The sequence below is a fragment of the Neltuma alba genome, unplaced genomic scaffold (assembly GCF_004799145.2).
Source record: "Neltuma alba isolate B1F8T4 unplaced genomic scaffold, ASM479914v2 tig00012036_pilon, whole genome shotgun sequence".
NCBI lineage: Eukaryota > Viridiplantae > Streptophyta > Magnoliopsida > Fabales > Fabaceae > Neltuma > Neltuma alba.
The window spans coordinates 1-66370 of NW_021636601.1; the positions used below are offsets into that span (position 1 = coordinate 1).

A 66370-nucleotide genomic window follows, 5' to 3' on the forward strand; every position below is an offset into this window, starting at 1 on the left:
TTGAATAATCTCCACAATGTATCTATCAATTCTAAAGCATATATTTTTGAAAAAAAAACAACCATAAGGTTTTACATTAGTTTAGAAATCTTTCAAACAATGCTTCAACTCTAAGCCAGTAGTGTATTAAACTCAGTGATAAGAAAGAGGAACAAGGTCAATTACACTATCTGAGGCCAAAAATAATTTATTGGTGAATAACATCTCATTAATAAGGTAAGAGAAACAAATGTTGAAAGAATAAATTATGCATATTTAATTCTATAAAATAAATGATTTACCGTTGCTTCCAATTTCTAGTAAACCACTAAAATATAAAAGAAAATATATAAAGCAGTTTTGATATCCAAAACTAATTAAATAACTCATTTATAAAACCAAAATCACGAAATAGCGTGAAAACCTCTTTTCAGTTGAGGACTACAACAAAACGAGCAACAAGCGTGGACACACAGTCCATGAGGGCAAGTAACCATCAATCGCAGTTGGAACTACAAATATAAACACAAGAATAGTGCCTATGAATGTCAAGCAAGCTTAGTGTTAACCATGACGCAAGAATACAAGTGTAGCTGAAGCCATGAATAACAAGCGCAACCGAAGTCACAAATAAAGCGAGCTTGAGCCTAATCCTAACACGCCAAGGGCTAACAATAATGCTGTTAGCAACCAGCATTTTGTAGCCAACCCTCTCAAAAACATTTCCAAGCATGCATGGGATCAGTTTACCATTAACAAATAGAAAGGATCTTTTTCTAATGATAAAATCTCAAAAGTAATACCTTATAACAAAAGATCCCAGCATACAAGTTCTGAAATAACATCTCACAAACTTCTTTCGAAGTCCAGGTATGATGTTCATCAAAAACAAAATATTGATGAGGAAATATTCTCAAATAAATATATCTTCCAAGAGTTAAAACATTATAATATCCAATAAATGAAAAGGAAAAATGATGAAAGTAAAAAAAAATTATTTGATACCTATTTGGTAAGAAAGTTGATAATCTAATTAAATTGGTGACAAGCAGTAAAAATATCATTTGTGAAAATATTATGGGACACTATTCACTCACTTGTTGCACATCAAAACTATAACCTACTCCTAATATCCAGCTTCTGGCTCATATACACTCCTAATCTCCCAATACCCCGAACAAATCATTATTTTTCTTCTTTATAAACCTATTGAATTCATAACGTTATTCACGTCATCAGGTCTTAATTTCAATAATAAATAATTCTTACACCATAAGTGATTCAGTGTTACCACTAACATGCTTAAGTAAGCAAAACCAAGTTCTTCATAATTTATAGAACATTTAAAAATTTTCTTTCACTCAATCCATCAAATGCTTTATGGGCATTCAAAAATTAAATTATAAACAAATATCTTAATTTATAGACTGTCATTCATCCACTCCCAAGCATTAATATCAATATAGTCTCTTAAGTTTTCTCAATCCAATTTCTTCACAAAGCTTATTTGAGTTCTTGAATTATCACCCAGCTTCGTTCCATAACATCATAAAACTTCACTGCTTCCAACTTTATCTTTGAGCAAGATTTAAATGAAACTCCTTTGAAGATCATTGAAATTATGCTCCACCATGAAAATACATAACATTGGGGTGCTACATGTACCAGAAAAATATGATTAGGGCACCATAAATAAGACTAGGGTATTAAATGCACCTGAGAAATAAAATTAGATGCTGAATGCACCTTTATCCTAAATAATATGATGTGCAGGAATCAAGTGATTATCATTTTTTCCCTGTTGTGTAAAAGCTATTGTTAGTCTTGTTCTGATGTTTATTTGTTTGGTCTGTCAAATATTCTTGGAGCCTTGGTCACTTGTTGGCTGATTTGTTACCAGTAAGAATTAGGTTTCATGCATTCCTATATGTTTTCATATTTTTCTCATGGAGGTCTTCTTGAAGATGGTGAAAGGACAGAGCATTCCCTCGCTTATTCATTTGATATATCTACTGATATTGCAACTTCGTAACATGATTTGCTATTGTTCATTATATTTGCTTTATAACTTCTTGAGTTATAATGATTAGATCATATGGTTATGTAGCTTTTAAGTGTGCCAAGTTTTCATCAGGCAAGTTATTCATCATATTACTCACATCAATGATTCATCTCTGCTGCTTTGATGAGGAAATACTTCATTTGTCTGGATCCGTGACGCCAGATACTACAGGCAGCATTCATTGGTTAGATAAGAACTTGGAAGATGTTCCCCAAAGTGACAGTTTTTTTTTTACTGTAACGCATCTTTAGACTGATAACATTACTGCGAAGGGGATATTTTTGCGCTTGACTCTGGCATAATCCATACAGAAGTGCAAAGAAGAAGAGAGAAAATGAGGGAGAATCGCTGATCCTGGAACAAAATGCTGCGGTTGGGGAACCAATTTCCCTGCAAAATGCAAACGTGAAAAAGCCGAAGAAACAAAGAATTGAAGGGGAATCATGAAGCTGAAAGTCACAGGGGAATTCTCTCTTGTATAGATTTTGTTTTCCCAGGTAACTTCTCTACTTTTACAAAAAGTACACACTTGAAATCATGGAGCGGCAAAACTTCAAAAAACCATCTAACTTGTTGTGTTGGATCCATGCCAGACTGCATTACTGAGAAGTGATTAACTTATTATACCTTTAAATTGATCTCTGGAATTGAACTCTTTACATATGTTCAAACGCATGGAAGACTTATAAATAAATATATTACCTCCGATCCTTATATAATAGCTGGTTTGGCATTCAATTTCATCCTAAATATAATACCTCAATATACTTTGCTTCTGATATACATCTATTTTTTTCAAAGTAGTCTTTATAGTAGTTACACATGTTAAAGGGTTCATCAAATAGTAGGTCTAACTAATATATATGATTGGCAAAGATATTCTCAAAAAAAAATACCTATTTATTACAAATAACTAACATAATTAATTTTTTTAATATTTCAAATTAGTTATTTAGCTCTTAAATATTAAGGGCCGGAGGCAGTATTATTTTATATCCTAGTGAGGTGTTAAATTATTTGATTGCTGGGTCTTTCTTGCAGGGTTTTCACATTACTCTGCAGCTTGGCGACTGTGATCTAATGCCCAAGAAACAGCAGCATCATGGACAACTAGAAAACAAGAAAAGAGGAGGGAATGAGGCCAAGGAATCTTAACACTACTTGGGGTTAGTTTTGCTCTTATACACTGACAGATTTATTTACAAGCATGGAAACTCAAATTTTTGAACCTTGTAATCCATGTTCGGCATTAATTTAAAACCAAGATTTGTATATCCTTGTAATAGCCGTGAAAAAAAATTAATGGACAAAGATAATAATAGTTATGAGGTAATTAACATCTTTTACTATTAATGGTAATGCGGCAACCAAGAGAAGCTACTGAATGGGTAGCATTGGAGGCTATTTGGGTACCATGGGGTGCCTGGTTCGAGCCCAGTTTTAGCATTATGAGATTTTTATTTTGTTTTTAACTTCCTGTGCTCCCTCTAAATTCCTTAAATACCCCTTATGGAAAAAAAAAAAAACATAAGAAGAGGAAGAGGGGAGAGGCATTAGAGATTTTTTCCCCGGGGGGGGTCCCAAATGGAGCGAGTGGGAGGAGCAGAGAAGAGGGAAGTTTCGAGACTCTAAAATGAAGGGCTCCAGATGTCATCCAGTTCAAGTTCTTCACCTTCATTTGTCTTGGTCGTCGCCGGTGTTCACAGCTGTCGTCTCCTCCGATTGTTGAAGTTTCTCTCTTGTTGGCTGCTTCAATTTCTGTCTCCCTCCTTCCTCTATTCTGTGCTAAAAGCGTCAGCCTTCATCCTTGCTTGTCTAAGTGCGCTGATGTGGTACAGTTAAAGCTTTCTTTTTTTTCCCGTTGTGTTGATGCGTGCTGGGTGATTTGAGGCTTTGGTCATTCATTCCTTTTTTCCCCCATTTGCTGTGTGAAAATAAGAAAGAGAAATTGGGGGATGTTCTTGTAGAAATTGCCCTTGTCCATAAGTCTTTCTTGGTTCTTGTCTTAGTATGGTTTTCGTGGAGAACACCTGATTTTCCTGTAATATAAATAATGCAAAGTGGTGTGCATATTGACAAGAAGTGATATCTCCGTTGTTCTCTTAATATCTTGTGCTGCATCATTCTTTCATCTTTCTTTCTTTCTTTCTTTTTAATATTTTTCCCCAGAAAATGACTTATAGGACCACTGAAAGAAATGAATGGCCTCGGAGGACTAATAAATTCATAAAGAGATGGTTAAGGTGTTTACTATTTTTCTCTTCTCTATAAATTTATCATGATAGTATTTTAAAAAAGGAAATAACTTTTGCTTTTACCTATAAAGAAAAATTAATACTTTGTAAATTCTTATAGGCTCACCTGATTTTTAATTAGTTTTATATAGTTTTTTTTCTTTTTTTATCACAAATAGAGACCTATTACAATATTAGCATAGGTTTTGTTAATAATTAATAAGCAAATAATAGCTATTTTTATGAATGAGTCTCTATATGTAATTTTTATTTTTAAAGATTTTTTTGGTTGCTATTTTCCCTCATTATCCTCTTTATAGCCTAACTGTTTCGTCATAGGTAAAGTTTCCAAGGTCTGGAAGATTGCATCAGAGGAACGATTTCATAGTTTCAAACTGAGTCCCCCCCTTCAATTTCGATTTGTTCAATCAATTTTGGGAGATCGAATCGATTAACCTTGGATTCTTGGGCAATCGCAAATCGACCTAGATGGTCAACTTTTTAGTTAATTGGGATTAAGTATTGGTGTGCCTAATTAAAACACGTGGCAAAAGCTAATTGACTATTTAGATATATTTGATCTACCTAACTTGATTTAAATTTGATCTTTTAAAAAATATTTTTTTACATATTTATTATTTTTAATTAATTTTAACAGATTTTTTAAATCACAATTATTTGGATCTTATAATATGATAAAAACTATGTAAAATTGAAATTTGGGGGAAAAAATAATAAAAGGATGTGTATTAAAAAAGACGATCAAATGCATACTAAAAAGGAGTAATTTAGTATTGTTTTTGGAGTTCATTAGCTAATTTATGTAGATTAAAAAAATTAGTGAAATTAGTTATTTGTCTCTGAAATATTCTTATTAATCATATATATTAATTAGAACTATAATTTGATAAAATCTTTTAACATGTGCATTACTATAATGACTACTTTAAAAATAAATAAATATAAAAGATAAAAATAAAGTGAATTTAAATTTTATATTTAAAATTAAATTAAAAATTAAACTGGTTTTTATATTAAAAATAAAAATTAATATAAAAATAAATTTGCATCACGAATTTCGGCATCCCCATGGTAAAGCCACGTCAAACATCACTAGCTAGGGCACCCCTAAGACTTCCATTAGCATCATGTCGGTCTCCACTCAAAAAATGAATTTGAGGGGATAAAACCATACCTAATGGCTGTTCACGGGACAGATCGGGACTGAAACAGGCCCGTCTGAGTTCCGTCCCGATGAACAGTAACACGACAAATTTTCTGTCTCATGTCTCATCCCAGTGTTGTCTCATTTTCGGTCGGGACGGGACGGAATCGGGACGGGACCGGGACATCCTGATATATTTTTTAAAAATTTTTTCAATTTTTTAATAAAATCTGTTTTTTTTAATTGTAGTTTTTTGAGCTTAGGCCTTGTAAAAACATCTTTTTGTTTACTTTTTTATTTCTTTGGGCACCTTTAAACAAAAGCTCAAAATATAACATATAATAGTCATTAAAAATTTTAAATAAAAGCTTTTAACATAATTAAAAACTTGTTAGAAATTCTAATCATCAGTAGTCTCAAATCATCAACAAATATAAAAATCTAAATAAATATATCCATAGTTCTATAGAATAGTTTCAAATCTTATAAAAATATGAAAAAATGATATTATTAAATTGGATAAAATTTGAAAAAAAAATAATAATAAAAGGAACCAGGACGGGACGATCATGTCCCGTGTCCCGTCCTGATTTGTCCCATTCCAAAAAAATTCAGGACAGGCCCGTCCCTTCTCAATAAGGCCGGCACCGGAACGGGTCGACCAGGACGGGCTGGTCTTGAACACCCCTAATACCTACCCATTATTTTTTTGGAAAATATAGATATTTATAATGTTAGATAAAATTTGTTAAAAATAAATAAATTTCTGGTATTTAAAAATTATAAGAATCTCTTCTTTCTTAGAGAGTAGACACCATAATTTTAATTGCGAAAATTAATTTATGTAATTATACAGTTTTTGTAAAATTTATTTTCATACTTAATGAGAAAAAAACTATGCGGGGACATAGATGGAATTTTATCCGGCTACATATGTAATTTTATTGGGGAGGCCGGAGGGGGAGTCATATTGTCATTTGGTGAGATGAAGGCGGCACAAAAAGACAAAGGAGAAAAAGGCCGCAACAACTCATCGTGCAATTGAACCTGGAAAAGGGACCCAAAAAGTCGGACCCGTGACGGTCAATAATTGTACGAGGAGTGACGACACTTGCTGCCAGCATCCGTAATACGTATGCATTTTATCACCATTTCTGTCGCGTATTTGTTGAGAGTAAAATATATTAACCACCATTTTATTTTACACGGAAACTTCTTCCCTATTTTAAAAATGTACGTGAGTATCTCTTAAATTTATTATTTTCATTCACCCAAACTGTTAATTGACTATTAAATTTGATTTTTAAATTTTTGTTTTGAGCAAAATATTCTTATTTAATACAAGAATTAGTTAAACATTTTCAAAAATAATTTTTATATAACTTAAAAATTACTCAAATGCATGTATTTTCAAACTTTCTAATATGTTATAATATTTATTAATTTTGATTATATCATCAAAATTTTATGATTTTAATTTTTCATTACATTTTTCTAATAATGGCTAAAAAATATTTTTTAAACTCATATTTTTTAATCATGTCATATAAATGATATAAGTTTGAGAGATCACGTCAACCAATTAGATTTATAATTTAAAACTTGCCAACACATTTTTTTGCCACAGACATATATAAACATATTTAGTCAAGTGTTATTAATTAAAAAAATTAATAAAATTTTTAATATATATTTTAATTAAATTACTTGATGAATTTTTGGCATAATACGGTAAAAAATAAAAAAATAATTAATTTTCAAAAAGGAGAAAATAAAATCAAATAAAAAAACTCTTAAATTCTTCAAAAGAATTTTATTCGATATTAAGGATTTAGTACAATGAATGGTAGATTAGTGAATAAAATTTATTTAAGTATATTTTCAGAATACTCTTAATAGAGTTAAGTACAGATCCATGTAATTAGGATAAAAAGCAAAGAAGATTAGAGTAATTTATTCATTTATCTATTATATAAGCTTCCCATTATGTTCGAACTTTCCTGATATGGGCAAGGTACAAAAATCTGAGCAGGTTAATAAACTGGTTAAGGTAATAAGCTATTAAAGGTAGCATTTCACGGTTAGCAATTTAGACCGGAAATAATTAAAATAATATAAGTAAAAAATGTGTAAAACTATTCATATCTTAATAAATAATATTTATTATTATACTGTTTTTGATTAACGGCGATTTACAATTGTTTTATAAGTATTGATTACATTTTAATAAGTACTAATAACTTTTTTCTGGCAAGTAACAAAGTCACTTTTTAAAGTCATTCACAACTTCTATAAATATTGATTACATTTATAATGTTAGATAAAATTTATTAAAGTTGGATAATCCATTGGCATTTTTTAAAAAATTAAAAAATTATTTGTTTCTTAGAGCCCATAATTTTAGTTGCTAAAATTTAATTTAATTTATTATATAATTTCTTATAAAATTTATTTTCATAATTAATGTGAAACAATTTTATGTTTAAATATATATGATAAAGTCAGTCCCCAAAATATATATATGTTTGAGATTTTAAGGTGTTAAATAGGGCAAATGGAATTTTATGTGGGGACAAAAATGGAATTTTATTGGCGCAGTTGGGGTCGGGAAAGTGATTTCGTTTTCAGTGATTTGCTCCTGGCTAGGGCAACGTAATTTGCCGCTCCGAGTGGGAGTGGGAGGGCGCTGTCCTCAAAAGGGGCCAGAAAGGCGGACAGGTAACGGTAAGTTAATTTGGAAAAAGAAAGTGCATGGAAATGGAGAGGAAGTGAGGAAGGCAAGTGGGAGAAATTCTACACATGCACGAAGAGATAAATATCCTTCAAATCACACAGTGGGACCCATACTTATTATCGGCTTTTATATATATCACTTATATTTTCGCACGCGCGTTCTCTTTTCTGTCTCTCAACTCTCCTTTTTTTTTTTTTAATTTAATTTTCTCCCTCTTTTTAATAAAACTTCGTCCACTCATTTACCTTTCTGTTTTAGGCCCCGTTTGGGTGATAAGTCACCCAAACACCCACTGGTTTTGGGTAAACCATGGTCTTGGCTCCAAAACCATGGTCTTGGCTCCAAAACCGTGGTTTTGGAAAAAACAAAATTTTTTGCTTTTGGAGAAAAAAGGGAGAGTGAGAGCCTATAGGATATGTATCTTGTTATTTTTTTATAAACATATTTAATCTTATATTTTAAAAATATATACATATTAATTATTTATTATTCATCTTAGTATTAGTATTATGTTAATAAAAATATTATTAACAATTTTATCCTTCAAATTAAAATATCATAAAATCTTTTTAATTATCATATAACTTATGTCTTTTTTTTAGTAATTTGTATATATAAAAAGTGCTTCTGATAACAACTATCCAAATACTCTCACTTCTCAGAATCACTTTTTTACAAAATCTATTCTTCACAGAATCTATTCTTTCCAGAATCTATTTTCCAGAATCACTTTTCCAAACCACGGTTTGATTTCATCCAAACACACCCTTATTCTAGCATATACTCAAACACTCTCCCTCCCTCCTTCCCCCCTCCCTCCCCCTTTATTTTTAATTTTATTTATTCTCATTTAAATAATAGTGCTGCTTTTTCAAATAAAAAATTCTAAAATAATTATATGAAAATTGAAATTTTAGAATATGAAGGATACGTAATTTATATTTTACAACCTAACCTCTAAATTCTTTCTCAACTTTTTAAAATTCCCTTCTTTTTGATGGTTTATTTTATGTTGACATGTGAATATTATTTGACTAAAAAAAAAAGGACATGTGAAAATTATAAGCAGACTTTGTAAAGGGAGTCAAACTAAATAAAATATCCAGTTAGATCTTTTTTTTTAACTTCAATGACATACATTAGCTTGTAATAACTTGTGTTTCTAAAAGTATTTTCTCCATTTAGTTTCACCGAAACTTCACACCCTGGTCATGGATAGATCACTTAGGTTCGGGTTCATAAGCAGTGACAATTACCCTATAAAGACTCGCTTTTGCTACGGGTTTGGTGTTCCCTTAACCAAGCCACTGTCTATGTTTTTCTTCATTTTTTCAAAAAGTAATTCTTCTTGTACCGGAAAAGTGAATTTTTCATGAATATTCACGGATGATAGCTTATGTTTACAAAGGTATTTTATTTTTTCTTATTTTTTGATTAAATTACTGAAACAATTATTTTAATAAGCATAAAATTTTAAAATAAAGATTATCTCTTAACTATTTTTTTCAAAAGATAATTTTTTTATTTTAAAATAATTAATTTAAACTTTTACATCCAAAGCTTAGGGTGCAGACACCCAAACTGGTTCAGGAAAACCAGAGTACACTAGATTTTTCTAGATCCCCGTCAAGAGTAAAAAAAATCTTCCTAGATGTGGCGTTCAACCCCACTTCCATTGATGTGTCCTGTGGGGTCGCGTTCTTTCCAAGCTAATTTCACAGTATATACTGTTACTTGCAGACTCACTTAGCTACAAATCAATCCATTGCTCCGTACAAAAGACTCAAGCATCTGCTTCATACTCCACCTTTCTTGTTCAGTCGAAGAGCATCGTTATATTCATGGCTCACCAAAACCCTCAGCATCATCTTCGTGGTGATGATGATGATTCCCTGGATCCTCGAGTTGCGAAGGATCTTGACGAAATGCTTCCTGCTTCTGATTCTCAAGTTGTTACCAACGAGCCTGCAAAAGCATCACTTGGTATGGTGTCTTTTCACACTTCAATTTTTTCTTCTTATCTCCTCATACCTGTTGCTATATATGGTTCTTCGCATGTATAAACAAAATCTAATCCTGGGTTGATTTAAACATGACCAACTTGCCCGAATTTGTATATATTATGCATGATTATTCAAGCATAATATGCTCAAACGGGTGATATTGGTGCCACAGAAACTCACCTCAGAGAGGCATGAGGATCGATGCGCATCTATTTCTCATATCATTTCTGAGAGCAAAGGCATAAAGGAAAGCCTTTGGTCTTTATGAGGGAAGAGGTAAGCATATATCTACAAACTACTACTTCCACTACTATTATTATTTAAGATACTACTATTATTTAGGATACTGATAGTTGGTAATTCTACAGGTTGCTAGGATTCTTTGATGCGTATTTATTTCAAAGTGATGAGAAAGAAAACGAGAGGTATGCCATGCCACAGTCAGGGTTCCTCTCTATTTTCTCCTCTCTCCCTCAATTTTTACCTCAAAGGAGTTAGATAACATCAGCGCAAGACACAGCTGTTCTCGGATAAAGCAAGGACTTTGACTGAAAGGCCTGCAAAAGGAGAAAGAGTTAGATAAAAGCCTCCGATGGAGATGACGACTCTCAAGTCTCATCGGAACTGATCCTTTATTTTATCAGTTTAGTACTATATCCTCACCGCTGTTCTGTACCTGTAATCAGTTCTTTATTCTTGGAAGCATTTGCATGTACAGGATCCACGTTGAAGGATGAAGAGCAAGCTCGAGATCTTGATGATGCCGTAATCAATTCTACTCACTCCCTTAGCTCGTACTCAACAAGATCTATCACAGACAGTTTTAGCGATGTTTTTACTACTCCAAAAGCTGTTTTTTCTCCCGAAATCTCAGTCCAGCAAATCAATCGTTCGAGGTCTAATGATACTTCCATTAATATCCCTATGACTCCTACTCCTGCATCATCACCGCACGAACACAACAAGCTGGGCTTCATAGTTTTTCCTGTTGAACTTCTAAATGCTATAATCAGTCTTGCTGTTTCATCAAAGGCAAAAGATAACCAGGTTCTGATTTATGTTGCGGTGGCTTGTTCTACACTGGCTTTCTCGATTTCTTCAACTGCTCTTGTGGTGCTTAAGAAAAGGCCTCCGATGGCGAAGAAGATGCAAAAAGCTGCGTTTCTGATCGGCACGTTTGGATTCTTGGGAATGATGGGCATGCTTTTGCCTTCAAGCATCAGTTGGTGGTTCACTATCTCAGCCTTCCTTGTTTGTGTGCTGATGTTTGCCGTTGCAAATTTGATTGGGCGAGAGGAACCTGGTTGAGCTATTGTCGTTGCCCTTGTCCATGAGTCTTTCTTGGTTCTTGTCTTAGTATGGTTCTCATGAAGACCACTTGATTTTCCTGTAACATAAATAATGCAAATTGATGTGCATATGGACAAAGTGATATCTCCGTTGTTCTCTTAATCTCTTGTGCTGCCTGATTCTTTGATCTTTCCTTCCTTCTTTCTTTCTTTTTAATTTTTTTTTCCCGGAAAATGATTTGTAGGACCACTGAAAGAAATGAATGGCCTCGGAGGACTAACAAAGTCCTAAAGATATGGTTAAGGTGTATATGATTTTTCTCTATAAATTTATCGTGATAGTATTTTAAAAAAGGAAACAATTTTTGCTTTTAACTATAAAGAAAAATTAATAATTTGTAAATCCTTATAATTTCATCTGATTTTTAATTAGGTTTATATAGTTTTTTTTCTTTTGTTATTTTGTCTTTAGAGTTGCACTTGATTTTTAATATATTTTCTCTTTCTTTTTACCAGCTCCTTTTAATAATCGTATCTCTTTTGTTTTATTATTTATTATTAATACTAATTATTCCAAATTAAGAAAATGAAATTCATTTTAATTGTTTAATTTGAATTACTTCTTTAATTATTTTTTCCGTTTTTATTTGTATATACTAATATTTATATTACTTTATTATTAATAGTCATTATTTTATTATTTTCTAGCTCAAATTTATTCTAGTTAAAAAAAATTTATTTTATAAATTTTTTATTTAATTAATAAGTGAAGTGTTTTATTTATTTTTATTTGTTAAATTCTTAAAAAGTTTAGCAGATTGTGGTTTAATTTGACGATGATGATGTCCTCCTTATGTTGAAAAAATAATACCATCAGACATTTTCTTAACGAAATGAACACAATTTATCAAATGATTGTATTTGTATTGTCAAAAACAAAGAAAAAGGACGTGTATCAACAAATAACGTAAAGAAAAAGGAACGTAAAAAAAAAATTGAGATAAACCCCCGTTTAAAAATTTCTTGGGTAATGGTCCCTGAAGAGTTTGTGAAGGATTGAGGTCTTAATAAATATGCTCATGAAATGACCACAATAGCCTTCATGAAGATGCATATATAACATATTTGGAACAGAATGAAAGATAGATGGCATGAAAGGGAGCTTAGTTGCACTTTCTTGTGCAATTGAACTTTCATACATATAAAGCATATTTCATTAAGTGCACCTGAAATTACTTTGCACACAATGTATCTTTCTTTGTGTAATTAAACTTCCATACGTGCAAAGGATATTCCATTTAGTGCAATTAAGTTTCCGTACATGCAATTTATTTAAAATATTTTTATATGCAACTAAACGTACTTGTATGCAAAACAAAACCTTCTTCCTTCAAGTGTTGCTACTTTTTCTTGCGTGCTTTTCTTAGGGTTACTATGGTCATTTATCCTTCACGAAGTCCGAAGGACCAGTGGCCAGTGCGCTCACATTTGCACCTTTGCAAAATTTAAACAAACCTTTTTTTTTTTTTACTAAATAAAAAACTTAAACAGTTACTGTGTTGTTCATTCTCAAGTGAAAATTTGAAAATTACGGAAAGGTACGTATTACACACTCCTAATTAAAAGTATTTAAAAGCAATAAATATATAAGAGATGTAATTTTTTTCAAATATATTATTATTTGTGGAGAGAGTAAGTGAAAGTGAGAAATGAGTAGGAAAAAAAATTAGAAGAGAATGTGTAATAATTTATTGAATGAGAGAAAATGTGTAATATAATCAATGTACATACATGTATTCAATTGAGGTAAAAAAATTTCAAATAAAAATAAAGTGAAATTTGTACATAGGACCTTCCCTTTCTTAAAAAGTATAACTTATATGTAGGATTTGAGGAACGGAGGAGTAATTTTTAACGTGAAGGGAAGTTTGTAGAGATTTTAAAAATAAACTAAAACTTTGTAATTAAATAAAAATAAAAGGAAATTCAGTGCATTTTACTCTAAAATTAATCATCATATCATCACCAACCATTGCCTTTGTGGAAAATAAAGAAATATACATGTGCGTGTGTGTGTGGAAGGAGGTATATATAATCATGGGGAAATTGCAAATAAAGACCCCTCAATATATAAAATGGCAATCAGGGACCCTGAAATTGAAAAATTGCTCACAAGGACCCGGTCCCAATTTGTAATTATGAAATCATGGCCAAATTACCAAAATACCCCTCTTTAATTTTTTTTCAACAAAAAAACCACTGCCTCGTCGGAATCCGGCCGCCGGCGCCGGAGTTCCTGCCGCCGGAGCTCCGCCACCTCGACCGCCGGCCGCCGGAGCTCCGATGCCGGCCGCCGACCGCCGGATTCCGGCCATTGCCGGCGGCCTTCCTTTTTTTTTTTTTTGAACTGTTTTTTTTTAAAATTGGGGGGAAGTGAGGTTGGGGGGAGGTTGGGGGGATTTGATCCCCCAACCTCATGCTTCCCAAAATTAGGAATGACCATTGAGCCAACAAATTTTTGCTAACATTATAATACAAAAAAAAATATAAGTTAACTCATTTACTCTTGTTCCAGGTGATAACAAGAATACATTTGAAAATAACAAGTTCTGATTATAAAATGACAAGTCTGGGATTAAAATTTAACAACACGTTTTTTTTATAACAACACACTCTGTTTCAGGTGATAACAACAATACATTTGGAAATAACAAGTTCTGATTATAAAATAACAAGTATGGGATTAAAATTTAACAATACAGTCTGTTGCAGGTGATAACAACAATACATTTGAAAATAACAAGTTCTGATTATAAAATAACAAGTCTGGGATTAAAATTTAACAACACTTTTTTTTTTATAACAACACACTCTTTTTCAGGTGATAACAACAATACATTTGGAAATAACAGGTTCTGATTATAAAATAACAAGTCTGGAATTAAAATTTAACAGCACCTTTTTTTTTATATAACAACACATTTTATTCCAAGTGATAATAACAATACATTTGAAAATAACAAGTTCTGATTATAAAATAAGAAATCTAAAATTAAAATTTAACAACACATTTTTTATAACAATTAATTATTTTATACTTTTAAAAAATAAATTATTTATAACTTATAAAAAGTATTTTAAATCTATTTAATTTGCTAAAAAAATAATTTTTATCTCCAATTTATAATCAAAACTTGAAGTGTAATTTATTATAGATTAAAAATACTTTTTTATTGTTCAAATTTATAAATAAAATTTAGGGAAAATGACAACACACTTTTTTAATTTTTTTAAAAAAATTTTAATCTATATATCTATACAACTCATTATAAATCAAACTACTTCTTATAAATTATAAATAGTACAATTTATTGTATATTAAAAATACTTTTTGATTGCTTAAATTTATAAATGAAATTTATCTCTAATTTATAATTAAAAATACTAGTTTTTTTCTTTAAATATAAAAACTATTTTTAATATTTAAAGAATGAAATAGATATATAGATTAAAAATTTTTAAAAAAAATTAAAAAAGTGTGTTGTCATTTTCCCTAAATTTTATTTATAAATTTGAACAATAAAAAAGTATTTTTAATCTATAATAGATTACACTTCAAGTTTTGATTATAAATTGGAGATAAAAATTATTTTTTTAGCAAATTAAATAGATTTAAAATACTTTTTATAAGTTATAAATAATTTATTTTTCAAAAGTATAAAATAATTAATTGTTATAAAAAATGTGTTGTTAAATTTTAATTTTAGATTTCTTATTTTATAATCAGAACTTGTTATTTTCAAATGTATTGTTGTTATCACTTGGAATAAAATGTGTTGTTATATAAAAAAAAAAGGTGCTGTTAAATTTTAATTCCAGACTTGTTATTTTATAATCAGAACCTGTTATTTCCAAATATATTGTTGTTATCACCTGAAAAAGAGTGTGTTGTTATAAAAAAAAATGTGTTGTTAAATTTTAATCCCAGACTTGTTATTTTATAATCAGAACTTGTTATTTTCAAATGTATTGTTGTTATCAACTGCAACAGAGTGTGTTGTTATAAAAAAAAACGTGTTGTTAAATTTTAATCCCAAACTTGTTATTTTATAATCAGAACCTGTTATTTCCAAATGTATTATTGTTATCACCTGAAACAGAGTGTGTTGTTATAAAAAAAAAACGTGTTGTTAAATTTTAATCCCAGACTTGTTATTTTATAATCAGAACTTGTCATTTTCAAATGTATTGTTGTTATCACCTAGAACAAGAGTAAATGAGTTAACTTATATTTTTTTTTGTATTATAATGTTAGCAAAAATTTGTTGGCTCAATGGTCATTCCTAATTTTGGGAAGCATGAGGTTGGGGGATCAAATCCCCCCAACCTCACTTCTCCCCAATTTTAAAAAAAAAAACAGTTTCAAAAAAATAATAAAGGAAGGCCGCCGGCAATGGCCGGAATCCGGCAGCCGGCATCGGAGCTCCGGCGGCCGGCGGCCGAGGTGGCGGAGCTCCGGTGGCCGGAACTCCGGCGCCGGCGGCCGGATTCCGGCGAGGCAGTAGTTTTTTTTGTTAAAAAAAATTAAAGAGGGGTATTTTGGTAATTTGGCCATGATTTCATAATTGCAAATTGGGACCGGGTCCTTGTGAGCAATTTTTCAATTTCAGGGTCCCTGATTGCCATTTTATATATTGGGAGGTCTTTATTTACAATTTCCCCTATAATCATTGAAATACCATCTGATTGTGACATATTGAAATAGAAATGGTTCCATCCATATTTATTACCAATTTGCCATCATATAGCATTCTTTATGCGAGTAATTTAATTAGGACCACAAATTTTTAAATTATTTAATGAAGGAAAATTCATTTTGATATCGTTAGTGAGTCTAAATCTCAAATGGTCAACAATATTATATCATTGCCCGGATAAGAGCTAAGAATGTGTAATCATATTCGCACAAATTAAAAGACTTCAACAAAATTATCCATTAAATATTTTTAATTTAAAGGTGTGCATAGACAAGGTTAGACAAAGTCGGGGATTGGTTGAGACTTTGCGGAATACAAAGTTGACTGTTAAAAATTCAAAATTGAGCCGAGTAATGGCGATCCAGTATCACTCACGAGAAGTTGCAGCATATGATGGTTTTTGCAATGCATAAGATTTGAATTATATGCATATTCTACACTCGTAGTGGTGAAAGGGCTTCAATCTATTATTGTTTAAATGCACATTTTGTCACTAGTGTTTGCTGTTCCAATTATAAAACTGTGGTATGCATTGAAAATTCAGTATGTATCTGGTATTAGTGCCTATATGGGTCGTTATTCACAAACATTCTAAGCTAATGCAGGATATTTACAATCACTGTTGTTGTTTATAAGCAAAAGCACTGTTAACTTGTTACCAGACCATCCCAAGGTTCGCTGGTGCAGCGCGGACAACTAGAGGACTAGTGACCTGTGATCTTCTGTTCTTCCATGACAAGAAACCAAATGAATAGCCCTTTGAGGGAGAAACCACTTTAAAATTCACAGTGAACCTGATGCTCTGCCCAACTCTTGTGAAGTTTAGTTGGTTTGGCACAACAGTGACTTTAACTCCAGCAGGAGGAGACACTTCAGCTTTATATATACTTCTTGCCTCTCCAACATTAGTCACAGTTCGAGATACTGAAATGTTGTCTTTGAGATTGGGCACTGTAATAGATGGATAGTTGAGGTCAGAGGCAGTTTTGAATTTTCTATGGCCATGGCATGTACTGTTGTCTCTGGTAACAAGCCGAAGCGACTTGTCATCATAATTTAGTGAACAGAGGAACTCTATGTAATCTTCTGGCTTTATATCATAGATGAGGCCAGGATCAAGAACATTTGCAGGGTTCACAAACCCCGATCCATAATCAAATGCATTAGCTTTTCTTCGTCCACCATCTGCTCCTATGGGCTTATGTTGTTTGTCCACAGTTGTAGCTGCGCGTATCATAATTAAGATTAATTTCTTGACAGCAAGTAATGAAGCTTGTGCACTACAAGAAAATGTGTTGTGATCTTTTTTTGGATTCTGTTGAATTGTTTGGCATTATATTTGAGAATTTATTGACGTTTGATGTCTCCAGAGTCTAATAACAATTTGAGTAAGAAGGAACTCAGGCAACATTAAACTATATAGACCACAAGAATAACGTTATACCAGTTGTCATGATGGCTGATTTGATAGCAGATGGCGACCACAAAGGATGAACAGCTTTGACTAAGGCTGCAATTCCAGTTACATGGGGACAAGACATAGAGGTTCCTGAGAGAATGTTATACATTATGTTCCTTTTAGCTGGTGACCATGCGGCAAGGATGTTCAATCCCGGAGCTGTGACATCAGGCTGTGCAGCAGCAGAGTCAAAACTTACAAATCTTCCAAGAATGAAGTAAATGAAATGATATTTGCCAAAGAGCCAAAATAAATTTCTCCATTTCACTTATTGTCAATGAGAATACTACCTTCAAAATTTCAGGAGTCAAAGAGTTGGGACCTTTAGAAGAAAATGTTGCCATAAGGGGTGCAGGCTGAGTTCCAAACACTGTCTTTGCTCTAAAAATCCTTGACATGGGCTTACTGTTCAGAATAATAGAAACTAAGATTAGAGAGTAGCTGAGAGAGCTCAAAAGAAATGTCCATATTTTGGCATGTAAAACAAACCGTGTGCTATTAACATAAGACAGAATCCTTTCTCCGGTTTTCGTTCTTACGATGGCTGAAGGAATTACAAATGGGACGGCAACCTTTAGATCTAATTCATCAATAAGTATCATCCCCACTCCTCCAGCCTGTTTCACCACCTTACTCTTCTCTAATTTTGACTCTGTTGAACTCTCTGAATGTCGACACACCAGAACATTCCCTTTTGCCTTGGACGCATTCAGGGAACTGTCTACACAATAACTACAGAAACAAATGTATAAAAAAAAAAAAGCTTAAGGCATCATTTTGCATCAATATTTATATAAATCTCACTTTCACGTTTCAATAACCTTGTGCTTTACCTGGATTGATAAGGGGTGAAATATCCTGCGAAGGCTTCAGATGCAGGAAGTATCCTTGTCTTGGCTTTCATTTCCAAGAGACTCAGACTCTCACCCTGTTTCAATTACACCGTAATTGTCCTGGTCTGATTACCGTGCAAAATCTATCAATGAGAAGTGATCAGCATTACCTTGATGTTAACCCCATTTCCTAAGCTAATATCAGATACGAAATCCCTGTCTGTTGAGGCAGCAGCAACAGTGGTCATCCATGGTGCAAGGTTTGCAGCAGAACCAGGATTTCCATTATTCCCAGCTGAAGCGACCACAAGCACTCCATGACTAGCAGCATGGAATGACCCGACAGATATGGCATCACTGAAATAGTCTCCTTGAGGAGCTTCGGAACCAAGAGAGAGAGACAGAATGTGAACCCCATCTCGGATGGCATCATCAAAGGCAGCTAGTAAGTCTGCGTCATAGCAACCCGAGTCCCAGCAAGTTTTGTACACAGCAATCCTAGCCTTTGGTGCTCCTCCCCTAGCTTTTCCAGCTCCCAATCCCGTGTAGTTCATGTTTTCCATGTGGCGCCCTGCAGCTATTGAGGCGGTGTGGCTGCCATGGCCAGAGCTATCCCTGGGAGATTTGTAAGAAAATTTGTTCTCTAGGCCTTCCTCTGCTACAAATCCACTTGCATAGTATCTAGCTCCAATCACTTTCCTATGCCATTAATTATTGACCAATGAAGATAACACAGCCATAAACCGAAGTCAATAAAGTTAAATGACAACGATTTTGTTCAACCAAAAAACCTGTTGCAAGATGAAGCGTTGAAAGCTTCTCCTGTTTGACAATGTCCCTTCCATTCGGATGGCACTGGAGGCATGTCTGAATCTTTAAAACTAGGGGATTCAGGCCAAATTCCTGTTTGAATAGCGATCATGATTCAAGTCAAATCAGCCGTGCTTCCCATTTATGAACACCAAACCATTAATTAAGGTTTGCCACACAAAGAAGCAGTTTTAGTAGGCTTCCCCCACCCCTCAAATCAATCCCCCTTTCTTTTCTTTCCTACTCCTTTTCATCTACTTGATATAGTGAGAGAAGATGCAAACGCGTATCAAACATTCTTACTTTTGATAAATTTAACCCTCCACATAAGAAGATTTGAGGAACTACATTTATATGGTAAATATGATATATGAAGGAAACCTTTTCCAAGATATAACAGTGCTCATTCGTAAATCTAATTGCATTTTAATTAGAACACCTGATAATAAGAAGTTAAATCTATATTTTCAATTGACAATACAAGTCTTCTGAGGTCGGTTTTTTTTTTTTTTCCTTTTTTCAAAAAACTTTGTTCTTAAGGGGCGACTGGTAAAATTAGGGCGGGAAAGAGACAGAGTTTCTGCCGTCAAACTAACAAATGAAACCTGGAAATGCTTGAGGACCTATGAAAATGCCAGTATGGAACTGTGATGAATTAGCGCAGGGGAAGTTTGCTTCGTCTGAGTAATAAAGAATCTTTCCATAACTGGTAATACTGCTCACCTGTATCAATGAAGCCAACTATTACATTTGCTTGGTTTCTGTTGGAGTGCCCAAAAATCTTCATGTTTTCGTCGTCCGGAAGTCCCATAAAATCCCACGAATAAGTTGTGTGAAGAATTCTCTTAGAATTGGGGAAAACAGAGACTACTCCGGGCATATCTGTCAATATTAGAATAGATAACAGAAGCCATTCATTTGTGAACTTTAAAGACTGATTGCACATTGAAAAAGTAAAAAGAAAGAGAAATAAAAGAAATTACCAGAAATTTGGTTAGCTTGTTCATCAGTTAACTTGGCTGCGAAGCCTCTGAAGCCATGTCTGTAGCTATAAACATGGGAAGCTTGAGCCTCCTCAACACTGCTCAACGTTTCCAATAAGGAAAAAGTAGAAAATCAAGCATCTGAAATAAAAGAGAAGGGCATGGAAAACTTTTCAGAAAAGGAAAAATGGCAAAAACTGACCTCCCTCTGTGAACAGAAGTGAGCATTTGATGGTGTTGCTTCAGAATATCATCAGGGTCTTCGCCCGTTTTGCTTCCCATGTAAACTACATAAACCTGCCATTCAGTCCAACATTAAGTCATCCCCAAAACCAGAACGGAATTGTTAGAACTTGATTCTACCTTAGAACAGAAGCAAAATCTAGTTTCTGCAGAAATAACTGCAAGAAACAGATAAGCGATGGCAATACGGCCTCGAGCATGACTGGAGTAAAACATATTGAAAGACGAACCAAACAAGTAGAACCAGTATGGATGACAAAAGATGAAACAATAGCAGAAATTGGCAATCAATTTAAGCCTTGGAGGAAAAACGACGAAGCCATTTTTTTAATGCAAAAATCAATGAGGTAAGCGACAAGGACGCGGACGACAAAACGTAGAGTAGTGTGCTGGCAAAGTTTAATGTGTAAAATGGACGAGAGTGTCGGATGCTTTTGTAGGAAGCCAAGTAACCGCAAAGCGTCAGGGGATGAAGATGCATTTTGGGCTAGAGCTGAGCTAGGCCACTGTGATCCTCAGAAACCGGGATTTTTCTTTTGACCTCAAGACGATGATTGATTCCTCAATAAAATATGTTTCAAATTTCTTGTTATTCCGCATAAATAATAAATTATGAAAATTCTTACTACCTCCGGTCCTTAATATAAGATCTTGTTTGATTTTTATTTTCATCCTAAATATAAAAACCCAATCCATTTTATCTATCATATTTATGCATTTTTTCCAAAGTAGTTCTTCTAACAATGATATTTCTATCCAGTATACTTGATTAGCAAAAATATTTTAAGAAAAACAACACATACTTATTACAAATAACTAACTTAATTTTTTTCTTTAATCTCCTCAAATTAGTCAACTAGCTCTTATAATTAGGAACGGAAGTAGTATATCAAATCTGACTTATGAAAAATTACATCACTCAAAATCTGTTTGAGTAAATATCTGTAGGTTTGGACATAAAAATTACAATCAAACTGATGACTTAATTAATAACAGTGAACTGTACCCTTAATAAATTTTTTTAAAAAAATTCCTCATGTGTTACCAAAAAAATACAGTTAAAAATTTGAAAATTAGTAGGAACGATGATGAATTGACGATGCGATGTAAAAGGAGATCTATTCAGGACTGATACTCAAAGTCTCAAACTAACACTTACTTAACTGGAATGAGAACCTATGGCTTCTCCTTTTCAAGAAATCCCACGAATATTAGGCCATATGGCATATGCAAATCACAGAATTTTTCTTGGCTGCATAAGAATATGATCGTTTTAACCAGTTTTATTGCTCACCTCAGCTCAGCTCAGATCTTGCGGCGCCGCATTCTTTTCCCTCATCGCATCCCTCTTACTTAAAGAACGGACTCTGCTATCGATTTCGAAATGTTGCGTGAAATTTCAGATCCTAACAACTCCTTCCTGAGCTCCGAAGGTAACTCGATCAGCAGTGAACTCAACTGCGGAAAGATTATTCTTAAATCCATGTTGCATCCACTGAGGAGTTATAACGTGCTCTGGTCCAAACGCATTGCCGTTGAAAGATCGATTCTTTTTACAGAGCATTCTTGCAGGGTCAGTGCAGCTCTGTTAAGTTAACAAGCAGCTCCATCACTAGTTGAAGAAACAACCGAGTGGAACTCAAAAGCAAGGGAATGCACAAGATCAGTGTGAGGAATCCATGTAAACAACGGTGAGAAAGGTAACTCGCACAGAGACGCCTCATATCATTTCGTAGTATTTAGCGTCCAAATCCAGTCGGTGCTAGGGGCACTGTCGCACCGACGTTTAACCGGTCCCATAATATTTCTCTAGGACCCACCTTATTCCGTAGCATGAAGACTCATTTTCAATTGTAATTTAGAGTACAAAATAAATCTTTTACTACTTTTAATTCTACCTTCAGTTTTAATTATAAAAGTTAGTTAATTAATTTAAAAAATTTTAAAAAATAAGTTAAGTAGTTATTTGTAATAAATAGTTGGTCTTTTCTAAAATATTCTTGTTAATCAAGTGTATTAGTTAGAATTATCATTATTAGAAGGATTACCTTGGAAAAAAATATAAATATAAGAGATAAAGTGGATTGAGATCTTATATTTAAGACAAAAATAAAATTCAAATAAGGTTTTATATTAAGGATTGGAAGTAGTATAAAAGTTTGTTTAACATTTATTTTGGTTCTAAATATAAAGCCTCATTTTACTTTGTCTCATATTTATTCATTTTTTTTCAAGATAGTTCTTACAATAATGTTAGTTCTAATTAATACATTTGATTAGTAAGGATATTTTAAGAAAAATAACATATATTTATTACAAATGACTAGTTTAACTAACTTTTTTAGTATACTCAAATTACTTAATTAACTCTTATATTAAGAACAGGAGGTAATATTTTATATCGTAAGAATGCTTTTTAAATTTTAAAATTTCAAATAAGATCATTTGCTTTTTCAAGAATGTTCAATATTGCTATTAAAGCATATTAAATAAGACTGATTTAAAAATTTTAAAATTTAAGAGGTTCTTTTTTGTGGATTTTTTCTATTTTAAATCCTCAAGATTTAAAAAGGGTTTATATTTTTTTAAAAAAACACTTGAAATAATTATATTTACATTTATATCCATTAAAATTTAAATATTAAAAATAAAATAAAATTCTTACAAGTAATCTAGATTTAATTGGCATTATAAAACTTTTTAATTAATCAACTAAAATAGTAAAATGATTTTTATTGAGGACAATTTTTATATTTTATAAAAAATAATTATAAAATTTTTTAAAATATTTTGTAATTTATTTAGCACCCTAAAATTTTTTTTGAAATGTAATGTAGTTAACATCCAAAAATTTAACATTTTAAAATATTTTGTCATTCATTTGGTACCACATAATCTTTTGTGATATAAGTTTGCTCATAAAGTATTAAAGTGTCGGGTGGATACTAAATAAATTATAAAATATTTTAAAATATTAGACGTTCTTAAAAATATTTTAAAATGCTTAAATAAATCACAGAGTATTTTACAATACAGGATATACTTAAAACAATATCTCAAAATTACACAGTATACAGCTCTGCTTAGTGGAGCTCGTGCCTAGGGTGGCTAATGCACACATGCGTGACCGCCCTTATATTCTTCTCCATTCTTTCAATAGACGCAAAGCATTTTATTACACAATTTAAATTTGACAATTAATTAGAAGGATTTGTCATTAAAATTTAAAAGTTGATAGTTTATAAAAAAAAAAATCATTGGAATCTTTTACACTTTTGAAAAGAAAGTTAAGAAAACATTGCTTATGGGAGTTTTATACGTAACTTACGATTAACTTAATTATATCATTAATCAATTCCAAACGCCATTGCACTGCTGGCAAAACTATAATAAAATAAGAAAAGTGAGGACGTCGTCATCCGCATCACCGCATCATCCTCCATGAACATGAACGAGTAACTTATCCTCAGATTCACATTCTATTTTGCCCAAAGTGAATGAAAGGCGGATTTTTCTAAACAAAATATTTGAACGAGTTTTCTTAAAAGGAAAAACCATATTGGAAGTACCTATACTTTCTCTCAATTTTTAATTTGGTACCTATGTGTTTTTTTCCCTTTAATTAAACATTTAATTTTATCTTTTTAGTAACATTGGCTCTTATAACTTTGTTCTATTGATATTTTTAGTCTCTACATAAGGATTAATGATGTTAATAGAGGAAAAATAAAGATTTAGTTAAGAACAAAAAACACATAGGTACCAAATTGAAAATTGAAAAAAAGTATAGGTACCTCTAATATAGTTTTCCCTTCTTAAAATGCGGATGAAATAGCTGTTGCTATCTGCTCCAATAACGAATCATTAACTAAATAAGATAAATAGACCCTTCTTTCTCTTCATATCAGGTCGATGAATCTTCTCAATTAAGAGGTCCCTTACACGAATAATATACATTCAAGTTAACGAGTCTAATTCTAATTGTTTTGTTCTGAAGCAAAGGCATCTACAGGACGGTTTGTCCTATTCTAATATTCACGACCAAAAAGTACTGAAATCTCTTTCCTTTTGTTGTGATCATCATAGAAGATAAAATGAATAAATAGAAGATAAAATGAATAAATATTGGAGACAAAGTAAATTGAGTCTTATATTCAGAATTAAATTAAATTTTTAATTAGCTCTTATATTAAGAATAGGAGGTAGTAGTTATTAGAACAATATTACTAATCAAAGATGTGATTGAACCCATTGCATTTATTAAATACAGAAGAGTGCACTTTTCATCCTTTAATTTAAAATAAGATTTCATTTTAATCTTTTAATTTTATAAAGTTCCTTTATAATAATCCTTTGACACTAATGCCCTTCATTTCATTAACAAAAATACTTGCATTAAAATTTTAAAGGGTTAATTACCATACAGATCTACTCATAAAGCATTTCTCCATAAAATTTAAATTTCCAAAATGACGCAAAATGGTTGACTGCTGAAAATCCTGCAATGGCGAATGGGACTACAGGGAGCAAAAAAGCTATGCAACACATATGAGAACTGCTTACTAAACAGTTTAACGCTGGTTTACTTAACAACCGTGACATTTATAAATATATCATCATTTTGTCAGAGACAAAAGCTCGCTTCTACTTTTTGATTTTCTTAGATTCTGGCAATAAGAGAAAATCTCCTTCAGTGGAAGCAAACCCAAGATAATTATGAAGCCGTTATCACTTTAGGATCCTGTGTTTATCACCCTTTTTTGCTTTAATATACCTTTATTGTTTCTTTATTATGGTGGTTAAACGTTGTGTGTATGTGTCCGCTACGCAATGAACTCTTTATTATTATTATAATAATAATTATTAGAGTAAAACACACCGATTACCCCTCTACTTTATCTCAATTACAAAGACCTCCTTTTTATTTTAAAAATGTATATAAACCTCTCTTACAGTTAAAGTATATGTTACACAAACCTCCCTCCTATATTTAAGATTTTATTTCTATCCAGCCAAACTGTTAGTTGACCGTTAAATTTGACTTTAAATTATTTTTTGACCAAAATGCCCCTTTTTAAATTAATAAGTATTTAGACATTTATATTTTACAAAAAATGTTTTTATAAAATCAAAAATAATTATCTTTAAAATTTCTAATATGTTATAAAATTTATTAATTTTGATCTAAATCATAAAATTTTATAATTTTAGTACTTTATCACGTTCATTAGAAATTATTTACTTTGATTTATTTTATATTGTAAAAACATATTTCAAATACATAGTTTTTGTTTATCATAAAATTTAAATGATACAAGTTTAAAAGATTTTATAAATTATTTAAATTTATAATTCAAAACTTTTAAACACATCTTTGTTATAAAAATTGATAAACATATTTAATTAAGTTTTTATATATTTATTAAAAAATTAGTTAAATCTTCAATCAAATCTTTTATGTTTACCATAACCAAATGAAACTGATGTAATTGTAAAAATATAATTTAGAATTTTATTAGAATGAGGAGTACAATAGTAAATAAATTAGACTAAACTGTATATTTTTAAAATAGGAGAAGTCCATGTAATTGATACAAACTAGAAGGGTAGTTAGAGTATTTTACTCTAATTATTACTCCCTCCGTTCCTTATTATAAGAGACAAATAACCGAAGTACGTTGATCAAAAAAACAGTTAAAATTAGTTAAGAACAATTAATGTGTAAAAAGTATAATTTTTTTCCAAAAATGCCCTCATTAATAAGGAGAGAGAGCATGAGAGAGAACAATTAAATTATTAAAAGAAAGAGAAGTGGGGGGAGAGAGAGTGTGAGTTGGAGATAATAAATATGGGTAAAATAGTAAATCAACACAAAAAAGTAGAGACAACTTGTAAGTGTCTCTTACATATAGAAACATGCCATAAGCATCAAATGTCTCTTATAATAAGGAACGGAGGGAGTATTATTTTGTGTGTGTTTGGACCATGAACTCTTTAATTAGAAACATGTCATCCAAACCTAGTAATTATATGTTGATCATCACCATCCATGAAGATCCATATAAATACCATCAACTTCTAGTTCTCAACACAGTATGGTATTTTGTTTCATGTTAATTGACAAGAATAATTTTTTTTTTGTATTGTTGCTTGTAATTTTTTTGGCTTCACTATATAACATCCCTTCCTTTTTTAATTCTTGTAATGTTTTTAGCTCTATTAAATATCGAACAAAAATATATCAGACCAAAAAGTATTCTTGTCTCTTTTCATATTATATCAATTATGAGAATTCTAAAGATCAGATTTCATTGTATTGTTGTTTATGTACATTCTCATTGTTATTCCCTTAACTGTCTTTATATCCTACAAATTTGGACACAGTGACAATGTAAGTTATCTAATGAAACTATTTCGGTAGTTCCTTTAAATATACAATGGTCTCTCTGTCCTTTTTTGTGTGTTTTGAAAATGATATATTTCTTTTTTAATTTATACTTATGATAAATTTGTAATTACTATTCAAAATCAAATATCTCACTCAACCATGATTAACTTAATATAGTATACCAATTAACTCAAGTTAGAATATAATGATTAATGAGTGTGATGGACTCTCATCCGTCAAGCTCGTGCTTGTGGATTCAATTACCAACTGTACACTGGGTTTAGTTGGAATGGTTATGCTTTGTCCTCGGTATCCAAGCTAGATTAACTTTTTTTTGTTGTTACAATTTAGTGTACTTCCACCAATCTTTATCATAAACACCCAATAACAACTTTATATAAATTAATTAAATTATTTAAAACTAGTTAATTTTGGTAAATATTAAGATGACCTCCAATAAAGACCATTAATCAGAGAGGAGTTTGGTTAATTAGTAATTAGGAATATTAGGCGAGCAAAATTAATTCTTTAAACCAAACAACTAGATCAGAACCTACCCCATAATTAGGCCTCACATTTAGGACAAGAAAAGTAGAATGGCTTGCCCTATGATTGAAATATTTATTTAATAATGTAATATGCTGCTGGCCCTGAATTGAAATCAAACACTACTTTACATAGTTCCTTACGTATCATGTGTTTTATTCTCTCAATCTTGTCGCCACTTTGGACGATTCTTCAGTTTTATTTCTTCTCATAAATCCCACCCTTACCCATATCATCTCCTTCATTCCTCTTACAGATCCTCCTAATTTCTTAATTAATAACCACTTCATCATCAACATTCTGCCTCTGCAATGCCTTCAAACACATCACTTCGCCATGTCACTTCTGAAACAAACCTCTCCCCCAAATCTCACCTGACCTCACCCGCATCACCACGTGACACCACTACTGTACCTTCTTCCTCAAAGCTTCCTTCGTCTTCAAACACTGTCACAAACATTAAACTCAGAAGAAAAGGCCCTGATCTTCGAGCGTATGATCATCACCATCAGATAATAACCCAACATGAGCAGCCTTCGCTGTCTTCGGTCAGTCCGTATTACAAGGGTCTCCTTTACCAACCTCTCCCTAAGCAGAACCATCTGAACAGTGGCCATAATAATAATAATAGCAATTCTAGGGTTCCGATTTCTGAAGCCAGTCCATACTACAAAGGGCTTACAGATTTTTCACTGGCTATTCATGGAGGACAACATCTAGAATCGCAAGAAGATTATGGTTTCGGAATTCCTGAGGTTGAAGGAGCATACGAGTGTAGTCCATATTTTAGAGGCCTACTCAATGATAGCTCTCTAGCAAAAGCAATTCGTAAACTTGACGAAGGCGGTGGTGGTGGTGGACGAGGAGGATCCCGTGGGCAAGGTGGTGTTATGCCAATAAGCTTCTCGTCCTTAGGATTGAACATGAATCTATGCTTAGGTGGTAATAAGGATGAGATTTTAAACAACACTACAGCCCAGACCCAGGCGGACTTAGGAAGACAGCGTACTTTATCGCCGTTATCGCCTCCGGCACCGATACCGTTACCGTCGCCATCATTACCACTCCCACCACCGCCACTGTCTATGTTTCCTTCCAAAGGTGATTTTGATTCAGAGTTTTATATGAGAAAAAAATGTTTTAGATCAGGATAAATAATATATTGAGGAAAATAGCTTGGAATATATATATACATATGTATTACAATAAATTTTGGCAGAATATTCATTAAAAAAATGAGATATTCAGTTTAATTTTTCAAAATAACAATGGTTGACTCAAAAAACACCATTTTAAATCAATCGTATTAGGGATAGAAGATTTAAAATATACTTTATAAAATTAAAGACCAAACTGAAATATTGTATAAAGTTAAATAGCTAAAAGCTCATTTTTACACATAGTTAAAGGATTATATATAAAGGTGATTTTGATTCAGAGTTTTATATGAGAAAAAATGTTTTAGATCAGGATAAATAATATATTGAGGAAAATAGCTTGGAATATATATATATATATATATATGTATTACAATAAATTTTGGCAGAATATTCATTAAAAAAATGAGATATTCAGTTTAATTTTTCAAAATAACCATGGTTGACTCAAAAAACACCATTTTAAATCAATCGTATTAGGGATAGAAGATTTAAAATATACTTTATAAAATTAAAGACCAAACTGAAATATTGTATAAAGTTAAATAGCTAAAAGCTCATTTTTACACATAGTTAAAGGATTATATATAAAGTTGAATAATCAACGCCAAGATAAAATATAGAATCATATTTTAAAATAAACTGTGTTCTTTCGTTTTCTGTTGCAATATGTGAATTTCATGTCTCCATGTGTGTGTGTGTGGACACAGTAATTAATGAGCTAACAATAACCAAAAGATAAGACAGCTTTAAGCATATGGAGCTGAAAGTAGAAGATGGGAAGCGTTTTGGGGGAGAGAATCAGAAGAAACTGAAGATCAGGTAAGAGCTGTGGAAATTGAGAATAATAAGGAGGAGGCCATTAATGAATCTGGTTTGTCAAATGAAGAGTTGAAGGCTTCATCTTCAAACACTGAAGGCTAAACTCTGGAAAAAAAGACGCTGATCTTTAAGCATATGATCAAGAGATAAAGTTGTCGTTGGTCATCAGTCCCTATCATAAGGGTCTCCTTCACCCACCTCTCGCTATCAATGACGAATATGGTTCGAAGAATCATCACCAGAACAATCTGAACATTGGCCGTAATAATAGTAATTTTAGGGTTCCGATTTCTGAACATAATTAGTTCATACTACAATGGGCTTGAAAGTTTTTTCACCAGATATTCATGGAGGAATAACTCTAGGATAGTATGACTATATATGATTGGAGAATTAATGTTAGGTTGAAGGAGGGTACGAGTGTGTCCATGTTTCAGAGGCCTCCTCATTGATATAGCTCTCTTGTAATGGCATCTGGTGGCTTAGTTATAATAAAGATTAGTTCTTTAGAAAGTGTCTTATAATAAAAATCATAATGATACATGAGATACTCAAAATGGCCACTTGAACACTAGGTTTTGACTCTAAATTCGTGTGAATAAAGCAAACTAGTGTTGTAGGTTTTATTTTCTTTACTTGCTTGTTGTTTGTAACCTTTTGTTTTTTTTTTGGGAAAACCATATTGGAGGTACTTATAATTTTTTTCAATTTTCAATTTGGTACCTATGTGTTTTTTGTTCTTAACTAAATCTTTATTTTTCCTCTATTAACATCATTAATCCCTATGTAGAGACTAAAAATATCAATAGAACAAAGTTATAAGAGCTAATGTTGCTAAAAAGATAAAATTAAATGTTTAATTAAAGGGAAAAAAAACACATAGGTACCAAATTCAAAATTGAGAGAAAGTATAGGTACCTTCAATATGGTTTTCCCTTTTTTTTTTACAGTATAATTGCTCTATTTATAAAAATATACACGTCTCTAACTTTGATCGGGCAAATAAATATTTTGTTATTTTGATTTATTAGTATTTTTGGTAATTTATTACTCCATACGGAGAGACAATAGAGAGGTTTGCTTTCATTATAAATATAACAATTTAATCCACTTTTCCCCTCAAAATTCCCTTATTGATTTATAATTTGATCGATAAGTAGTTCAAAATCGAATTTATGTCACTTTTTTGCCACTTTAGTTAGGCAAATAATACCAACTAAATTAATTAACTATTATTTTGAAGTGGGGAAAACCATTTTTCTTCAAATGACAATGATAATATAATATTTAGCATCGGTTTTGAGTAGTTTTTTTTTTTTGTAGATCCTTCAATATAACTTTACAGCGTACGATGCTTCAATATAACGTTGCAAATACCATCAACTTTATGTTCTCAACAGTATGGTACGTAGTTTGTTTCATGTTAATTAACAAAAATAATTTTTTCATTGTTGCTTATATTTTTTGACTTCAAAATTTAAGATTATTTTATTTTTATTCTTATTAGATATCTTTAGTTCTAGTAAATATCAAACGAAAAAACATATGATACCAAAGATATTGTCTCTTTTCATATATTATATCAATTATAAATCAAGATATTTCATTCTATTGTTGTGTGTGTATTCTCATTGATACTCCCTTAATAGTCTTTAATTACACCCTACAAAATATGTAACCTTGGACAGTGACATAATCTAAATTATCCAATGAAATTCCCATTAAAATATATAGTCATCTATTTGTCCTTTCATTATGTTTAAAGATGAAGTATTTCTGTTTTATATATTATGATAAATTTGTAATTATTGTCCAAAATTAAATATCTTAACTCGGGTTGAAATGAGTGGCAAGGGCTTTAATATCCCTCAAGTAAGTGATTGTGGATTCGATTATCAATTCGTTGTGCAAGGAGTAAGTTTAGTTAGAAGGGGTATGTTCTTTGCAGAATTTTTTTTTTTTGAGAAAATTGCTATGAAATTTTATGGAAGCTATAGTAATTTTTCCTTTTTTTTTCCCTCCTTATTGGAGTGGAGGATACTTCTGTTTCCATAAGAAAAAAGAATAGAAAATAGTTTTTTTTGTTACAACTATTTATATTCAGTATTATATCGACTATTCTAGATTATTCAAGAATGATAAAGAGAATTGAGTTTTTTTTTGCCATACGTGATACGACCTGTTGAAACATTAGGCCCTACCAGAAACCCACACACACTACGCATAGAAACGAGCTATTTCCATTAATCTCATAACCTGATATTTACATCAAAAGTGGGCTTAATAGAATAAGCCAACACTGGACCCCTTTTATAGAGCCCAGCAGAAATAACAAACAATACAAGAAAGTTAAGAAGAACCATCTAAAGCAATTTGGGCTTAAACTAATTAACCCAAAAATACAAAAATGACCCTCCTATTTCTCACACGACCAAACAAAAATCAATAATAATATATAGAAATTAATAGTTCTGAAAATGATTGAATTGTTTATTTAATCAGGTAATATGCTGCTGGCCTGAAGTCAGACACTGTTTTACATAGTTCTTAACGTAACATGTCTTTTATTCTCTAAATCCTATCGCCTTGTTTGGATTCTTCAATTTTATTACTTGTCATAAATCCCACTCTAACGCATCTCCTTCTTTCCTCACAGATCCTCCTAATTTCTTGACCACTTCGTCGTCATCAACATTCTCCCTCTGCAAAATGTCTTCAAACGCATCGTTTGGCCATGTCTGAAACCGACCTCTCTCCCATATCTCACGTGATCTCACGTGTCACCACACCTTCTTCCCCGAAGGTTCCATCTTCAAACAATGTCACGAAGGTTAAACTCAGAAGAAAAACCAATGATCTTGATGGAGCATATGATCACGAGATATCGTCTTCGGCCAGTCCTTATTACAAGGGCCTCCTTTATCAACCTATCGTTATCGACGACGAATATATTTCGCCGAATCATCATCATCATCAGAACCATGATCTGAACAGTGGCCATAGTAATTCTGGGGTTCCGGCGACTTCTGGATCTAGTCCATACTACAAAGGGCTTACAGATTTTTCACTGGTTATTCATGGAGGACGGCACCTACAATCGCATGATGATTATGGCTATGGAATTCATGAGGTTGAAGCAGCGTACGAGTGTAATCCTTATTTCAGAGGCCTCCTCACTGATAGCTCTCTGGCTATGGCGATTCGTAAACCTGACGGAGGAGGAGGAGGAGCATCGTGTGGGCATGGTGGTGTTATGCTACCTTTTGGGTTCAGCATGAATTTATGCTTAGGCGGTAAGGATGATATTTTGAACGACATCACAGCTCAGATGGAGTCGGAAAGGCAGCGTACTTTATCGTCGTTATCGCCACCGGCGCCCATACCGTTAACGCAGCCTTCGTTACCACTATCAGCACCGCCCCCGTCTGTGATTCCATCCAAAGGTAATTTCTTTTCTTACCAGCATCCAAAGGTAATTTTGAATAGGGAAATCAAAGTTTTACATGAGAAAAATTGTTTTACATGAACAAAAATATTGAGAAAAATAAGGGTGAAAATATGTTTTGGATAAAGAAAGAGATTGAGAAAAAGAAGGGGAAATTATATGTTGTACACGCGCGGTTTTAAATGAACGAAAACCAATAAAATAATAATTTTTACCGTTAAAAATTTTTTTTAAAGTGAGAATTTTTATTTACCAGCTGCCAACTTTCCACAGCATACAATAACCCTCTTATAACTTTTTTTTCTCTCTGTTCTTTTTTTGGTCGTACGAACTTTGATAGTACATGAAAGTATTGGAAATTTAAACAGTCAACCTTTAACAATTTTACACCACATTTATATTGCCATAAGAAGATGTGTCAGTTAACATGAGATACTACTATATTAATATTTTAAAATCATGTACTGTATTCATTTCTTACATTAAAGTACTAATTAAGTCCAAAACCCATCGTTTAAATATGTGCCTTCCAAAAAACATCAAAGTTTTCTTTCAACTTTGCTCCCCATAATTTAGTATATAAACATAAAACTAAACGAATATATATATATATATATATATATATAAAGATGTATTATCAACACCAAGATAGATTGCAGAATCATATTTTAAAACAAACTTTATCACTTAAAAGGTCTAATTAGCTTTTCATTTGCTGTTTCAATATGAGAATTCCACTTCTCCTAACACACACACACGCACGCACACACTCTATCTATACTAATTAACTAACTAATAATGATAACCAAAAGGGACGACTTCTTTAAGTACGGAGCTGAAAGTAGAAGATGGGAAGCCTATGGGCGGAGGAGAATCAGAAGAAACTGCCCATGAGGAAAAAGCTGTGGATATTAAGAATAATAAGGAGGAGGCCATGAATGAATCTGGTTTACCAAATGAGGAGGTAATAAAGAAGAAGAAGTCCTTGAGAGAGAGTGTTTCCAATATTTCTGAACAAACAGCGTCTGCATCATCATCATCATCAGAATCTGAATCTTCAAGTAATAAAGATGTTCCCCAGGAGATTAAAGTAGAAGAAGAAGAAGAAGGAAGCTTGAAAGAATATGTGTGGGCTAACAAGTATCAACCCAAGGCATTGCAACAATTTATCTGCCACAAACAGATTGTTTCTCAGCTATTAACGATGGTGAGATATAATATCACCTTTACTTCTTTCTTTTTTTTTTTGAATTTCACAATCCATTTGTTTATCCAACTAGTCTAAGTCCTTGCATAAGCTTATCAGAAAGTTACAAATTCTTCTTCATAGATTTGCACTAAAATGGAATCCCGAATTTCACTCTACTCATCACACCCACACACATCGAGTTTTAATTGCAGGTTAAGTAATTTTTAACTGTCGTTTTTATTTTATTTTAATTCAATGTTTTGATTTTCATCCAAAATCCATAAATGGTCTTTCTACTAAATTTTGTGGATCAATTTTATAATGATACTTTAATTTGGATGTAAAATGTTCCCCTTCCCTTGTTTTTTCCCCAATTTGCATGATTCCTATTATATCATAAAGTTTCTAAAACAAACATTTATGTAAAACAAGTCCCAACCGTGGTATATTAAGTTTCTATTAAGGTAAAAGCTAATTTAAGCAGACAAATAATTTAATCAACCTAAGATCAACATGTGAATGATATTGGTTTTGATGAACATGCAGGTAAAAGAGGGATCTTCTTGTGACCATTTTATTTTTGAAGGACCACCTGGTGTAGGAAAAAGAACCATGATACGAGCTCTACTTCGAGAGGTCTTTGGCAACGACGTTGTTAAGGTAGGTATATAACTATAAACTTTAAAAAGAAAATGAGATATAATTAGGCTCCTAATAAATTTTATTATATATACTGATATATGATATTAAACAAAATATTGTCAATCATAATGTGTGCTTATCACAGTTAGTTGTTGTTGTTTTTTTATATTCGTCAACTATGAAATTTTGATGTTGCTACTTCATTGAAATTTGCGTCTGTTTACAGGTGACTGAGGAATATAGAACAGTTTTATTAAAGGTAATGCTTTAATGCTTAACTATTAAAGAACTCTCATAAGTAGCTTACTTTATATGTACGAGTGATCATTTCAAAGTTTTGACTCTTAAGGTACTCTCAAATTAATATATCAAGTAATTTAAAGAGATCAATTCGTAATATCAACAAATAAAGCAAGGAGACGATGAGACTTGTAGCGAGGTTTTGTTGATAAAAATTTTAAAATGAATTAGATGAACTTTTTTCCTGTTTATTGTACGTATACCAAGTATGACAAATGTACCATATTGTTGATATTCTGTATATACACACTCTTTCCTTCCGATCCTAAATGTAAGAATTAGATAACTAATTTGTAAATATTAAGAAAATTTAGTGAAGTCATTTGTAAAAAAATGTATGTTAGTTTTTCTAGAAGACTATTCTAATCAACATGAAGAGTTTAGAAGGAAAAATTGGAATAAATTTGGGAGACGGTTGATTGTGGAGGTCTCAAATTATGCGTTAATTAAAGCACATGCCTCTACTTGCTCTTACGTTTAGGATCAGAGGGAATCGTATGATTTGATTTGCTGTATATTTGTATGTATGTATGAATGTGTGTGTATACGTATTAAAAGAATGATTAAGTGAATTGACAGGGAGAGGTGATAGGAAGCATCCAAGTGCCAATAATAAAATCAGGACATCATATGGAAGTCAATATCTCGCAAACAAAAGGCTATGAAGAGCATGTGGTTGCTTATTTATTACGAGAAACTTACGACAAGACCATCAACACTTCAATGCCTTGCGTGCCAGAAAACTGCCAAGGTAATTAATTTATCTGTTTTAAATTTCAGCTAAGACATATTGAGAATTCCTCTTGCAATTAATATTAATATCCAAGTGTTCATATGGTTGTTTTCTTATGTTTTGGAAGCCCTAATAATATACGAGGCAGAGACACTATCAACAGAATCGTTGTTGTACATAAAGTGGATGATTGGAAGATATAATAAAGGTTGCAATAAAGTCTTCTTTTGCTGCTCTGATGGATCCAAGCTCCAAACTCTCAAACCTCTCTGCAAAACCTTTCGTCTTTCTCCTCCTTCCACTCAAGAGGTCAGAGACTTTCTCTTTATTATTATTATTATTAGTCTTTGCTCTAAACCAGATTTGGTTGATTGGCTTCGAGATATTAAGCGTTAATTTGACGAAGTTAAGAATATTTTGTACTTGAAGTAAACAGATTGTTGAGGTTTTGAAATACATAGGGAAAGAAGAAAGGAAAGAATTGCCCCTTGAATTCCTTACCAAGGTTGTTGAGAAGTCAAAGAACAATCTTCGTCAGGCCATTCGTTCTTTGGAGGCCACTTGCCAGAACAAGTGAGATTTATTTATTTATTCAATATAAATGCCCATAAAATTCTTCATTAAATTAATTCGCCAATCCTTCTTATATATATATATATATATATGGTCTTTAGTCCTTAATATAAAACCCAATTGATTAATTTAGAGAGATTAAGAAAGTTACTAAATCACTTAATTATAATATATGTTACATGATGTCTCTAAAATACTTACGTATATTAGATGATATATCCACTTATAAGTGTAACAAATTAGTTTAGAGGAAAATAGATACTATAAGGTAATTTATTAATTTTGTTAACCTTTTGAAATAAGTCAATTGGGTCTCATATTAAGAACTAGAAGTAGTATAATATATGTGATTGAAGCATTTAGTAGCTAGCCATAATTTAGTGATGAGGTATTTAATTTGGTGGTAATTTATGGTAATTTGTCTACTATGTCTTCTCATCGAATAATAACTATTTCGTTTGCAGGGATTCAATCAAAGATGACGAGCTAATTTTAACAGGATGGGAAGATGACATCTCAAATATTGCTAAGAGTATACTTAAAGAGCAAAGTCCAAAACAGTAAGTGATGCATTTGTGTGTGTGTGTATAACTGAGCATATTTCTTCATGTCTTACTTGTTGTCTGGTATAAGTTCTATTATTTATAATTTACTCATTCAATTCTTAATAGAAGACCTAATTGATAAGTTAATTTTGGTCTCAAATGTAAGACTTATTTATCGTATTTATTAATTTTTTCTAGATTATTTTTATGAATATTCCCTCAACCATAATCAAGTAGAAAAGAGAGGGAGAATATTAAGGAAGATGATTATGAAATTATAGAAAAAAAGATGTCATATTTTTTATAATTAACTAACTTGCCTAGCTTTCTTAATCTAATCAAATTAGTTAAATATGTGTTACATTAAGGATAGGATGGGTAGTAACTATTTTTATATTTACTATTTGTTCATATATATGTTTCAATTATGGTTTGAATCATGCGCGCACACGAAAGATATCTAATTATTTTATAATAAAAAAGAAACTAATAACATTATTGATGTAATTTACTTTCAATAGGCTATACATGATTCATGTGAAGCTCGAAAGTCTCATGATTCACAAGGTTTCACCTGACTTTGTTTACAAGGCAAGTGCACATTCAATTTATGTTTATGTATATGGTTTTTAATGATTTTCTCTTCAAATATTGAGGATGATATATTTGTTGATACAGTACTTGGTATCAGAGCTAAAATCTCTGGTGGATGAATCACTAAGACCAGGGCTTGAAAAACTCAAGAAGGAGTACAAACATGTACAAAAACTCTCTATTTAATTTCGAGAATAAGTGATTATATGAATTCGTTTTCGTAATAAATTTATACCAGGATAAATATATTACGCAAAACTACTTTTTTTTTTAAAAAAAAAAATCCAATTTCAGAATGCTTATGGAATGAAGATGAGAAGTGGGAAGCATTCTGGTCATGCTCACAACAAAGTAAGGGAATCTGATGAAAGGAACAATGCAACACTCAAGAAGAATGCTCGCACTTACTTGGAAGTTGAAGGTAAATACTTTTTCCTTTTTTGCATCTAATAAATTTTGGTCATAAAATTGATTTGATTTATCATGTAATTAACAAGTACTCCTTCCGAATTTTTTTATAAGCATATAATAATAACTTTACATAAATCAATAAAGTTAGTTAACAATAATTATTTCTTATAAAAGATCAAAATTATCTTCAATTAAAGTTATTAGTTAGAAGAGTTTGATTAATTATATAATTGGAAAGTTTTATAGTTAGCTAGGAATACTAGGTAAAAAAAATTAATACTTCTTAGGTCCTAAATATAATACCCTTATATACTTAGGTCCTAAATATAAGACCTTTATATACACTAGTATAAGGGTCTTACATTTAGGACTTGAGGAATACTTTATATAAAACATGTTATGTTACGAAATGTAGTTGGGACGTAATAAGGATAGGAGGGAGTATGATTATATTAACAAAATTTAATATAATAGATACAATAGTGTTTTTGTATCTATTCATTATATTATAATTGAAGTTTATGATGATAAATTATAATTCACGTATCATTCAACAAAGTTTTTTTCTAAGGGATGGGGGCAAACCCGTTATAAATAATCTTGAATGTAGATAATTTGAAATATTTTTTTTGGCAAAAAATCCTTTGAAATAATTTAAAAGGATAAAATTAGATAACATATAGGAATAACTTTATGGATCCTACTTCTACATGTAGATATCATAGGTCTGACCTCTCTCTTGTCTCATTCTAACTTTATCATAAAATCTTTCATAGGATTCTAATCAAGTGAGTTCCACATCATTTATTTATCTCTCTCCAACTACGTACAAAGAAGATCTTGACTGGGGAGAGTCTTGATTATATATGTTCTAGCAAAATTTAATTTCAAAATTTACTATACATATGAATGCTAATTATATACATTTTAATTTTTAATCTTTAAACATATTTTGAAATTCTTATGTGATCGGAGACCAAAATTTTGAAAAATTGAAAATAGGATGTGTGCATTATTACTTATTGAACCAGTTTTTTTCTTTCAGAATTCATAGCAAAATTCATGAGCTGGTACAAGAATTCTGCTGCAAAAAGTGACAATGCGTAAGTAAATTTGGAGTACAAAAGCCTATTGTATTATAGTTCATGAATAAAAATGGTGTTTATATGATCCATAGTCTACACTCAATCATACTGTACAATGGGTTTGAAGGCTTTGCCTGAGAGATCAAACAATTCTCAAATAATGTGTTGTAAAATTTATGACTTATCACTTAATTACGCCAGTTAATATATTATGTCTCTAAGTGTGTTTCAGTGATTTGTTTAGCCACTTTGTTCCTTCAAATTGCATAATTTGAATTCATGTAACCATATCCTGCAGGAAGTAAGTACAATTGTGAAAAAAAAAATTCTTCAAAAAGATTTCTTTTGTTTTACTAGTATATATATAATAGAGACTTTCTTTTTATTTTTAAAAGTGGAAACCGGAGGCGGGAAGGAGTGTCCAGAAGCTAAATTTTGCGCGCGTGCATACACACGCACAACACACACGGGGTAATTTGGGCATATGGAAAAGATTAAAGATTTACTATTTCCGGTTCTTAATATAAGAACTAGTTGACTTATTTAAGTAGATTAAGCAAGTTTATTAAGTTAGTTACTTATAATAAATAGGAGTTTTTTTCCTAAAAGAACTTGGTAATTATGTGTATTAGTTAGAATTACTATTTGATGAAACATATAACATGTGCAACTATTGTAAGGAGTATCTTTAAAAAAATAAATAAATACAAGAGATAAAGTGGATTGGGCTCTTATATACAAGACTAAATTAAAAATTAAACTTGCTCTTATATATATTGAGCACGGGAGGTCGTATATATGTTTTATATAACATGTTTGCCAAAGCCAATACCCTATAGCATTGACTTTTGTAAAATTGTTTCCAAACACATAGTAGTAATATACTATCAGTTTCCAAAGCTAAGAAGTTTTGATGAGTTTTATTCGGCCTTTTAGTTTTAAATTAAGAAAAATTAACCATTTCCTTCTTGTCCTTTTGATTAAATTACAACTTAATCTTTAAAGTTTAACAAGGTGTAATACTGTAATTGATCGGTTCCTTCAGTTTTAACGATATATTTAATTCGTCAGTTTTTATGGTGATAATTCATTCCTCAAAGATTAAAGGATTTTTCAAGAGCATAAAGACTAATGGATTAAATGGTTAAAAATTAAAGAATTTAGTTTCACAAATTAAACTGAGAAGGGATTTTTCTTTAACTAAAAAGAAAGAGAGTGCGTGCGTCCGTGTGATCAGTAAACTGGAGCTCTTTCTAAACGGATTCATCAACGGTGGGTACAACTTATTCTTGATTTGACAGTAAACCAGATTTCAAATTTAGAAGTTTTATTAAAATTTGAGTATTTTTTTTTAACAAAAAAGTTCAACTACATATTCTTAAATACATGCAACTGAAACACACACACACACCTCTTTTCATAACATTGTCAAAACTACCAAAACTTGAAAATTTTAAAAAAGTTAAAAGGATGTGTACTGAAAAAGATGATCAAATGCATATTAAAAAGGAGTAATTTGGTATGAGAAAGTAAATTTAACGTCATAAGCTTGGGCATCTCTACACTAGAGCCATGTCCTCCTCTGGTCCTATTTATAAGATAGAGAGAGAAGGTTTTATTTGTTTTATTTATAAGTTATTTTATTAAAGTTTTACCACGAATGTACCGTATTATCCTTTATTTATTATAGTGTAGATAGTTAGTTTTTTTAAATGAATATATATTAAATAGGGGTAAAGTTAAAAAGTTACTGTATATTTAATGAATAGTTAATACAATTTAAGGTTTTTTTTAACTGTATGAAACATGTTGAAAGTATCTTATAACATCCAACAATTACACTGTTTTAAATGAATTTGGATAGAACACTTTTAAGAATAAAATAATTTTTTTTAAAAAAATAAATATCTGAATGCATGCCTAAACGCCAATTCAACTTACGATAATGGCCATAATTACTGTACAGAAGGTATATAACAACAAAACTCCCCATCAAGCACTTCTTTTTAAGACACTTTAAGGATTTGTATATAGGCGATTTTTTTACTGACAGAATTTAATGATCCGATGATGCGTAGATTGGGTTAAATATACAAGAACAAGATAAAAATAAAGTTAGATGAGAGTGATGGACCCAGAAAAAAGGAGTTGCGAGGGCAAATATTAACAATTTAATGATTCCATGTTGGGTTGACTGGGTCAAATGGATCAAAGAGTCCATTTAAATTTGGTTGAAGACAAATAGACAATTTAAAAATCAAGTTAGATGAGGAGTGATGAACCCAGAAAAATCAAAATTAGCAGGCCGAAATCATGCCGACCATTACTACTACTATTACTTTTTTTTAGTGTATAAGTATCTTTTTATTAGAGGTAATTTTATCCAACTTACTATTGGGTACTAAACATGGGTATCTCTCATTAGTTCGCCCCATCGTGAAGAGCTAGCCACTTTCACTAGATCTAACTTCTGTTGGTATATTACTATTACTCCTTACAATTTTTAATATAAGAATTAGTTGATGGGTAAATTTAGTTCTAAATATAAGTTCTCAATTTATCATATCCCAAAGTTATAATTTTTTTCTTCAAAATATTCTCATTGATTATAAAAAATTTTCACTAAAGAATAATTCTAATACACACCATTAAATAAGATAATTTAAAGAAAGCAAGATACGTTTGTTAAAATAACCCTTTCAACTAATTTCCTTGATATTCTAAACATAAGAAGCAACGGTAGTATTGTCATTATTTGGGGTGTCGGCAAGAAGAATATTGTTTTCTTTTTGGGAGGGTGGGGGGGGGGTTGATTTAGTAGAGTTATGTGAAGATTTCTCCATTATAATGGGGGGCAAGTGGCCCCGTGGTCTATAACGGAGGTGCGTCATTTGGCTGTCGCAAATCGCAATCATAACCCAACGTCTCCCGCCATGCGTTCAAAAACGAATAAACCAGGATCTCATTTCGGCCTCCAGGTTTGGATCCAAGTGGGAAATAATTGCACCCCGACAAAAAATCCCGCAAATTTTGGGATAAAAACCATCAGATCTTTCTACATCCTGAATGCAACTCCAATTTTTGAACTCCCACTTGCAGTAAAAACTCTTTTAAGTGCGTTTATTAAATTAACTATAGGACTAACAAAAAATAATAATAATCATGGGGGATCGTCTTCTTTCCAATCCATTTGTATTGCTTTATTATATTACTCCTCCGGTCCTTAATATAGGACCCAATTGTTGAGTTAGTTTTGATCCTAAATATAAGACCAATTTATCATATTTATCAGTTTTTTCTAAATTACCCCTATGAATACTCCTTTAACCATAATCAAGTAGAAGAAGAAGATGGGTTTTAAAAGTGAGTTTTATATTATGGTATTTTAGGAAAAACGTGTCACATTTCTTATAATTAACTAACTTACCTAACTTCTTTAATCTAATCAAATTAGTTAAGTGAGTTTTATATTAAGGACCGGATGAGTATATTCTTGGAATATACTTCCACACTAAAACCTACCAGTCAAGCCTTCCTCAGTACAAATAGCATTTGCCTTGTACTGGTAAGAACTCATTTGCAAGCTCTCTCTTCTCTGTATCTCCGTTTGATTCTACCGTTCTTGTTCATCAGCTTTTGAGCTTCGTCCATGGCTGACCAAAACAACCAGCACCATCTTCCTCATGCTGATTCCATGGATCATATCAGAATAGATATTTCTGATCCTCAAGTTCTCCAGGAGCCTGCAAAAGCATCATCTGGTATGGTTTCTATCCACATTTTACTTTTCTTGTGTTATCCACCGATAGATCTGCTGATATGGTTCTTCGCATGAACAAAATCTAATCTTGGGTTGATTTAAACATAACCAGCGAGCCCAATCTGTCAACATTATGCATGATTATTCATCAAACGAGCGATATTATTATTGGAGACATAGAGACTCGCCTCAGAGAAGCATGAGGATCGATGCTGCTACACTATATATTTCTCATGTCAGTTTTGAGACTAGCTAATGTCAATGCATTCTTCACTTGAAATCTTTCTAATTTGAAGATCTAAAGTAAAGCCATTGATCTTTATCGTAAAAGAGGTATACTAATATATTCTCTTTAGTTTGTCTTCTTTTGCTATGTTTTCCTACTTTGGCTATAATATATATGTGATGCTTTTACTGATTTTGATGCATACAATGGATTATAGAAGTGTGTTCTAATTTGTTTAAGAATAAATCTTTTGTTTTAACAAAATATTCTGGAAGCTAGCTAAAAATAGCTATGGGCTAAATTAAATTAGACTTCAAATTATGCGTGATAATTAGGTAGTTCAATCCCTTACCTTAAATTCAGATTATGATTTGCCAAAATAATGAAAATTTGTCGAATTTAGTCATTTGGGGCTAACTATTAGGTGCTAATAAATCAGGTCAAGACTTAAAAAAAAAAAAAACTACAAATTTCCCCTTACTATATATATATGTGTGTGTGTGTGTACATATATATGCTCTTCTTGCATGTTGGCTAATTATCATTCGTTTATGCATTCACATGGTGGAAAATTTTGTTTCTATTTTACCATAGCTATGCACTAGGTTTGTCTTTCCATACATTTACCAATTATTATTTTATTTGATAATTTTAGATACTGATACTTAACAATGCCACAGCTAGGGTTCTTTGAAGTATATTTGTTTTAAAGTGATGAGAGAAAAAGAGAGGCATGCTACAGTTTGGATTCCGTCCTCTCTATTTTCGGTTCCGCAAAACACACGTATTCTTGAACAGAGCAAAGGACTTTGACTAAAAGGCCTGCAAAAGAAGAAGAGTCAAAAAAGCCCCCACCGACCCAAACAATTTTGCATTCATATGCACTAACTGCTTCAACTGAATCCAAGGTAAGGTTTTTACAAGTTTATCTATAATAAGAAATGGTGACAGGCTTTTCTTAGCTCCTGCAAATTTAAGGTAGGCTGTCTTTTTCATCTTTCATATCTCTGTCTGCACCAAGTAATTTGCCATGCCATTTTTATGCACCATGATAACAGTGATGTTATTATTTTGTGCCAATTTCTATAGCAAGTTCAAATTAATTAAGGTTTTATCAGTTTAGAAGTATATTGATCTCATCACTATTCTGTACTTCTGTTTAGTTATTCTTGGAAGCATTTGCATGTACAGGATCTGACTTGAACGATTCGCAGAGTCTTGGTGTACGTGAAGAGAGAGCTCAAGATCTTAGTCCTGCCATAATCAATTCCAATCCTTCCCATGATTTGCCCCCGACAGGATCGCTCACAGACAGTTCTAGCAATGTCACTTCTGCAAACCCCCCTGTTAATAATCGTACGAATAGTGACATCGTTGAGACCCCTTCTCCATCACCACAACGTGAAGATACTAATAACAAACTAGGCTTCACAGTTTTTGCTGTTGAACTTCTAGGTGCTCTGACCAATCTGGCTGTTTCCTCAAAAGCAAAACATGACCAGGTTCTGATTTATGTTGTGGTGGCTTGTTCTGCACTTGCCTTCTCTATTTCTTCAACTGCTCTTGTGTTGCACAAGAAAAGGCCCTTGATTGCCAAGAAGATGCAAAGAGCTGCGTTTGTGATTGGGACGTTTGGATTGATGGGAATAATGGGCATGCTTCTGCCTTCAACGATCTCCTGGTGCTTCACTGTCTCTGCCTTCCTTGTTTGGATGTTGATGTTTGCCGTTGCAAGTTTGATTAAGTGAGTGGAATCCATATTTGAACTCACACGTGTAACTTTGCATGTATAAGTAACCATTGTGGTTGCCCTTGTGCATTTGTTTTTCTGGGTTCTTGTCTTAGTATGGTTTTTGTGAAGAGTGCTTGATTTTCCTCCAGTGCTAATAATCTTGTATTGGACGTCGTGGCTAAGAGATAGTGGGACTTGGGCAGACATGGATCATTAGCTATTAAACTGTTAATTTCTTAAACAAGTTCTTAGGAGGTAGGGGTAGGAATTTTCTCTCATAACATGTAATTCATTTCCATGCCAGATTCTGATTCAGTCCTCCAAGATTTAATTGATTTTAGACAAAAAGAAGTTTACTGGTGTCGGTTAGAGTTGCGGGATTTAGATGAGACTATGAGAAGGGAATCAAAATTGACAAAAGATGACTAAGGGAAAAGTTGTCAGCAAGAATTTTAGGAATGCGTCTAATAATAGAACAAATGATTCTAATACGCACATCAAACACACAAGAATCCTGCAAGTGAAGCCAGAAAAAAGATAATTGCTCTTTATATATATATGTATGTGTGTGTGTGTGCGAGCGCACACACGAAAAGAATAATTGTTTTATGATAAAAACCTTCTATTACCTAAATATATGTATATCTATATCCAGACAAAAGTCATATGAGCTTAGACACCAAAAGTAGCGACTTATAACAATATTGATGATTTATTTTCAATAGTCTATACATGATTCACGTGAACATCCATAGTCTCATGATTCACAAGGTTTCACCTGACTTTGTTTACAAGGTAAGTACACATTTAATTTATGGTGCTTATGTATAAATATGATTTTAAACAAATTTCTCTTCTCTGAATATATCCAATAATTTGAGGATGATATATTTGTTCATACAGTATTTAGTATCAGAGCTAAAATCTCTGGTGGATGAATCACTAAGGCCAGGGCCTGAAAGAAGGAGTACGAACATGTACAAAAGCTCTCTACATTTCCAGAATAAATTATATATGAGTTCATTTTTGTGATAAATATATTACACAAATTATTTTTTTTCAAATCCAATTTCAGAATGCTTATGGACTGAAGATGAGAAGTGGGAAGCGGTCTGGTCGTGCTCACAACAAAGAAAGGGAATCTGATGAAAGGAACAATGAAATACCGAAGAAGATCGCTCGCACTTACTTGGAAGTTGGAGGTAACTAATACCTTTTTCTTTTTGCATTTAATTAGTGTTAAAATTAATTTGATTTATCATGTAGTTAACTTACAAGTACTACCTCCGCTTTTTAATATAAGACTTAGTTTGACATTCAATTGCTCCTAAATATAAGATTTTGATCCATTTTATCTCTCATGTTTATTCATTTTGCACAATGTAGTCCTTATAATCACTGTACATTTTAAATGTTTTATCAAATAGTAGTTCTAACTAATATACATGATTAGCAAGAGTATTTTAGGGAAGACAATACTTGTTTATAACAAATAACTTACTTAACTAATCTCTATAACTTACTCAAATTAGTCAACTAGTTTTCATATTAAGGATCGAAGCTAGTGCCTAATAATAACTTTACAAAAGTTAACAAATAAAGTTAGTTAAAATTAGTTATTTCTTAAAAAATATCAAAACTACCTTCATTAAAGATCATTAGTTAGAAGAGTTTGGTTAATTATATACATAGTTAAGAAGTTTTAGAGGTACTAGGTGAAAAAAATTAATACTTTAGATAGGACATGTAATATTATGTAAACAAAGCTAGAAGTCCTTATAATAATTATAATGACCGAATCGAGGGAGTATGATTGTATTAATAAATTTAATATAGTAAATAAATAGTGCTTTTGCATGTAATCATTATATTATAGTTAGAGTTTATGATAAATTATAATTCACATATCATTCAACAAAGGTTATTAGGGGGGAAGGGGGCAAGCACGTTATATGTAATCTTGAATCTAGGTCCTTTGAAATACTAGTAAAACATAAAATTAGATAATGTATAGAAATAACTTTATAGGTCCTGTTTCTAGATCTGCATATAGATATCATAGATTCAACCTCTCTTGTCTCATTCTAACTTTATCATAAAATCCTTCATAGGATTCTAATCAAATGAGTTTCACTTGTCATGAAGCTCGTCATTTATCTATCTCTACAGACAACACTTTGATTGGGGAGAGTCTTGACAATATAAGTTAGAGCTAAAACTAACTTTAAAATTAACTCTCTCTCTCTCTCTCTCTCTCTCTCTCTATATATATATATATGAATGCTAATATTTTTTTTTGGCCAAATATATGAATGCTAATATAAATTTTAATTTTTAATCTTTAAACATATTTTGAAATTCTTATGTGGTTGGAGAACACAATTTTGAAAAATTGAAAATAGTTAGTGTGTATATGTGTGTTATTACTTATTGAGCCAATTCTTTTTTGCTTCAGAATTCATAGGAAAATCCATGAGTTGGTACAAGAGTAGTTCAGCTGCACAGAGTGACAATGCGCGAGTAAACTTGAGGTTGGATTATGCTTAACAACTGCTTGTTGCATTATAGTTAATGAACGAAAATCACATTAATAAACAAGAGGCTTGAAGGCGTTGCTTGAGACCAAACAATTCTCAAATAATGTGTTGTAAAATTTATGACTTGATACTTATGCTGCTTAATATTAAGTGGGTCTCAATTATTTGTTTACAGCCACTTCGTTCCTTCAAACTGCAGAATTTGAATTCATGTAATCATATCTTGGGAGTAATTATAATTGTGAAGAAAAAAAATTATACGTTAAATATTCCAGTATACTGAAATTTCTTTTGCTTTACAAGTAGATATATAACAGAGACTTTCTTCTTCTTTTTAACTATAGTTTCTAATTCTATCCCAATCCAACTGCTTCATTATCAGTATCAGCAAAAAAATTTTTAATGTAAATAATTAATTTAACTAATTTTCTTAATATTTTTTTAATTAACTATCTAACTCTTCTACATTAAAGTTTAAGAGTAATATTATATTACTTTCTGGGTGTTGGCAAAACGTTTTTTTTTTTTTTGGGGGGGTGGGGGGGGGGGTGGTTCTATTTAGTGGGGTTATGTGAAGTCTTCCCCCTGCACTTTGGCTGCCACAATCATAAATCAACATCTCCATGCGCGTGTTTGGTTTTTATCATTAAATGATGAGACAGAAATGAGAGAGGAAGGCCAGAGAGTGGGACCGATAACGGTAAAAAAACGAATATGCCTGGATCTCATCATTTCGGTCTCCATGTGTGGATCTAAGTGGGAAATAACTGTACCACACGACAAAACTCCGCAAATTTAGGGATAAAAACCATTTAGATCTTTCCGGATCCCTCAACTCCAATTATGGAACTCCACACTCCAGTAAACACTCTTTTAAGTTCATTTATTTAATTAATTATCACACTAACGGAAAAAAAAAAAAAATGATTCACATGCGCACCCCCTCTTATGTGGGATCGCCTTCTTTCCGATATCCATGTTTGCTTTATTATTGTACTTTCCACATTCAAACCTACCAATCAACCCTTTCTCTGTACAAAAGCGCCATAGACTTTGCTTCATGGAGTGAGGACTCATCACTCGAAAGCTCTCTCTTCTCCGTATCTCCCTTTGATTCTACCTTTCTTGTTCATCAGCCTTTGAGCTTCGTTCATGGCTCAGTACCAAAACCACCAACATTTTCGTGACGATGAGTCCATGGATCCCCACAAGTTCATCGAGAGCTTCATCCTAGCATCATGCGGGGAGAAGAAAAGGCACGAGTTTGATCTCAAATATTCAGTGTCTTACACACAAAGACTGATTAAGAAACACCTGGGAATTTCTGTAGTCCAAGATTTAGCGCTTTCTTCGTCGGCTACTTCATCTTCGTTTCAGTTACTTCAACAAACCATCGATCAATTGGCTTCTCGTCATGCTGGTTCTGAGCAGAACATGCTTCAGGTTTGGGATGACCTCATCAAAATGTCTGATCCTCATCATGTTCTCCTGGAGCCTGCAAAAACATCACTTGGTATGGTTTCTATCCACATTTTGCTTTTCTTTTGTTGTCTACTGATAGATCTGCTGAAATGATTGTTCCTATAAACAAAATTTAATCCCGCGTTGATTTAAACATATCCAGCTAGCCCAAATTTGTATATAATATGCTTGATTATTCAAGTATAATATATATGGTCAAACGAGTGACATTGGAGCCACGGAGACTCACCTCGGAGGGGCATGAGGATGGATGCTGCTACATCTGTTTCTCATCTCTTTTGTACGTGATATTATTCTTCACTTGAAATCTTTCTATTTTGAAGATCGAAATCTTCATGTGGAAGAGGTATGTATACCTTGTTTAGTTTGTCTTCTTTTGCTCTGTTTCATTAATTTGTGATGCTTTTCCTGCTTTTGATGCATACAACGGATTATAGAATTGTGCATTAATTTGTTTCTTTAACACCTCATCCAAAATATGTCGGTCAGAAATGATAACTAATGTATTTAAGAATAAATCCTTTAATTTGACAAAATATTAATTGTTGAAGCTAGCTAACTAAAAATAGCTAGGTGCTAAGTTAGGTTAGACTGTGCATAATAATTAGGTAGTACATCCCTTACCTTAAATTCACGTAAGGATTTGCCAAACTAATTAAAAATTGTTGAATTTAATAATTTGGGGCTAAATTAAAAGGACCAACAAATTCACCCTAACTCTATATATATATATGAACTATTTGCATGTTTATCAATTATAATTCATATATGCATTCACATGATGGAAAATTTTGTTGTCTATTTTACCATATATAGCTTCTAATTTTGTCTTTCTATACATTTACGGATTATTATTTTTTTTATAATTTAAGATACTGATACTTAACAATGCCACAGCTAGGATTGTGTGAAGTAAATTTGTTTCAAAGTGACGAGAGAAAATGAGAGGCATGCCGCAGTTTGGGTTCCTCTCAATTTTCATATCTCTCACTGTACTTTTATTTCAGGGGATCCAGATAACATCAGTGCATAGCAGTACTGCAAAACACACCTATTTTCAGATAAAGCAAAGGACTTTGACTAAAAGGCCTGCAAAAGAAAAAGAGTCAAAAGCCTCCAATGGAGATACAAATTACTCTCAACTCTCATCAGATCTGATCCTTTCAGATGTTTGCTACACCACCTCTCTTCAGTCAAATACTCCTTCTGATCTGTACGGAAACTCTGATCATGATTACTCACTCTACCCAAACCATTTTGCATTCGTATGCTCTAACCGCTTCAACTGAATCCAAGGTAAAGTTTTTACAAGTTTATCTATATTTGTTAAGAAATGGTGACAAGCTTTTATTAGCTCCTGCGAATTTAGGTAGGCAGTGTTCTTTATCTTTCATATGTATGTCAGACTTGTTAGTTTCTTCACCAAGTAATTTGTCATACCATTTTTATGACCCATGATAATAGTGATGATGTTATTATTTTGTGTCAGTTTCCAAAGCAAGTTCAAATTAATTAAGGTTTTATCAGTTTAGAAGTATATTGATCTCGTCACTGTTCTATACTTCTGTTTAGTTATTCTTGGAAGCATTTGCATGTACAGGATCTAATCGGTTGAAGGAGTTGTTGGGGATTGTTGATGTACGCGAAGAGCAACCTAGAGATCTTAATCCTGCCAACGCTTCCCATAATTTGTCCACAACAAGATCTCCAACGGACAATTCGAGCAATAATATTTCTTCTCCAAACTCCTCTGTTAATCCCCCGAGGCCTAATTTTCCCTCCATGGCAAATGATAGTTACACTATTAATATTACCACGCCTGCTTCTGCATCATCACCACATGAAGATAACAAACTAGGCTTCACAGTTTTTGCTGTTGAACTTCTAGGTGCTCTAACTAATCTTGCTGTTTCATCAAAACCGAAACATAACCAGGTTCTGATTTACGTTGTGGTGGCTTGTTCTGCACTTGCCTTCTCTATCTCTTCAACTGCTCTTGTGTTGCATAAGAAAAGGCCTGCGATTGCTAAGAAGATGCAAAAAGCTGCGTTTGTGATTGGGACGTTTGGATTCATGGGAACAATGGGCATGCTTTTGCCTTCAACTATCACTTGGTGCTTCACTATCTCTGCCTTCTTTCTTTGCATGTTGATGTTTGCTGTTGCAAATTTGATTAAGTGAGTGGAAGCCACTTGAACTCACACGCGTTACTTTGCATGTTATGAGTATCTATTGTCGTTGCCTGTTTTTCTTGGTTCTTGTCTTAGGATGTATAGTAGTCTCTATGATCCTCAAGATGAGCTATTTTGAATTCTATATGTTGATTACTACATATAAGATCTGTATGTCGCGGTGGGTAGCTTGTTCTACACTTGAATTCCTTATTTCTTCAATTGCTCTCCAATTGCATATAGGTTCAATAGATCTACGTAAAATATTTTTATTGTTATTGGTTAGAGTTTGGGGATTTAGATAAAAACTATGAGAAGGGAATCAAAGTCCACAAAAGATGACGACTAAGGAACAAATTTTGTAATGGGGTAACTTAGTCTCTACAATGCATCCTATAATAGACCAACATGTGACTATATAAGAACACTGCAGGAAAAGATAACTGTCCTTTGTACAATATCAAATGATACTCTGTTTACCCCTGTTTTCTATTATGAAAAAACAGGGACAAACATCCTAACAGCCAAAGAAGAAACGAAGTTAGCTGGCGAGCCAACTCAACATCTCTTATTCAGTATCAGCTAAATTTGATGTTATATCTTTTGACATAAATACAACAACAAAAAAGTACTCTTTCATTGATAATTTGGATAATTGCCTCCAGAAAGAGAATCCAAACCCTCTTTCATTACATTCGTGAATCATCATCATAACAAATAAGAACTCAATATTAATAAATAAAAGCACCTATTATACATTTAAGTTAAACATGTATAAAAAAGGTCTCTTTCAAAACCCAAACAAACTATGAATAGTGATAGAAATCATGAAAGTTTCTGACCTTTCCGTGTGAACTTGCTCGTGAAAACCAGTCAATGGTAGAGTCTCTTTAAATGAGGCTTGAGATGTTTCTGAGTATTTCCCGACTTCTGGCAAACAAGGGATGTAAAAGACACTTGATTAATGATGACATGAGCCCAAATGCTTGAAACAAAGGCTTTGAATAAGAGATAGGAATACATCACGTGACAAACATCATCCTTAGAGGCAAAGGCACATTGTGCATCTTTAATGTTTGAGTTGGTACTTTTGCCATAGAGATGTTTTTAAAATCTCATCCCTTGTTATCACAAACAAAATAAAGGAATTCAACACATATATAGAAAGAACAAAACTAAGGAATTTGACCATTTTAAACACTAAGTAAAAGAAAAATAACAATACCTATAGTTTTGCATATCCCGCTCTGATAAGCTGGGAGCCTCATCAACAAGGCATTTTGCATCATAATAAATTAACCATATGAGCCTTTACTACTGGAGGGTCTCATTATGAGCCTTTCCCACTCTTTTCTTAAGGTATTTTGTTGTTTACTACTTGAGGGTGTCATTATAATCCTTCCTTCATCCATGAAAATCCCAATTCCTGCTTGTTTTAGAGAAGTACAAAGATGAGCAACAAATAATTTACATGCATCCTCACCTCTAAAACTTAAGAACTCATCATGATCATACATGGATTTTGGTTCGTTTGGAGTGATTCCCCTCCCTATCTCTTGTAGCAAATCATGCATATGAATCTTATTATTGACAACCTTTACAAGGTTACACTCAATAAGTACTTGCATTCCCATTTCTATGGAGAATCTTGAGTCCTTAAGCAATTTTTTAAGATAACACTTGCTCTGGCCAACATGAAAGTTTGCTATATCGCAAAACGATTTCTTCTTAGACTTATTTTAAGCTTATTTTGCGTTCGATCATTTGGAACTTTTTTCAATTTGTTCAATACCTTTTCCCACTCTTATTTTGTCTTCTTATGCAAAAAGAGAGCCTATAACTTACAATAACCAACAGTAGCCCTTTACATAAAGCAATTATTTTCCTAGAAAGGTTCACAAAATCATTTGTTGGACCGAAGTTTTTAAATGCATGCCAACCAAAAACGTAAAGAGACTCACTGTGGTCCAACTTTTTCGCTTTATATGATATGTCAACAAAGTGATCAAGTAAACTCTGTTTTCTTGTTGTAACGAAAATCAAGGATCTCTATTTCCACACAGTTCGGTGAGTTGGCCTTCTTGATTTACATCATCAAGTACAATTAAGGCTCTTCTATAAGGTCTTTGCTTCGCACGATTCTCTTGAATATCTGAAAGAAGTTGCTTTGTAGAAGAACTTAACCATTGGTGTTCTTCCAGACATCCCTGGTATTAGAAAGGAAACTTCTACAGCTAAAATGGCCGCCAATTGCATCATAAATAGCTCTTGCGGTGGTAGTTTTACCAACACCTCCAATTCCCCAAATTTTGACGATGATCGTACTTTTCTTATTATGGGATTTCTCGCACAATTGATGTAGCACTTCTTTCACGCGACGTCGCAACCTTAATTGTGATATGGCTTTTGCGATGAAGTTATTGATAACTTCTTGGACGCTGGTCGCAGATTAGAATCAGAACAAAATTAATGGAGGTAAATGTTACGATAAAAAGATATATTATATATTATTATGAAATTAACCAATAATAAAAGTAGATTGGAGAAGAGAAGTAGACAAGAAAATGAGAGAATGATATTGTATTCCTTGCTTTGCTTCACTTACCTCACAATACAATGACATGCCTTATTTATAGGCATAGTCTCACACATAAGTTACATTTGTACTTAAATGATAGATAGTGGACAATAAACCATATGAATATGAGTGGGGGGAGTTACAAGATTAAAGACATAGTGGAAAGGTAATGGAGTAGTGGAAGATTAATGCCTAGTGGAAGTAGTGGGAGTTGATGATGAAGTTGAGAGGAAGAGGAAGAGGAAGAGGAAGAGGAGGATATGGACATCCACATATTATAATATTCATAACACTCCCCCTTGGATGTCCATTATCTAAGATATGTGCCTCATTAAAAAACTTCAACTAGGAAAAACCCTGTGGGATAAAAACCTAGTAGAAGAAAAAGAGTACACATTCATTGATACACTATTCGATGCTGCCTCATTAAAAACCTTGCTAGGAAAACCCAGTGGGAAAAAACCATAGACAAGGAAAAAAGAGTACAGCATGTATTAACTCCCCCTCTTGATAACATCAATTGATATCCTTGAGTCATGACATCTGATATCATGAACAAACTTTTCAAATATTGTAATAGGAAGTGACTTGGTGAACAAATCTGCTAGATTTTTATTTGAATGAATTTGCTGGATATATATTTCACCATCTTTTGGATATTGTGAGATAAATACTCCATTTGGAATTACCAGCATGTGAATCAAAAAAGAATCTAGAATTCTATTCCAATGTCTTTGGTGAAGAACTATATCTTATCAGTAAGTTAACAGCAAATGATATGTGACATCATGCATGACTGATAAGATATGATATGGTACTTCTGGACCTATGATTTGGTACTTCTAGACCAAATAGTTCTTCATCAAATTCTCAAAATCTAAAAGGTTCTTTATTCACCTCCACAAATCTCACAACCATCAAAGTATATAATGGATATGATTTATCCATATAAAAATACTTTAAGGCTTTTCTTGTATCAATTATTTGATACACAAAAATCTTCATTTCTCAAGTATTCAATTGCCAATCCGAAGCAAAACTTTGTTCTTTTCAAGCCCTTCATTTCAAATTCTTTCTTTAAGCAATCCATAGCTTTTGTAAGCTCTTCAAGAGTTCCAATAATATTTATATCATCAGCATAAACAATTATAGCAAACTCACTTTCAGATCTTTTCATAAAAATACATGGGCAAATTGGATCATTTTTATATCATTTCTTCAACCGATATTTACTTAGTCGGTTATACCACATACGCCCTGATTGCTTCTGGCAACTTATTTAACTTAATCATTGTGCTCAAGAACTTAAATTGTATGCTTCTGGCAAGTGAAATTCTTTAGGGAATTTCATATATTTTGATTCAAAACTATAAAATGGATCATACATACTGAAATTATTTTAATCTTCATAATATTTTATATACTGAAAGATTTTCTTATATATGCTCCTGGCATATTTTTGAATCCTTCAAGATTATCATGTAAATTTTACTATTTAATGATCCTCATCCAGGGGTCATCTAGCAGGCACATTTCATAATGCCAGACTATTCAAATATGCAAAATGATATCCACCACAAAGTAATATGTCTCATCATAATCATTTGTGAAAATCTATATTTTCACATAAACATCTATCTATTCTATAAAACTTTATATTTTATGTGTTGGACTGCAGGCCTATTTTCACATATCGAAACAATATTTCCATCACGTCTTTTCCTTTTTCTTTTCTTCTTGGCCAAATTTATATCTACTTTGTATGATAGATCTATGTGTAAGATCCTCTTTTTATCACGTGATATTCTTATGAAAAATCATTGTCGACAACTTTACCTTTTCGGTTCCATTTTTTCTTTTGTGACATAACTTGTTGAGATCTCTTTCTTCCTTTTCAGGTACCTGAACCTCTTCTGGAGTTTTACAATTAGTTATGTCTTGACACTCTTCTAGAGTACATGCCTCCTCAATATAACTTCTAAGTTGTATGCTCCTCTTTATTCAAGATATTTATATTGGAACCGATTAACCTCTCATGCTTCTGGCATGTCTTAATATTTAAAATAATTGGAGCATTTTTAGCTAGAATAAGAGATTTAAAAATTTTCATTCAAGTCAGTAAAATATTTTGTAGTATTTCATGAATGCAATTTTGATGAACTTCTGGTCCATACTAATATATTTGAGGATCTATATTTAATAGTAATAATGCATTCCATGCATTCTCTTTTCCAGCTACTCAATTTCTCCCCCTCATGTTAGGAAAACTTTGTCGAATAACAGTCAACTAATTATGTAGTATAAGTCTCCTAAATCCATTTGCTTCTTTTAGGAACATTATTTTGTTCCATTTAAAAACAAACAAGAAGAAGGAGGTTCTTACCCAACATATGTCCCAACTTTCTTTAAATATCCATCTATGTGCATTGTGGTGGATTGGTAAGAATAAATATTGCACATTTCAATCTTTAGATGGAAAATATCTTGCTCCTGACCAAAAGCCAATTTCATTGGGAGAATTTTGTTGCCTTGATGTCCATAAGTGCTGCAATATATCAAATATGCCAACACTAAAATGGAAAAATTTGTTCTCATAAATATTGATCAAGCTATTCACGGAGGCATCAACAAATGATTTTGCTAGATCAATTTGTTAAGCAGGCTTTTCAACATTAAAAGCCTGATATATAAATTCACTAGCATCTTTAAAATCAAGTTTTGGGAATCACATAGTCTGGAAATATTTATCTAAATAATCTTGCAAACTTCAGGTTGCAAATTAATATCAATCACACATCTTACCATTTTATATAGATGCATCTATCAAATATTAAATACTTGTATGGCTTATGTGCTTCTAAATGGGCCCATATATATTTCCAGAAATATAGTGATCCATTCGAAAACAAAACATAACTAGTGATATTTTATAATCAATTTTCTTTGAGAACAAGCAGCACATACGGATTCTTAAAAATGTTGGCTATTCGGAAGAATCTTCTGGTTCTTCAATGGATATCAATACATAATCTTCAATAATTATATAGTTTAAGATGATCAAACAAGTCATGCCAACAATAAATCTAATTATATCAGTAAACTTCTGGTTTACTGTATCATGTTTCGTTACCAATAATAAACTTTTCAATATAATATATGATTGATGATATCCATTTATGAAATTGATATGAAAAATATATCCAATATCAACTCATATTTGTATTTCAACAGTTTTTCCCCTCAAGATTGAGTCATTCAAATATGATTCATTTATATATTTCATAAATAGCTGCTAGCATAAAATAGGTTAAAGCCAATAACCTATCTTTTGCTTGGAAGCCTAAGTACTTCCTAGTTCATATATAGTTATGGACTTTGATCCAATTATACTATAACATTTACACTCTTTGGAGAACCAAAGCTGTGATATAGATCTATGGGTCATATTTTTCACTATCAATACTTTGTCTGCTCATAAAGAAAAATCAGTATTAGTTCTTCTGAACTATATTAATACTATTACATCTAGTTCTTCAGGAATATATAATTTAAGAAGAATATGAAAGAAAACTCTATTTTAATATATCATTAACATAATAACAAATAATTATGAGTATCATAGATTTAACTTGCAAGACATATAGAAAACACACAAAAATGATGAAGAACATTTAAAATGAACTTTTAAAAGTAAAGTACTTAACGTTCAAAACTTTTCAATATTGATCAACATACTATAACATTTAAAATATTCAAAACTAATATTGAATCAGATCATATAAATAAACAAAATATAACTAGTAACTTTTGGGTCTATTTGATCTATTTAGTTTTATATCACACACTTATCAATATCACAATATCAAATTCTTATAACAATTTGTTTATCACAAATCATGATAAATTTAAAGACCGGTAGAAATTAAACATTATACATATAGCCTTCAAGGCATATACTTATATGTTTTTTATTTTTATATATACTTTGGATATCTATCTTTCTTCACAACTTACTGCCTTCAGGCATTAAAATTAGCTTCGATATTTTCATAATATCACATGGTCTTTTTGATTCCAACAACCATTTTTCTTTAACATTTGCTTTTCAATGAACTAATACATATTTGTCTATATGACTTCTGGTCATATTATAACAGTTGTTCATAATTTTATCATATTGATCATAGGGCTATTACTAATTCTTCTGTTATGATTCAATAGTCAAGCTCCAAGATTATTGCCCTTTTAGTTATCAGTTCCACTGATACAATGTGATCATACTCTTTATCACTCTTATAGATATATTTTTTGTTTTCAATAGCACACCATCATTTTTCTCAAATATTAGTCTTCCAGACTATAAAAATTTTCAGAACTACGAAGTTCTTTTGTATCGTTACATTTTTAAACCATCAATCTTCAGGACTTTGATATAGATTATCAAATTGTGACAATCTTGTCATGCCATCCATTACTACCACAAGATGGTCTTTTATCAAATAATCATCAAAACGTGATGTGGCTTCTGGCCATCTAATCACAAAATCAAGAGTACAATGGATATTAGCCATTCGTTTATATATTTAAAATTTTATTTCTAAGACAACAATTCAACTAATATCGAGGATGATAATCATATAGAATAATGTTATAGATGAACATAAATCTCATAGCAAATCAAGAAGTATAAGAATAGTAGGATCATAACAATATAAGAAAAGTAAGAAATAAAAATAAAAATTTTCATATCTCAATACGATAAATAAAATATTCGGCTACCAATGAATCAATAAGATTAATATACAAAACCACCATTTCCTCTGAATAAATTAGAGAAATCTTACCAAATTGTTTGGATCAAACTATCTTCATTCAACGAACAAAACTTCAACGTGTATCAACTAGGAGCCATGAACTCTGATGGTAGAATCTCGTGCTGATAACGTGTTATGAAATTAACCAACAATGAAAGTAGATTGGAGAAGAGAAGTAGACAAGAAAATGAGAGAATGATATTGTATTCCTTGCTTTGCTTCACTTACCTCACAATACAATGACATGCCTTATTTATAGGCATAGTCTCACACATAAGTTACATTTGTACTTAAATGATAGATAGTGGATAATAAACCATATGAATATGAGTGGGGGGGAGTTACAAGATTAAAGACATAGTGGAAAGGTAATGGAGTAGTGAAAGATTAATGCCTAGTGGAAGTAGTGGGAGTTGATGATGAAGTTGAGAGGAAGAGGAAGAGGAAGAGGAGGATATGGACATCCACATATTATAATATTCATAACATATATATATATATATATCCACATATATAAGAAATGTCCAATTTCGATATATAATTTGATTAATTAACCAAAACCATACTTTCACGAGCAAATACTTTTGCTCATATATATCTTTTGCTAGAACCTTTCACCAAGCATATAAATTTTACGTTGTTTTTTTTTTTGATACTTTTCCCAGATGTTTTATATATTTTTTTTGAGCGCTTTTTTTAGCCTCATTAATACAGGAGAAAAATAATCATGCTATATATTCAGCAACCAAACACGTCCATATCTGGCTTCCTACACAATTTATTATAGATATATAGATGTCATAATTTTTCCGATTGTTTCATTTTTTTTTTTTGGGTGAAGCTCATGAAAATTATTCTGGCACGGGAAAGTGAGAATCGAATCACAAACTCTAATAAGAGCCAAAAGGGATTACTTATTACCCAAAATCAGGTGAGTGTGAAGCCGTATAGGGAAAAACGCAAAGCGTCGGCTCTTTGTTGCAAATCCCAATGGAAAATGGAATCATCAAATCTTGGCTCTCCCAATTCATTCTCAAACCTTCGCGAATAGAAACTCTCGAACTGCACACGAACTTCATCGCGGCTCACTCCATAGAACAAAGGCACCACTGTTTTGGGATCCCACGACATATTCATCAGTCTCTTAAAACATCCGTCGCAGTTAACAAACTCTGGTGTGATTACCACCGCCACAATTCTACACCTTCCTGTCATCTCCCATGTGGAAACATTGACGATGTCGGCCGTGAAATTTTTGAACCCGGCATCCTTAAAACAGTTCTCAAGAATGGTTCCTACACGATCTTCAAGACCATTGAAGAAAGTTAGGAAGACGCCGTAGTCGGAAGTTGATTTGGGTTGAGACGATGAAGTGGCCAAGGAAGACATGGATTGACGATTACAGCAAGATATGATGATGATTTGTGTGAGTGATCGATTCCTTAAATCACTTGTGTTTTTCACACTTATGTGACAGTTGTGCTTTCAAAAGTTTAGAGGATGTAATTAAGTTTAAGAAAAAAAAAAACCTAAGCTCAAGTTTCTTATATGTATCATGTCAAGTTCTCTAATTACACATCATCATGTCTTTTTTTTTCCATATGGATTTATAATTAAATATTAATATTTTAAAAAATATGACACATGTTTATATTTGATTGGAGAACTTGACATTAAGAAACTTGATGTAGGTATTGTTTTTAATTTAATGCAACAATTATATTAACAAGTGAAAATATTAAATGAACGGATGAAATTACAAATGAGGAGAAGTATGAAGAAGATTCCAATCAGTGTTGATGTTAGTAGAATGGGCTTTAGCAGCTTTAATTTTTATAGAGTTAAGATGTACCTAACATTTTAAGCTATTTTTTCAAATACATTTAGTATTCTAAAGTTATTTGTAGTGTAATTTCGTCACTAAAATTATTTTAACCTTGTTGTTTTTCACAAAAAAAAAAAACACTCTTCTTTTACAATAAAATCTAGTTTGTAATTTAATTTGAATTATAAACTAGATCTTATATTAAAAATAAGAGAGAATAATTTCTTTGGCCAATATAATTACCAGTTCTAAATGTGCTTCATTCCAATTTTTATTTTACATATAGGGGATTGTCACCGTGTTTTCTTGGACATGTCAAGGAGTTCAAGTGTGAAAGTGCCCATGACAAACAAAAACAACGTAAACAAATGTCCATTGTCCACTTGTGCTCTATCATTCTTTGATTCTTTTTTCTTTTGTTTTTTCTGAATTAAAAGAATTAGGAAAATTTTATTCATTAAGAATTTTGGAATGGAACCAATACCTACTTCCATGATCATTAAACTTTTGTCGATTCCGTGGCAACAATAGGGTTCTATTTTCGTATTCAGCTTAGATAAGTTAATTATAGTCATCTGAATAAATTAAAAGAGATTCGTAAATCGGTGAATATTATTTCCTTCCCTTTCCCTCAGACAGTCTTTCTTGATCGCCTTTGTTTTAAATAACTCTTATCTTGTGCTCCCGCTTGTTTTTATTTTAATCGCCACACACACACACACACACACATATATATATATATATATATATATCAGATAGATGACTATTGACCAATGTATATCTAAATTATTTATTTAATAAAAGGAAATCTACCTCACAATTTCAAGTTCGCCACCTGAGTCATATTTAAGTTGGAAATTAAAACTGTCCGCTGTCTCGTGTTTCATCTTTTTAATTAAAAAAAATCCTCGATAAAGATAATTTATAAATATGAAATAAAAATAAATATTTAAAACTTATAATAAAATTTAATTAAGTCTCCTACTATTTTTCCCCCGTGTGAGAGAGAGAGAGCGCTTTCCGCTTGGTTTTTTTTTTTTTTTTGGTATACAAGAAGGCAAAAAGACTAAAAGAGAGAACTAACTAGTAGGGGATTGAAATCCCAATAAATCTTTCTGCACTAGAGTCCTCAAGTTAGGAGGAGCCGTGTCATAGATGGCCGTGCTAGTAAACCCCATCTTGGCCAGAGCATCTGCAATGATATTACACTTCCTAGGAGCATACTGAAGATGAACTTCTGTCAGTAAAGAAAGCAACCTCTTTACCTCTAGCAAAGTTGTCGAGCAAGTTGTAGAGTGAGAACTCCAATTGGTGAGGGAGTGAATTAAATTCTGATTATCAGATTCCACTACAACCTCTTTTCCGCTTGGTTTTGCTTTGGCATCAAACGGCTTTGACCTTATTGCTGGCCCAATGCTTATTTCATACCTATCCCATGCTTTGCCCATTCCACTCGAAATCTGTATCGTTCATTACATCATGTCCACAAGTCTTAAACTCACGATTTTAAGTTCACCTTAAACTTCCTTCTTTATTTTTTGTGAAATAAATTCATCTTAAACGCATCTTTAGTCAAATCAATCCTTAATTTATCCTTATTTACACGAGAGACTTGCCAAAAGAACAAAATGATATTAAGTAAAATGAAAATTTATAAGATTTAGGTTACAGATCATCAAAGTAAAATGAAAATTTTTGATGTGATTTTTTTTGTCCATGAAATTAAAAAGAAAGGGGAAAAAATTCCCATCTTAAAGATTGTTTATGAAGCCCAAAATTCAATAGTGATACTTTTCCTCCAAGTAGTATGTCATACCATTTGTATACTCCATGATAATAGTGATTGGATTATTTTGCATAAATTTCATAGTAAGCTCAAATTAATTAAGGTTTTATCAATTTAGAAGCATATTCTCGTCACTGCTTTCTGCACATCTGTTTAGTTATTATTCTTAAGGGGTGTTTGGATAGAAACCAAACCATGGTTTCAGAAGTGTTTTTATGGATTACAAAGTAAATATGTGGTGGAGGTTATCTCGTTTTGCGGAAAAGTGCTTCTGGAACCGCGGTTTTGAGAATGCCAAACACCCAACAAGCCGAAAGAGTTGGGGCCCGGGGGGCCCGGGGTACAGGTCCAAACCCCCCCCGGTTTCTCCCGAAATCTCAGTCCAACGAGTAAATCGTACGAGTCCTAATATTATGTTATCCCCCGAGCAAGTGATAGGTGCACCATTAAATATGCCTATGACCACTTATGCGTGACCACCACATGAAGATAACAAGCTAGGCTTCGTAGATTTTGCTGTTGAACTTATAGGTTCTCTGACTAGATCTTGCTGTTTCATCAAAACCAAAACCCAACCAGGTTCTGATTTATGTTGCGGTGGCTTGTTCTGCACTTGCATTCTGTGTCACATCAACTCCTTTTGTGTTACAGAAAAAAAGGCCTAAGAAAAGTTACGCTTCTGATTGGCAAGTAGATGGGATTCATGGGATTAATGGGCATGCATTTGCCTTCAACTATCACTTGGTGCTTCACTATCTTTGCCTTCCTTGTTTGCTTGTTGATGTTTGCCAAATTTGATTCAGTCAGTGGAATCCAGCTGAACTTGCATCTAACTATGAGAAGAAAATTAAAAAAAATTTTTTTGTAAGGGGGCATTTTAGTCTCCTTAACGCATCTTATAATAGAACTAATGATTCAGACATTCGCATTCAATATATAAGAATGCTGCAAGTGAAGCCAGACGAAGATAATTGCTCTTTATACAATGTTAAATGATACTGTTTTAAGCTGTGTTTTTTTGCTATAAAGAAACACAGATAAACATCATAACAGCCAAAGAAGATAATGGCCTAGTCTCACACTACAAAAAAATAGTAAATTACCAGTGATTCATTTCTAGCGGTTAAAAAAAAAAACTGCTACAAAAGTAGATATTTCTAGCGATTATAACACAAATCGCTAGAAATCCGAAGCGCTTTGACCAGAAAGTGAGTGGGACCCACACTTTCCTAGCGGTTTTGAACCAACCGCTAGAAAGTGACGACTACAACTGTTGTCACCATTTGGCACGAAATTGGTGCCATATTTCTAGTGTTTAATTTCTAGCGGTTTTGTTGCTGGAACCGCTAGAGAATGCAAATCGTCGTTGCACTTTCTAGCAGTTAGATAACGACTAGAAATTTGAATGAATTTTCCAGCAATTTTCGCTCCAACAGCTTGAAATTTTTTATTTTCCCGAGCAGGCCTAACACGTGGCTGCATGCGGGTAGAGGCATAAGAGTAGCGCTACAAATTTCTAGCGATTTCATGGAACCGCTGGAAAATCACGGCCTATATATACCCCCCGACTCATTTGCACTGTTTTGGCAGATTGTGTAGCGAAGCTCTACCAAATTCTCTCCACAAAGTATATCCAGATCCAGATAGTATTCTATATTTTCAGGTAAGAATAGAAATTTATTTATAAATTATTTTTGTTTTTATTTTTTATTTTATTTGTTTTATTATATTTTTTATATTGAGTTTAATAGACTAGTTTAGTTAGAGTTAATAAAAATATTTTTTTATAATAGATTAGTTTATTTAGAGTTAATAAAAATAATTATTTTTTTAATGAGTTGATGGCAAATTTAAATGTACAAATATCTGTTTTTCAATTATTATTATTTGATATTATTACTTAGAGTTAATAGAAATTATTATTATTTCATATAATTGTTTATTTTAATAATTGCTAGTTGTAAATATATTTTTTATTACAATTGCTATTTGTTATTATTAGGATGACTCGTCGACCAGAAAAGGAGCCGGTTGATCCTGGTAGAGAAGGACCCAGCAGAGATCATGGTGCTAGGGGTGATGATGCTGGTGAGTCATTCCCAAACATTCATGACTATGATCTGAACGAGGAGGATATCTTGAGGTTCATGGAGCATGATGATATCCAACATACTAAGGAGGCTCATTTCTTGGGAGATGAACCCCATGGTGATGTTGAGGAGAAAGAGGAGGAGGAGGAGGCTTAGGGGAATGAGAATCCCCATAATGAGCAATGTCTTGCTCCAAGACGCCAGACCGGTTTTGAAGTAGAGTTTGTGGGTAAGTATTTATTTAATTTTTTTTAATTTGACAACTATTTGATTTATATAAATTTTTTTTAATTTAATTAATATATAATTAATTTTCTAATTAAATTTTGCAGATTCTTAAGGGAGCAGGTCCTATAAGAGGCTGACAGCCAGAGAGTTGTCCATAATGACGAGCGGACAGGTAGTTGTGCTGCTGAATAAATTAGGCCAATCAACTAAGAAAGATGGCCAACTATATAATAAGTATGTGCGCGTTCTTGGTCAGCAATGGACTTTGTTCCCTATTTATGTGAAGGATTGGAAGAAAATCACTACAGAGAAGAAGCAGTAAAGTTGGAAAGTGATAAAGGTAATATAAATTTGTTATTTATAATTTTTTGAAATTAGTGAAATGAATATATATTTTTTATTTAAATTATTTAATTTTTTGATTATAATTTTTTATTTATATAATTAATTTGTTATTTATAATTTTTTTAAATTAGTTAAATGAATATATATTTTTTATTTAAATTAAGTAATTCTTTGATTATAATTTGTTAGTTGTTTAATTAATTTGTTATTTATAATTTTTTTAAATTAGTTAAATGAATATATAATTTATACTTAAATTACCTAATTGTTTGATTATAATTTGTTATTTTTTTAATTAATTTGTTATTTATAATTTTTTAAATTAGTTAAATGAATATATAATTTATACCTAAATTACCTAATTGTTTGATTATAATTTGTTATTTGCTTAATTAATTTTTTATTTATAATTTTTTTAAATTAGTTAAATGAATATATAATTTATACCTAAATTACCTAATTGTTTGATTATAATTTGCTATTTGCTTAATTAATTTGTTATTTATAATTTTTTTAAATTAGTTAAATAAATATATATTTTTTACTTAAATTACTTAATTGTTTGATTATAATTTGTTATTTATAATTTTTTTAAATTAGTTAAATGAATATATATTTTTTATTTAAATTACTTAATTGTTGGATTATAATTTGTTATTGATGTAATTTATTTTTATTTATAATATTTCTAAATTAGTTAAATGAATATATGTTTTTATTTAAATTACTTAATTATTTGATTACAATATGTTATTTGTTTAATTAATTTGTTATTTATAAATTTACTTAATTGTTTGATTATAATTTGTTATTTATTTAATTTATTTTTATTTAAATTAGTGAAATGAATATAATTTGTTATTTTTTTAATTACAGAGTAAATTTATATTGGGAGAGGAGTTGAGGGCGGATACCATTAAGAAAATTGGGGTGGCATGAAAGAACAAGAGAGCTAAGAGAAGAAGGGTGACGGGACGAGGTCCCTGCGGGAGATACTAGCAGATGTACTTGGTGGAGTCCCGGAACAAGACGGGTCAAGTTTGTGTATTTTAGGATGTCGGCTGAGTAGATGGTATGATATTATTGCATTAATTATAAAAATTTTATATTTTTTTACCTAATTTGACTAATTTAATTTTTATATATTTTGTTTCAGGCTCTTTGCCAAAGAAATACTGGGAACATCAGGCAGTAGACAATACATTATAGAGCTGGATCTATTAGCTTTGCTATCACCTATGATGAGATTGGAAGTACTTAAAAAGAATTTGTATGTTGTGTATCTATATTTAATTTGTAATTAATAATTTTTTTCATTTCATTTACAGAGGGAAAAGACGCAGCAGGAGAGGGGATATACACCCACCTATGGCGAGATGTGGCCGATTCTGTACAGGCCTCGAGATGGGTCTCTTGCGTCAGATGAGGTTGAGGAGATGGCGATAAGTAATTAATTAATTAAATATTAATATCACAGTATAAATATTTCATACTAATAATTTTATATTAATTTCGATAGGCGCGGATGACTAAGGTTGATACTGAGCTGAGAGAGTCTCAGGGGTCTGTCTTGGATCCCACTGCCTCATTTTTAGTGGGTTGTGGCCGAGCGCAACACCTCGGTCAAGTTATTGGGCTCAGTCTTGGACCTATACCTAGTAGGCTGCCCCGCTCAGGTTGCGCTGGCCCTTCAAACACAACGGGGAGCTTTCAGTCAGCAACAGCGTCCCATCAGGCAAGCGCAGGAGTGAAGCAGCCAGGTTCCTTGTCCCTAGACGAGCTATGAGAGGAGATCAGGTGAGAGGTGGCAGCCAT

The 66370-nt window shown here is 32.0% G+C and overlaps 3 protein-coding genes and 3 long non-coding RNA genes across 10 annotated transcripts; 5 read left to right on the top strand and 1 right to left on the bottom strand.

Annotated features, from left to right (window-relative positions):
* The first annotated feature begins 10007 nt into the window (after positions 1-10007).
* Positions 10008-11501, top strand: LOC114721407 (uncharacterized). 3 transcript variants are annotated; one of them, XR_003738076.1, is made up of 3 exons: positions 10008-10453; positions 10546-10820; positions 10896-11501. XR_003738076.1 is itself a non-coding variant. In XM_028907234.1 (3 exons), the coding sequence occupies exons 2-3, from the start codon at positions 10563-10565 to the stop codon at positions 11483-11485; spliced, it is 630 nt and encodes a 209-aa protein (XP_028763067.1). In that variant the 5' UTR covers positions 10008-10453; positions 10546-10562; the 3' UTR covers positions 11486-11501. The 3 variants fall into 3 exon arrangements, 1 of the variants encoding a protein (XP_028763067.1); XR_003738077.1 differs by having other exon boundaries at positions 10546-10789; XM_028907234.1 differs by having other exon boundaries at positions 10546-10602.
* A 5228-nt stretch (positions 11502-16729) lies between these two features.
* LOC114721392 (subtilisin-like protease SBT3.9) lies at positions 16730-21866 on the bottom strand. Of its 2 annotated transcripts, none has more exons than XM_028907221.1 (11): positions 21846-21866; positions 20511-20605; positions 20309-20406; positions 20049-20207; positions 19307-19418; positions 18686-19214; positions 18516-18610; positions 18172-18414; positions 17973-18087; positions 17668-17854; positions 16730-17447 (listed from the first exon to the last, which is right to left on the bottom strand). In XM_028907221.1, exons 2-11 carry the CDS (start codon positions 20588-20590, stop codon positions 16879-16881), a joined length of 2187 nt encoding a protein of 728 aa, XP_028763054.1. In that variant the 5' UTR covers positions 20591-20605; positions 21846-21866; the 3' UTR covers positions 16730-16878. The 2 variants fall into 2 exon arrangements, with proteins under 2 accessions (XP_028763054.1, XP_028763053.1); XM_028907220.1 differs by lacking the exon at positions 21846-21866 and adding an exon at positions 20672-20884.
* A 10332-nt stretch (positions 21867-32198) lies between these two features.
* Positions 32199-39003, top strand: LOC114721413 (uncharacterized). The gene is made up of 12 exons (XM_028907236.1): positions 32199-32907; positions 33722-34116; positions 34645-34758; positions 34967-34999; positions 35620-35791; positions 35901-36082; positions 36210-36346; positions 36811-36906; positions 37413-37482; positions 37570-37650; positions 37780-37906; positions 38942-39003. Exons 1-12 carry the CDS (start codon positions 32199-32201, stop codon positions 39001-39003), a joined length of 2178 nt encoding a protein of 725 aa, XP_028763069.1.
* Positions 39004-42547: 3544 nt separating this feature from the next.
* On the top strand, positions 42548-44630 carry LOC114721409 (uncharacterized). Its single transcript, XR_003738080.1, has 5 exons — positions 42548-42742; positions 42854-43074; positions 43648-43875; positions 44159-44323; positions 44423-44630. It is a non-coding gene; the product is annotated as an uncharacterized LOC114721409 (long non-coding RNA).
* Position 44631: 1 nt separating this feature from the next.
* LOC114721410 (uncharacterized) lies at positions 44632-45895 on the top strand. The gene is made up of 3 exons (XR_003738081.1): positions 44632-44711; positions 45425-45676; positions 45775-45895. It is a non-coding gene; the product is annotated as an uncharacterized LOC114721410 (long non-coding RNA).
* Positions 45896-47152: 1257 nt separating this feature from the next.
* Positions 47153-49718, top strand: LOC114721408 (uncharacterized). Of its 2 annotated transcripts, XR_003738079.1 has the most exons (4): positions 47153-47230; positions 48373-48749; positions 48861-48998; positions 49616-49718. It is a non-coding gene; the product is annotated as an uncharacterized LOC114721408 (long non-coding RNA). The 2 variants fall into 2 exon arrangements; XR_003738078.1 differs by lacking the exon at positions 47153-47230 and having other exon boundaries at positions 48241-48749.
* The last annotated feature ends 16652 nt before the right edge of the window (positions 49719-66370 follow it).

Coding starts and splice junctions, on each gene's coding strand:
- LOC114721392 (XM_028907220.1), bottom strand. CDS start 20,767: ATGTTTTACTCCAGTCATGCTCGAGGCCGTATTGCCATCGCTTATCTG. Junction 19,215..19,306: donor AACGCTTCATCTTGCAACAG/GTTTTTTGGTTG, acceptor TTAATGGCATAG/GAAAGTGATTGGAGCTAGAT. Junction 18,088..18,171: donor TCTTATGTTAATAGCACACG/GTTTGTTTTACA, acceptor TATTCTGAACAG/TAAGCCCATGTCAAGGATTT.
- LOC114721413 (XM_028907236.1), top strand. CDS start 32,199: ATGTCTGAAACCGACCTCTCTCCCATATCTCACGTGATCTCACGTGTC. Junction 35,792..35,900: donor CGTGCCAGAAAACTGCCAAG/GTAATTAATTTA, acceptor ATGTTTTGGAAG/CCCTAATAATATACGAGGCA. Junction 37,483..37,569: donor CACCTGACTTTGTTTACAAG/GCAAGTGCACAT, acceptor TTGTTGATACAG/TACTTGGTATCAGAGCTAAA.
- LOC114721407 (XM_028907234.1), top strand. CDS start 10,563: ATGCGTATTTATTTCAAAGTGATGAGAAAGAAAACGAGAG. Junction 10,603..10,895: donor GATGAGAAAGAAAACGAGAG/GTATGCCATGCC, acceptor TTGCATGTACAG/GATCCACGTTGAAGGATGAA.